General features: G+C 35.3%; 1 protein-coding gene across 1 annotated transcript; it reads right to left on the bottom strand.

Moving 5' to 3' along the window:
* Positions 1-38067: 38067 nt before the first annotated feature.
* LOC149169923 (uncharacterized) lies at positions 38068-38520 on the bottom strand. Its single transcript, XM_089425387.1, has one exon. The coding sequence runs from the start codon at positions 38518-38520 to the stop codon at positions 38068-38070; it is 453 nt and encodes a 150-aa protein (XP_089281513.1).
* Positions 38521-72089: the final 33569 nt, after the last annotated feature.

Raw genomic sequence — 72089 nt, 5'->3', positions numbered from 1 at the left:
TTCAGAGGAGCTGTTGAGTTCTTTGTTGAACTATAAAGGTAGTAATGGAGTAACATGATATATGTCTAAGTTGAAAATTTATTAATCAACTTGTTCTCACACCAAGAATCTTAGATGATGTGTATCTTCTCTCAACTCACTTTGATATTAGATTGATAAGAAATGTGCGTGCATGCATCAAATGTTTATTCCATATTCACATACCTTTGGGTATACGCAACTAGTCGCATCGACCAAATCCATTACTCACATATTAGATAATCATTGAATATATTCATGTATAAAAGTTCATGGTTACTCCTATTTTTCTTTAAATTATTAATATATAAGATTTTAGACAATAATTCAAATAATTATAGTCATAAGAAAATATGCATCACCATCACTAACCTGTAACAGTTCAGAGAATGCACAAATTTACCTTATTAACCTACGACTAAAGACCAAAAATGATGACATATCCACAACAAAGGTAAAATAGAAGTCTACCATAACTGTTGCATGGAAAAAATAGTGAAGAACTAGGCATGTTCATCCTGACCATGAAATTCCTCTCCCATTTTCCCCCAAGCTAAGACCCGCTTTCCATTAGAATCAACGACCCACTTGCCAATTACATATGTTTAATTCATGCTTGTCGTCTATGTGCTTGTTGTGTATGCATGGTGGTGGCCATGGTTGTAGTTGTGTTTCCATGTGGAAGTTGATGGATTTTTTGTTGGATGTGCTCGTCATGAGTGTATTTTCATTATGCATTGGTTATGCATGTCAGTGCTTATATGTTTTTATGCATACATTGACATGGTTATGGTTTTCTTGCATGATGTCATGGTATGTGGTCAGTATGGTCATGTATGGTAATTGAATAGTGGTTAAAATTATGATTATATGCTGATATGATTATGATTATTCATGTATTTTTGCTAGTTTGGTTCATCTTGCAGGCAAGATATCCTCCCCTGAACTAAACTGACGTATGTTGATTATGGTATGTTTTGGTTTAAGCTGACATGGTATACTTGCAGGAAGAAGATCAAATATGACTAGCAAGATGGTAGACTAAAATTCAAGAGACTCTACCTATGGATCATATGAGTAGCATGGTTTTGGGAACTATTCTAAATTAGTAGACACGTTGAGAAATTTGGAGGAAAAAATAAGAATTTGAAAAGTAGATAATGATATAATCATTCAGACATAGGAGAAGCATGTAGAAGTTAATGCAATAATCCTTTAGAGCTTGTCAAAATTTCAAATATAGGGACCATTTATGATCAACCATGGCCAGGAGGATAGGACTAATGGGGCATATGACATTAGATCTCATGGTTGGCACAGGTCAGATAGGGATGACACAATAAAAGATTGCAGGTTCTTGGATATGTTAAATATGAGAGGTGATGGACAAAGGTTCTATTCTAGTTTTGGTTTTAACATGTACCATGGTCATCATCATTATCATCCTTATAGGATGAGTGACAGGGGATAGTTTCCAGATCACTTCAAGAAATCCAAGCAACCTACCATTGATGGAGATTTGAAGAAGTCAGACGATGTAAATGCATGGATACTTGGGATGAAGAAGTTCTTTGATTTTCATTATTACACAAAGAACATGAAGGTAAAAATAACTATCTTCAACCTTAAACAGAAAGAAGACATCTAGTGGGAAGATGTGAAGTGAGCTAGAGACATCAAGACAAAGGAGTTGAGTTGGGATGAATTCAAGATACTCTTTAGGAAGCAATATCTATCAAAGGGGTAATGCGATAGCAAGGTCAAAGAATTATATGAGATAAAGATGGGAACGATGACAGATGAGGATTATAAAACCATGTTCGTGGAGTTGTTGAGGCATGTATCTTATGTAAAGGATGTAAAATCAAGAGTTCAAATATTTTTCAATGGACTTCCATTAGCATTTAGAGATCAAATAGAGTATGATGAGCCTCATTCGCTTGAAGAAGTCATTGGGGAATTGAGGCATTGCTATGAGAAATTAAAGCGTAAGAAACAATCTCAGCAAGGTTGAAAAGGGAAAGACAAGGCTAAAGGTAAATGACAACCAAAAAGAACAAGACCCTTGAATGTTGGAGAGAAAGACAATTTTGCACCGTACAAGAAGTTTAATTGGTCGTAATATGGAGGGAAACAAAATAAATGTGATCGTAAAGGACAGTCGAAGTGTTGGATATGGGGAAAGGAGCATCTTAAGAGCAATTTTCTATAGAATTAGGGTGGTAGGCCTTAGATTTACAGTACATAGGAATTGTAGACAGTTGGGAATGTTGGGCAGAGCATTCCCCGGATCTATGGAGCATTGGATAAAAGGAGGGCAGGTCACTAGGTGTCTTTTATCATGTTGGACAATAAGATTTTTGATTAAGTTGTTTCTATTTTGATTGAAGCTGGGTCTAATTATATCTATGTTAGTCCTAACCTGGTGGATAAGTGTGGTTTGAATAAAGAAATGCACGTAGAATCCTAGTTAGGGAAGTTGGCTGCAGGTAAAAAGAAGAGAGTGCATAACTGGGTAAGAACTTCTACATTTAAGTTAAATGGTATACCTACCTCAGAAAATTTGAATGTATTTCTATTGGGACTATATAGTATGATTTTGGATATGGACTGGTTGCATCTTCATAGGAATGAGATATATTGTTTGACAATGCCATTGAGTGCTCGAATGAAACTAGGGAACAAAGGATATTCAAAGGTAAGAAGAAGGCAATATTAGTTAGAATGGTGACAACTATGCAAGAAAAGTGCAGTCATAGAAAACGGTTTGTGTTTTTTGGAATGCATATTTAAAGTGATAAAGCTAAGTATGTTGAGGATGCAAAATTTATGAAAAGTTAAACGATCTTGCAACAGTTTCAGGATCTGTTTCCATATGATATTTTAGAGTTATCGCCTCACAGAGAAGTGTCCCTCTCTAATGAGTTGGAATGAGGGGTAGCAATAGCATCAAAGGCACCACACAAGATGTGCACACTAGAGTTAGTAGAGTTGAAGCTGTAGTTGAAGGAAATGATTGAGAAGGAATACGTTAGGCCAAGTGTATCACCTTGGGGTGCACCAGTATTGTTTTTGAAGAAGAATGATGGTACTCTAAGGTTATAGATTATTTAGAGGAACTTGAACAAGGTGACCATCAAGAAAAAGTTCCCATTTCTGAGGATTGATGATTTCTTTTACCAGTTGAAGAGACCAACACTATTCTTGAAGATTGATTTAAGATCAGGATACCACCAAGTATGCATTAAAGAAGAGGGCATATACAATAATGCCTTCTGAACTAGGTATGAGCATTATGATTTTGTTGTAGTTCCAATTGGTTTAACTAACACTCCAACTACGTTTATTTTCTTGTTGAATAGAGTGTTGCACCCTTATCTGGACAAGTTTGTTATTTTGTTCATTGATGACAACTTCATATATTCTAAAAATGAGGAAAAGCATGCCCAACACAAGGAAATAGTATTGATATTTCTGAGAGAGCATAAATTGTATGCTAATCGTAGTAAATACAATTTAATTTAGATAATGGTACATTACTTGGAACATGTCGTTCCCAAGGAAGGCATAGTAGTGCATGTAAAGAAGACAAGAGCTATCATGGAAGGGGAAGCTCCTAGAAATGTGGATGGCGTAATATCATTTATGGGGTAAGAACATTAATATAGAAGGTTCATCATGAACTTCTCTCGCATTTCATTTCCTATTACTTCACTATAAAGGGAAGGTAAGAAACTTGAATGGACAGAGGGATGTGTAGCCAATTTTTAACAATTGAAGCAGTTGTTGACAAATGCTCCAATTTTGAATATGTATATCTAGACAATGAGTTTTTGGTGTGTAGAGATTCATGTAAGAGAGGACTTGGTGGAGTCTTAATCCAAAAAGGTCAAGTAATGTGCTACGAGTCATGAAAATGAATGAGCATGAGAAGAATTATCTAACACATGATCTTGAGTTGGCAACAATCATCTATGCATTGAATATGTGGATGCACTATCCTCTTTGAAGGAGGTTTATATTGATTAATGATCACAGTGCATTGAGATACTTGTTTGACCAACCGAATATGAATTCCATGCAAGATAGATGGTTGGCCATGATTAGTGAGTTTGAATTTGAGATTAAGTACATCAAGGGTAAGGAGAATAGAGTTGCAGATGATCTTAGAGGCAGAGTACACATGAATCACATAGTAGTTATGACTTATTATGGGACATACTTATAGGATCAGATCTTACAAGAAGGAGAACATGATGATAGGTACCTGAATTTTATGCATAGGTCACAGTAGGTCACAACTGACATGTAGTATCATCTTACAATAGATGGTTTGGTGAGATTTAGGGACATGATATATGTGCTCAATCAAAGTGAGCTCAAGAAGACTATATTACAATAATTCCTTGCAAAACCATATTCAGGTCACCCAAGACACCATAAGACATTCACATCTCTGAAGAAATTTTATCATTGGCCAAATTTGAAGAAGGAAGTGGTAGAATTTGTTGTTAAATGCTTGGACTATCAGCAGGTGAAAGCATAGTGTAAGCATCCCACTATATTACTCCAACTGATTCTAATTCTAAAATGGAAATGGGAACTAGTTTCTGTGTATTTCATTACAAGTTTTATGAGAAAATCTAGACAACATGATTACCTCATGCTTGTGGTGGGAATGTCGAAAAAGGTATAACACTTCATTCCATTGAATTCCACTTATTCAACTAATGATATAACATAGGCCTTCGTCCGAGATGTAGTGAGGATGCATGGCATTCCAACGAATATTGTATCAGAAAAAGATGCTAAGTTCATTTCCAAGTATTGGAAGGAGTTGTTTGTAGGTTTGGGGACAAAGTTTACCTTCAGGAAAATTTATCATCCATAGACATATGGATAGACAAAGAGTATTGTTATATGGAATTTGCATCTACGGATAAACACATTTTCCCTAGGTGGGTAGCTACAACTAGAACAACAGAAAGAAAGTAGTTTAACCTTTTCCTATAGTAGATAGACGAGATGAAGAAACTTACTTGTAGTATTTCGCTTCCTTGATCCCCTTTGAATTGATTTCGTCGCTCCCACTTGAACTAAATCCGCTCAATTGGTACCTGTATCAACAAAAACATAAACAACAAATGATCAAAGCATACATGGTCTATCTACTATAAACCAATGGAATCAAATACATTAAAGCACATAATCATTATACATATGAACAAGAATATGAGAAAAGTAATAAACACTTTATTAATGTAGAAGGAAGAGTTTCAGCCAATACAATTCAATCTTGTGCCACTTGTACAACTTCAGTCCAACCCTTGCAACATCAAAAGCACACCAATCTAGTAGCATAACATTGCTTGACATGAACTAAAATCTCAAACCAACAGAAATTCCTTATAAACTACATATTCTAGCCCCTTGATCACTATTATGAGTGCTCAATTAATAGGTAAATGGAGGTGGTTTTATCATAAATGAGGGTATTGAATGGCCTTAAAAACTTCGATTTAGTTTCCCTGGAGTAAGGGATGAAAGGATAGGAGGTTAATTGATCCTTAGCCTATCCAATTTCAAGTTCATAGGAGGAGGTACGAGATGGGATCCTTCTAGAATGATCTAGAATCACGGAATATTCCAAGAACCCTATGCAAATTTCGCTCAATCTCACCCAGCGTAGGTCAAAGAGGGCCTAAGTGCACTATAGTGCAAGCATGAATGGGTTTGCTTGCTGTGTAGCATAGCTACCCCTGACCAAGGCTGCACTGGTGTCCCAAGGAGGAATTTTAGCAAGGCTTCAAGCTCAGAAACTTTAATCGATGGAAGCATTCAATGAGATGACTTGTCTAGGGAATGTAACAACTGAATTAGGGTTTGATGAGCCCTAATTGTACTGATCTAAATGTCGAGAGTGATGTGCCCAAATAGACCTATATCAGTTGTACCCTAAAGCATGAATTCAAAAATGATAATTTTGAGTGATATGCTTTACGATGTGACGGAGAGGATCTGAAGCGGATGGTGACCTGCATCGATTACAATACATAATATCATGATATTTTAACTTTTCATGAATTTATGAGGGAAGGCATACTCATACTCAACATATAAACTTTTCATTACATGTACACAAATTAGATAGTCATCTACAGATATAGACCCATGATAGGATGACCATCCGTGTAAAGCCATTGTACAGATGATTTAGTACTCTCCTGAAATCATAGCCTGGATGGATGAAACTAGATCTGGGGTCTTCTATCTCGTCCAATCATTTGCTCAAGTACGAACCTAACTATGTGAATATGTGATCTGAAGTCAAACATGGGAAGACACCGTCTGATTACTAGCCAATGATGTAAGCCGTTAACAGATGCGAGAGAGATCACCGATAATGATAATGATTCTAAGGTACTGCATCACATTCTCCATGGTGTGAATAAATATTTTGATGTCGACCACCATACAAAGTCTTTTGGTCAAAGGCCAGTGATGTCAACTTATCGTAGGAAGCAAAAAACTTACCATTGATATATGTAGGTATTGTAAGGGTTTTTCTAAGTCAAACTCTTAGATAATGTGTTGATGTCGACCAGAAGTTACTTGTTAGAGGAGGTCCTTAATGTATCTCCCATCAACAACAAGAAATCAGTGTAATGATTTTGAAGACAAAATTTGACTGAAAACACAAGGTTTAGGAATGGTGGTCATGAAAATGAAGGTTTATGAGTATTGAAAAGGATGAAGTTTACTGAGTGACTTCTCTTTAACATGTTAGCGACACTGAATGAATTGGCGGCATTAACCCAAAACCAAAGTGATGGATGGTGTGATAGACCATAGGTATGATAACCATCAAGAAGATAACCGAACCCAAATAGTCACAGAGATGAAGTGAAAGTCTCATGTTCAAGAGAAACTTGCTATCATAAAGTGATTTATCCCTTTTACCATTTTCCCCAGTCATTTCTGACCAATACCTACTTATTTTTTAACAAGCTTGACGAGGATAACATATGCTTGTAGTATAATTCCACCCTTTAGGTAAATACATCGCTATGTTATGTTTTAACGAGTCTAGTGAAGTTGAAAATCGGTCTTGTCACGATGGACAAGTTTGTCTCTCAAGTCCAAAAAAGCATGAAATAATATAAGAGGGAACCTATTGACCATGTTCAATCAATGTATTCCATTTTCATAAATAATCTATCTCATTTCAAAAAAGGGTTAAACTTATACTGAGTAGATTCCATTTCAAATCCGTTAACGAGCTGAAAAGGACAAGAGCTCAACAATCTTTTCATATTTTGAGAGTCTAAAAAGAGCTTAAAGACGACTCAACTTAGAGGAATGATTGGTGTCTAGGATAGCAACTAGTTCTGGAGATGTTTGAACTTTTCAAAACATGTTGATTTATACAAAGAGGCTGGCTAATAAGACCACTCATTGCAATTGTTCCCCAAAAAGGGTAAAACAACCAAGTGAAAGCATATGATTGGCGAAGAAGTTAGTGACGATGGAAGGAGAAAAACCAAGGCTCATCTGACAGAAGAGGCTGATAGAATGGCAATCACGAGGGTTAGAATGGAGAAGTGTTCATTTTTACACAAGCTTGAACCATAGGGAACTATGCTTGGATTCAGTTTCATGTTTACATAAGATTGAAATGAAAAACTATGCTTGGATTGGTTTACATGCCCCCAACATGATGACTCAATTCTAGGTGCATGCCCTCCAAGCTTTCTTACATTCACCTAAGTAGACTACTCATGGCTATTAAGTGGATGGAATGAAGGTTCATTTACAAGATCAAGTGAAAGACTTGACCGGGATTTTATGAGATATAACCAAAGACTTGAATTAGAACTTAGATCCAAGGGACCTTGTTTCATTTTTTATTGAGATTGACACAAGAAAAGGAACTCTACTCAGATTCTTTGTTTCATTTTTTTAATGAGGTTGACATAGTAAAATAACTATCCTCGTATTTCTTGTTTTATTTTTTAACGAGCTTGACACAAGGCAAGGAACTATGCTCATGCCCTTTATTTCATTTTTTAATGAGGTTGACACAAGATCAGGAACTATCCTCATATTCCTTGGTCACGACCCATAAGAGGTGATGAATTCCAAGAGGTTCTCATCATATGGGAGAACAATGCTCTAGAATGGATACGTAGCAAAGAATAAATTAGAGAGATCTGGTTCCAATGCTCCCATTACGTAATGCACAACATCACTGAATTGATCGTCAGTTGATGTAGGCATGGAATGGGTTGCCACATAATTGACCCATGGTGGGGAAGATACCATTGGGACAAAAGGACCATTTAGGGAAGATGGTTGAATGGAAGCAATATCTAGACCAGGAAATGAAAGCTAGTCAACGGTGACAATTCTGCCTTCATGTGGGAAACACATCACTCGAAGGAGTATTCAAACAATAGCTCCTGTGTCATGAACATAGTCGCGCCAAAGAAGTAAATTGTAATCTAAAGAGTTGGGGATTACCATTACATTGAGATAAACAATTCTTCCTCCTAAAGAAATAGGCAACTAAGAAAGGATCCCTAATGGCTAATTGGTTCCTCTGTTAAAAGCCAACATATTTTGGGTAATAGGCGCAAGTGGCAGTGAACCGAGCATTTGTGAAGTAGTGTAGGAAAGGATACTCACATATGCATATTCATCTATAATAGTGCCAAATATAATCATATTATAAACTTGTACTATGATTTGGAAAGGCACATAATAAGAAAGACAAAATCCTTCTAGTCAATTACAATCAAAGAAGTGACCAGACTACTTCGAGGGGGTACCATAAGAACGGGAGAATTACCCCTCTGAGTTATGATAATGGGAGGATTTTCCTCCTGTCTTGATGAAACAGGAGGGTTTCCTCCAATCTCATTGGAATCCGAGGAAATGAAAAGAACCAGAGTGGTATCATACTCACTCTCTATGGGAAAGGTACAATTAACTAAAGGTGAAATCAGGTCAACTGTTTCCTCGACCTGTGATTGGTCAGGTATAGACTCATGGGACTCACATTCAGAGAGAGTGACTGATGTGGATGGCTACCAACTTTGAAGTTATAGTCTAGAATTTGACTAATGGTTCATGCCATAACCAATCGGCTACGTGTTAATAAGATTATGTAAATGTATTTCCTCTCGAGGGTCCCGCTTGTCTGACCAATCATCGTCGGTCTTACTTTGACTTCTTACTCCCTGAGCACTACATTTCCACTGTTGATATGTCTTCTTCAGATTTGACAAATATCATATCGTATCATGTGCTAACTAGCTGAACGATATCCACCATCGAATTGTCCTGTTCGATCCAACGATTATCGCACAATCTCGCGTGATTTCTTGCACGACCAATATCAGGTTGAGGGCGTGCGAGAAAAGTGGTTTTCCCATGCTACGTGTCACCAGCTTAGGTTAATTGAATAGCTTGGAGAAATACCATTCCCATTTATTTTCCACATGATATACCACTTAATACCTTTTAATCCCGTTCATGTGCTCAATGCATATCTTTAAGAACCATGATTTAACAAAAGGTTTAGCTTAATCTCAAAATTGAGAATTAATGGTAATTGATAGTGATTAATAATAAAACACATAAATGGGAATAATTTCTCGGTAGGGTCCAGAATGCCGATCCACAGATTCAAGAGAAGTTCACACCAAGAATAATACACTACGACACTCTATATCAATTTATTTAATAAAATAGAAATTATAGAGTCTTGGCCCTCTCAGCTTGATTACAACAATTTGTCTGACCTCTATTTCACTCTAAAATCCTATCTCTCTCTCTCTCAATTCCTTGCTTCTCACTCTCCTATTCCATTCTCAATCCATGATTACATTTTTTTCCCTTTCTTTTATGGATCAAATCCTATCCTAACAACATTGACAACTCAATCTCTATTTTTATTAGCTCAACTATTAAATCCCTATTCTCAAGGTCTAATACACACCTATCCTAACACTTATCTCCTGTTGTAAAAATAATACAATGATTTAATTATTACAATAAATGAGATAAAGATCAATTCGAGAGATCCAACCCTCTCTACTAAGCTGATTTTGATCACTCAGGTCAATAAAATTAATCTCTTGTTAGCCACAACATGTGAACATACAATCACATTGCTAGCTATATCTCGATGTTCTTGCATCAAATTTCCAGGCAAGAAAAGAATCATCCATCAGCCTTTTAGGATTGACTCCATACTTCTGCAAGTCTGCTGCTATCAACCAACTAGCATCCTTTATTGGTTGTCCCTTCCATTTGACTAAATACTTAAAATAAACATGTCCCTTGGTTCTTTTAGTTACTCTTTTCTCCAGAACAACTTCCACCTCTTTCTTGATTGTTTTAGGCATTTGTTCTTCCCAACGTTGTATGTTCTTCATCTTTTGCATATTCATTATGTACGTCTGTCTCTATCTCATTGTATGAGTACAAATATACAACATTAAAGATAGGTGACATTCCAATCCCTTCTGGCAACTCAATTTCATAATAATTGGTTGAAAACTTGCTCACAATTCTCCATGGCCCTATCCTTTTCATCTTTAGTTTATTATAAGTTCCAACAGAAAACCTTTCTTTCCTCAAGCATACCATCACTATATCACCCACTTGGAATTCTTTTTCCTTTTGCTTCATATCATCTCTCTATTTGTATTTTCCACTGCTTTCCTGCAATCTATCTTTGACATCTTCTTGTAGTCTCCGCATCTGCTCTGCAAACTCTTCAACCTTTGCACCTCTTGTCTCCTATTTTCTCAAATTTATGAGCTCAAAAACAGTCTGAAATGGACTCATCCCAATACTTCAATTAGGAGTGTCATTATAGGAAAACTCAGCTTGAGCAAGTGCTAAATTCCAATTCTTAGGATTTTGATACACTAAAATTCTCAATATGTTTCCCAAGCCTCTGTTTACCACTTCGGTCTATCCATCTCTTTGAGGGTGATATGCTGAACTGAAACTAAGGTTGACACCTAGTTTCTTCTAAAGATTTCTCCAGAAATTCCCAACAAACTTTGTACCCCTATCAGACATACTACTTATAGGAAATCCATGTAACCTTACAACTTTTGAAAAAAATAGATTAGTAATATGTGTTGCATCACTAGTCTTTTTACATGCAATGAGATGTGCCATCTTAGAAAATCTATCTACCACAACATAAATGGAATCATTTCCTCTTGGAGTTCTACGTAATCCAAAATCAAAATCCATACTAACTGCACCCCATGGTTAGTTTGGTATTGGTAATGGTTGGTACAATCTTGTATTTTGGCTTCTCCGCTTTGCATGGTGACATATCCTACATTTCTCAAGAAATTTTTTAACATCAGTTTACATCTTTGGACAGTAGTAAAATAAATTTACCCGAGAAAATGGTTTGTCTTGTCCAAAGTGTCCAGATAACCCTCCATTGTGTTCCTCCTTAATTATGTTTTCCCTCAGAGAACATTTGGAAATGCACATTTTGTTACCTTTAAACAATAAACCTCATTGGATAAGATAATATAACTACTGGATTTGATAATGAGTTGTCATATTTTGTACAACTGCATAAATATCTTTACATTTTGCATCATCTTTATACATATCAACCATTTCTTCAAATCCTACAACACCAACTCTTAATTCTTGCACAATGAAATTTACCCTGCTTAGAGCATCAACAACTTTGTTTAACTTACCACTTGTATGTTATATCACGAAAGTGAAACTATATTAAAACTCTACCCGTTTTGTGTGCTTTTGATTCAATTTTAGTTGTGTTTATAAATGGCAATGCACGATTATCATAGTACAATACAAGCTCTTCTGGTAGTAAATACTATCTCCATTTTTTTAAAGCTTGCAAAATAGCATAAAATTCTTTATCATAAGAAGAACATTTTTTCTTAGCTTCATTTAGTTTCTCACTAAGGTGTCTTATCAGTCTCTACTCCTAAGTTAAAAATGCTCCAATTGCAACACCACTAGCATCAGTTTCATCTTCAAAAACTTTTCCAAAATCAGGCACAACTAAAACTAGTTTTTCTGTAATTTTCTTCTTCAGCAACTTAAAATTTCAGTTTGCTTCTTCTGTCCACTTGAATTGCTAATTAGTCTCTTTAATTGTTTCAATAATTGGTGAACAAATATAACTAAAACTTCTGATAAATTTTCTATAAACACTTGCAAGACAATGAAATCTTCTTACCTCAAATATGTTTCTCGGAATAGGCCAGTTCCAAATCACTTGAACTTTCTCTAGATCCATTTTCAGACCTTCTTTAGCAATTACAAACCCCAAATAGATTAATTCTTCCTTCATGAAACTACATTTCTTCAAATTTATCAGTAGTTTCTCATTCTACAGAGTTCTTAGAACCAACTTAAGATGCTCCAAATGTTCTTCTTTGCTTCTACTTAAAAATACAATATCATCAAGGTAAACAATGACAAACTTTCTTGCATATTCCTTCAAGAATTCATTCATCAATCTCATGAATGTGTTGTGTGCATTAGTGAGTCCAAAAGGCATCACTAACCACTCATACAGCCCACTATTTGTTTTAAATGCAGTGTTCCATTCATCGACTTCTCTAATCCTTATTTGATGATATCCGCTCTTCAGATCTATTTTATTAAAATACTTTGACGCACTTAAACAATCCATCAAATCATCCATGCATGGTAAATGAAATATATACCTGATAGTAATCTTGTTTATGGTCGTGGAATCAGTACACATGCACCACTCACCACCTTTATTTGGGCTCAACACTGTTGGCACAACATGTGGTCTAAGACTCTCTCTCATCAATGCCTTATCCATCAGTTCTTGCACTTTTCTCCCAACTTCTGCATTTTCTTGAGTAGTTAACATGTATGCTCCTTTGTTTGGCAAACTTGCTCCATGTATCAGGTCAATTTGATGACTAATATTCTTGATTGGTGGTAATGCATTTGGTAGCTCATCGACAATAATATTAGCAAAAGCTTTCAACAGAGTTTTGATTTCTTCAGATAAATCATCTAAGTTTATAGAAGTCAAAATTACCTTAGGTCTCCTTATGATAACAAAATGCATTTCTTCACCTTCTCCAACTTCTTGCAACAACTCCTTTCCACTCATCAACATAACAATATTTCTAGCTATTCCTTTGTCCGCTTTATCCTATAATGGTATCAATGTATGCTTCACTCCATCCTTCTCCAAGGTATAGGTGTTTCTTCTCCCATCATGTATAGCTTTCCAATCAAACTGCCAAGGTCTTCCCAACAATACATGGTATACATCCATTGGCATTACATCACATAGTACCACATCCTTATAAGTACCAATTTGGATTTCTACTTTGCATTGTTCTGTCACAATAAGCTAATTTCCTTTTTGCAGCCATGATACCTTGTAGGGAGTAGGGTGTACTGTTTTCACTAATCCTAGCTTGTCCACCATTTCTATAGAAACCACGTTATCAGTGCTTCCACTGTCAATTATCACTTTACAACATTTTCCTTTGGACTTGCATGTAGTTCTGAATAAACTCTTTCTCTGAGCTAGTTCTCCTGTCTCTTTCTCTGCTTTGAGCAATACACTTTTCAATAACAAAGATTATCCTACTTTGGGTGATTCTTCCTTATTTATAATTTGAGGTTTTTCTTCCTTTGGCACAGCGACATTCACATTCTGCTAATTTGTTGCTTTATTATGAGGACAATCCCATGATCAATGTCCCCATTCTCCACATGTATAACATCAAATTTCTCTTCCTCGGCCTCTACCTTTGGGTGCAAATCTTCCTCTATTAAAGTCTCTTCTCTGTGGTGGTCTACTACCTGAACCTCTCTCTTCACCCTGAGGGTGTTGAAATGTTGATATGCTAATTCCTCTACCTCTTGATGAACTTTTCCCTCTATTGCTCTGATTTTGTTTCGTCAACACCTTCTCCTCTACTTTCAAATCCACTTAATAGGCATCCTCAATTGTCTTCAGAATCAGCAAGCAGATTTCGTCGTGTATGTGATATCTCAAACCATTGATGTATCTGGCTACCTTTTCTACGTCATCCTCTACATGTCCTACTCTAATGCTCAACTTATAAAAATTTTCAGTATATTCTTGGACATTCATTCCTTTTTGTCTCAAATTTTGTAATTTTCTGAAAAGATTTAACTGATAATATTTTGGCATAAATTTAGCTTTCAATCTGCTCACCCTTTTATCTGACTATTTGATCTTGGAATTCCCCTTTCTTGCTCTAGACGTTTGTAGTTCATCCCACCAGATAGCTGCATGAGCCTTCAATCTGGTAACTGCAAATTTCAACTTCTTTTTTGATCTAGGTGGACGTTGGTTGCCACCCACCTATCCCATTTGGACCCCCACAACTATATATTTTAGTTTTTTAGTTTCCTTAAATGTAGCACAATTTACTATTTTTAGTAGTTTTTCGAGTCCTCAACTTCTAGAGTCGTTTTGAGACCCTAAACAAACTTTTTTGGGTAATATGGGAGCAACATGGTTTTTTGTACCTATGCTGCTCTTCCCATAGTTGTACTGCTCGAATATATCTTTCTAACGAGCTACTATACACATCAAACGAAGATCGGGTGCCAAAGTTACAACCCGGGAAGTTGATGTACCAACAGACCCAAAACGGGGCCCACAATTTGGCATTTCATCTTCTAGGGTTATGTTTTGGGATGTTAAGGGTTTTCCATTATTTCTCAACAATAAATAGGCCTTCGAGCCTCATTATAACACAGTTCAGAGGCATATAGATGCCACATCTCTTCTAAGAGATAAGCTACCATCGCCGTAGCTAGTTTATTTCCATTCCTATTTGTAAGTATATTTCAGTATTTTACATTAATGAAATGAAGTATTATTTCTGCTACATCTCTGTGTTTATAGTTACCTCTATGATTTGTTGCGTTCCTATTTAAATCCAGGTCATTGGTATCAAAGTGGTCTGCATTTCTTCTTCGTTTTTCTTTGCATGTCACCAACGAGGTCTGGATATAAGGAGTTAGGTCTTGAACTAGTCGAACCTTTGCAAGACCAACCTCGCAAATCCTGACGGCCTCCCATGGTAGATGAAAAGAGAGATGAGGGGGTAGGAGATCCTATCAAAATCTTGCTTGAAGAAGCCCTCGAGTGACAAAGGAACGTGATTATGGATAAATTTGCCTATATCCTTTAGCGGCTACCCAAAGGCGATGCATCGGCTTCCAACAGCTACTCTGGAAATGCCACACTGTTTAAGGTAAAAATTGATTTTGAAATCCCCATATTTGAGGGTCAAATAGACGCAAATGACTTAGATAAATGGATAAATCTGCTAGATGGGTCTTTTTCTGTTCATGATTTTTCCAGTCGAGAAAATATTGTTTTCGCTCTTCTTAAAGCAGCACCCCAGGTCAAGGACTGGTGGGAAATCTATTGCGAGCAAAAGAATGTAAGTACAGGCTCACTTTTTTCAGCCACACCACTTGGGATTCATTCCGGGATACCATCAAGGAGCAGTATCACCTTGTTAAAGGCTATGAGGACAAATACATAATGGGTACCACACTGCAGCAGGGAAGGGACCAAGATGTGGCGACGTTCACAAACATTTTTCATACACTTCTCACATAGTTGGGTATCAAATATTTTGAGTTGCATCTGGTACTAAAATATTGCAGCTTCCTATACAGATACATCCAAGAAGAGATGGAGTTTCTAAACATTTCCTCACTCAGCACGACATACCGATACACTGTCGAAAGTGAACAAAAGTTCAAACAGAAGAAGCGCAACTTTGGATCTGCAAATCCAAAGACCAAAGTACAAAGCCAAGGTAGTGTGACCCAAGACAACCTGTTGAAGCCACAAGAAAAGAACAACACCACAAAGTCGAGGAAGGACACAGGAAACTGGTGTGAGTTCCATAAGAGTCCCACTCATAACACAAGTGAGTGTTGGACCAAGCAGTCGCTGGTGGCCGAGTTGAAGGCTTCAGAATCAAATGCATGTTCCGACCCTGAGTCAGAACCCTATAAGGGGAATGGCAAAGGGAAGAAAATCATTGATTCAGAGCGAACATCACTATTGTCACCCCTAAGATCTAGAATAATGAGCCCGAAGACCTAGAGAAGGGGGAGCATCTTTTCCACTCACAGATGCAGGTGAATGGTTCGCTAGTACAATTCATTGTCGATTGTTGTAGCGAAAAGAACCTCATTTCAGCAGAGGTCATGAAGCAGTTGGGCCTACTGACTACACCATAGCTTCAGCTGTACAGTATTGGGTGGCTTCATGAAGGATGAGATTTCAAAGTTTTCCAGTAGTGCCACCTTCCCTACAGAATTAGGACCTTCACAAATGAGGTATTGTGTGATGTTACACCTCTAGATGTTTGTGATGTACTATTAGGCCAACCATACTTGTGGAGGTGACATACTGTGTATGAGTGAAGGCCTCCTACTGTCATTATTTCTTTGAATAATTCATTATACAGGATACCAGAGGTAGCCCCAGCTACTGCCACTTCTTTGATCACTGCTAATAAAGGTAGCAAGCTCATCTCACAGACTAGGAAATTTACTTTCTGTTTGCTTCACTCCCAAAGTAAAGGTAAGGTCATTGCCACATCCATGACCCCCATGAAGGGTTTCTGCATGTAGCAGCAGCAACAGAGGGATACAGTCATGATAAAACAGAAGAACAACTTCTCCTCGCCCACAGGGGTACCACACAAACTTTAGGTGGGCAACAAACTCTGGTTGCATATGCAAAAAGAACACCTTACAAGAGCCCATCAGAAGCTTCGACCACACTGACATGGTCCTTACACCATTACCAAGGTTGTGGGAAATAATGCTTTGGAGCACAACATTCCTCCATTCCTTCACTTGCACTCAGTGTTCAATGTGGAACACCCTCGACCATGCTTCCCACCATTACTGGACACATCAGAAGCTGCAAAACAGCGCACCAAGGAGTAAGTTCAGTAGGTGGAGGAACTCAATGCAATGGGCACAATTGCTTCCTAGGGGGGAGGAATGATCTAGGTGGATGTTGGTGGCCACCCAGCTATCCCATTTGGACCCCCACAATTGTCTCTTTTAGTTTTTTAGTTTCCTTAATACTATTTTTAGCAGTTTTTCGGGTCTTGAACTTCCAGAGCTGTTTTGAGGCCCTAAATAACGTTTTCTGGAAAATATGGGAGCAACATGGATCCATGGACTGATGTTTCTCTTCCCAAAGTTACAACCCTGGGAAGTTGATGTACCAACTTACCCAAAATGGGGCCCACAATTTCGTGTTTCATCTTCTAGGGTTAGGTTTTTGGATGTTAAGGGTTTTACATTGTTTCTCAACAATAAATAGGCCTTCAAGCCTCATTGTAACATAGTTCAAAGGCATGTAGCCACCACATCTCTTCTCAGAGATAAGCTACCATCACCCTAGCTGGTTTATTTCCAGTCATATTTTAAGCATATTTCAGTATTTTACATTAATGAAATGAAGTATTATTTCTGCTGCATCTCTGTGTTTACGGTTACCTCTGTGATTTGTTGTGTTCCTATTTAAATCCAGAGGTTTTGGGATGTTAAGGGTTTTCTAATTTTTCTCAACAATAAATAGGCCTTTGAGCCTCATTGTAACAAAATTCAAAGGCATGTAGCCACCACATCTCTTCTCAGAGATAAGCTACCATTTCCCTAGTTGTCTTATTTCCATTCCTGTTTGTAAGCATATTTTAGTATTTTACGTTAAGGAAATGAAGTATTTTTTCCACTGCATCTCTGTGTTTATGGTTACCTCTGTGATTTGTTGCATTCCTATTTAAATCTGGATCATTTTTTTCATCAACCTCCTAATAGTCGAAATACTTGTCCAATGAACTAATCTAGTCCATCAACTCTTCTACATTGAGATTCCTGTCATACAAAGATATTTCCACCTTTGGTCTTCCAGTTTCTTTGGCTGAAATTTTGAGTACTTTGGTAGCTTTGCTTTCGTCCTTTTCTTCTTCCTCATAATATTCCTTTGCAGAACTGGCATCTCCTTCATCAGGTGCTCTCCTTTGAGAAGTTTCCATTGTCTCCATGCTTGTGTGCAAGTTTCGAATCTCTTCCAACAGAACTGCATTCGGTACAGTTCTCTCGTGACCTATGCTAACTCTACTGTAGTATAATTAATCCATGGGCTCTGATACCAAATGATGTGGATGCCTACCTAACTTGAAGTGATAGTATAGAATTTTACTAATGGTTCACATCATAACCAATCGACTGCATGTTAATAAGATTATGTATGTGTACTTCCTCTCGAGGGTCGTACTTGTCTGACCAATCAATGTGAGTCTTAATTTTATTTCTTACTCCCCGAGCTCTTCACTCTCCACCATTGATCTGGTTTCTTCAGATTCGACGAATATCACATTGTATCATGCAAAAACTAGCTGAACGATCTCGACCATCAATCTATCCTGTTCGATCCAAAGGTTAACGCACAAACTCATGTTATTTCTTGCACAATCGATATCAGGTTGAGAGTGCACAAGAAAAGTGGTTTTACCGTGCTATGTGTCACCAGCTTAGGTTAATCGCGCAATTTGGAGAAATACCATTCCCATTTATTTTCCACACGGGATACCACTTACTACCTTTTAATCCCACTCATGTGCTCAATGCATAACTTTAAGAACGACATTTTAATAAAAGGTTTAGCTTAACCTCGAAATTGAGAATTAACGCTAATTGACAGTGATTATTAATAAAAAAACATAATTGGGAATAATGTTCAGGTAGGGTCCAGAATGCCGATCCCTAGATTCAAGAGAATTTTACATCAGGAATAATACAGTAAGCCACACTAAATCAATTTATTCAATAAAATAGAAATTACAGAGTCTTGGCCCTCTCAGCGCGATTACAACAATTTGTCTGACCTTTGTTTCACTCTCAAATCCTATCTCTCTCTCTCAATTTCTCGCTTCTCACTCTCCTATTCCATTCTCAATCCATCCTTACATTTTTTTCCCTTTCTTTTATGGATTGAATCCTATCCTAACAATAATTATAACTTAGTCTCTATTTTTATTAGCTCAATTATTAAATCCCTATTCTCAAGCTTTGATACACACCTATCCTAACACTTATCTCATGTTCTAAAAATAATACAATGATTTAATTATTACAATAATTGAGATAAAGATCAATTCAAGAGATCCAACCCTCTCTACTAAATCGATTTTGACCACTTAGGTCAATAAAATTCATCTTTTGTTAGCCACAATATGTGAACAAACAATCACATTGCTGGCTAAGTCTGGATGCTCTTGCATTAGTGGCTTTGACCGATGGTTGATTTGGGTCAGTCACTTCATTAGCTAGTGAAGGATTAAGGGAGAGTCTCCTGTATCTGGATGGAAGTCATTGTGGATAAGAAATACTATTATCCAACATCTTTTGGGCTTCATCTAGATAGGGACAAAGGTGAATGGGTTGATTCCCTTCACATAACCTATAGGGAAACTTAACTTTACCCTTCTTTCCATGAACTTTACTAACACTAGTTAATGGTGTGTCACCAACATGATCTCCAGAAGTTGATGACACAAGATCATTTGAACGAGAAGACCATTCTTCTAAGATCTGAGGAATACCAGAACATTTTCAAAGAAGATGGTCTCCTATACAAATTTTGCAAGGATATTGAAGTTAGTGAGGCTTATCGGATGGTTTCTCATCAGAAGTTGGATTCAAAGAAATGGTTTCTTAGTTGACCCCTTGCTGAATTTTCTTCTTCTTCTTCTTATCCACCTGGTTACTAGTGTCAATACTTTCACCAGGAAAAGAGGAAGAAGGGGAGGAAGAAACAACCGAGGAAGAAGGTAAAGGGTCAACTTTAGGATCAATCAGAGGTTGTTTTCATCTAAGTGGAGGAGTACTCAATTGCAGAGAAATCAAGAAATTTTGAACCAAGGAGGTTGAAAACAACCATACTGGCAAGCCAATGGTAAATCCAAGATGGGATAATGTATCAATATATGGAGCACCAATATTTCGAAAAGGAGGAAAGGGACTAGGATTCCCATCAAAAGGAATTCCTTGATCGGTGGACTTCAGAGTTGTTGCCATATGTCTCAACCTAAGATAAACTAAGGAGTGATGTGGAGGATGTTATCCGTAGTTAATTAATTTTATTTTAATCAAAATTACATAACAAAACAAAAGAGGGATAATCTAGGCAAAAGAATTACCAAGTAACTATGAACTGCAATATACTACCTCAGAAAAGCAAGGACTTAACATACGTGCACGTAATCTCCCTGAATGTTGTTTGCAATGTATCACAATATACAAGGTGGCCGACTCAGTTACCTATGGATGGATAGCAACCTAATGTAGTCCTCCCATATATACCCGAAAGTACATGGAGGCCCAATCCATGCTAGTGCTGTCTAATGCAAAACTACATAGTGAGAGCATTCCTTTGTACTTTTTGTACTATAACACTGCCCTATATACCCGAAAGTGCATGGATGAGCTACGATATACTTATAGATCTGGAATGAGGTATCACACTCAGAATGTATTGTAGACCATTAGTGATAGCTACTATGTTTAACGATGCCAGAACACGTCTCTAGCCTAGACCTCTAAATGTTATGCGTTAAGTTACAATGCTCCATTAGGTTAATTGAGATAACTTTTAATTTGATATTCTTACGAGTTTAACCTTCAAGGTTCACGACGTGATGTATGTTTGTAATTCCTAGAATGAAAAATAACATGAGAAACATTCTTTCATTCAATTAACAATGAAAACCATAGCTAGTAAGGGATAGAGAAATCAGATCTTTGCCAAAGAGAAAAGAGCACACCTAATGCTATTTCCCTAGATATTACTATCAAGAATTCACAAACTACAATATGCATAATTCAAGTATTTCTTTTCAGTCCCTTTAGTGTTTAGATGAAAAAAAAGGAACTAGATTCACAAACGATCAATCAATGCTTCTCATAAGACACAAAGACTTTATGATAGTTTCCTTTTCAAAGAAATGAAGACTACGACAATTCTTTTTCAGTAAAGTAAAGAATAATCAATGTAAGCTAACTTTGACAATGAATTGATAATGATAAGGAAATCTCCTAAGAAACACTAAACACTCAAAGGCAAAGTAGGGCTAGGAGAAGAAATTGAAATTGATTTCAGAGCCATAAGAAATATTGATCTTTCAGCAAAAAACTTCAAAAGAGAATTTGGAAAAAACCAAGCCAAAGATGGGTTTTTTAGCTTGAGAGGGATCAATGCAACCTTGATTGGGAGATAGCGCACTTTCTCTAAGCCAACGGTGCGCTGCAGTGCATTGTCTACTGACTAAGGGTGCATTGGTACCAGCATATTCCTAGAATGGAAATTTTAGTACAAATTTCGACAAAAAAAAGTTTCAAAATGACTGAAAAGAGCTCAATGAAATCAAGTAAAGTCTACTAGGATGTAATATGATGAGGATAAACTACCAGGAAAGACAGTCATTCCCTAGTATGGTCACTAATTTTCTATATGGAATTTGCATCTACAGATAAACACATTTTCCCTAGGTGGGTAGCTACACCTAGAATAACACAAAGAAGGTAGTTTAACCTTTTCCTATAGTAGATAGATGAGGTGAATGAACTTACTTGTAGTCTTTCACTTCCTTGATCCCATTTGAATTTCTTCTGTCGCTCCCACTTGAACTATATCCCCTCAAGTGCTACCTATATTAACAAAAACAAAAACAACAAGCGATTAAAGCATACATGATCTATCTACTATAAACCAATGGAATTGAAGACATTGAAACACATAATCATCATAGATATGAACAACAATATGAGGAAAGGAAGAAACACTTTATTAATGTAGAAGGAAGAGTTTCACCCAATACAGTTTGATCCTATGCCACTCCTCCAGCTTCAGTCCAACCCTCGCCGCATCAAAAGCACACCAATCCAACTGAATAACATTGCTTGACATGAACTCAAATCTCAAATTGATAGAACTTCCTTACAAACTTGAGATTCTAGCGCCCTCATCACTATAACAAGTTATCAATTTATAGGGAAATGGAGGTGGTTTTGGCATAAATGAGGGTATTGAATAGCCTTCCAAACTTAGAGTTAGTTTCCATGGAGCAAGGGATGAGAGGTGAGGAGGTTAATTGATCCTTAGCCTATCCAATTTTGAGCTCATAGGAGGAGATAAGAGATGGGATCCTTCTATAATGATCTAGAATCAAGGAATATTCCCATAACCCTATGGAAATTTTGCTCAATATCTCCCAGCACGGGTCGAAGAGGGCCTAAGTCCGCTGCAGTGCAGGCCTAAATGGGGCTGCCTGCTCTGCACCACAGTTACACTTGACCAAGGTTGCTTTGGTGTCCCAAGGAGGAATTTCGACAATTCTTTAGGGTGGGAAGCTTTCATGGATGGAAGCATTCAATTAGATGACTTGTTTAGGGCATGTAACAACTGAATTAGGGTTTCATGAGCCCTAATTATACTGATCTGAATGTCGGGAGTGATGTGCCCAAATAGACCTGTAACAAGGGTCAATAGGATATTGGAGGACATGTTGAGGATTTATGTGATACATCAACAGAAGAGATGGAGGATTACCTTCAATTGGTTGCATTTTCTTACAATAATTGCTATGAGGAGTCACCAATGATGAGTCCATTCAAGGCATTATATGGGTGAAGTTGTAGTATTCCCATCAGTTGGAGTGATCTAGTGAAAATGGTGTTAATAGGACCAAAGATGTTGGAATATATGGAATAGGAAATGCAAGTAATCAAGAAGAATCTAAAGGTAACATAGGACAAGAAGAAAATTTATGCAGATTAGAATAGGAAATTTAAGGATTTTCAGGTTGGGCAACAGGTGCATTTGCACATCAAGCCGAAGAATAGTTCCCTGAGGATCGGATCATTTGCCAATTTGGCATGATGGTTTTGTGGACCTTCCAAGTTTCTTGAGAGGATTGGACCAGTAGCATATCAAGATGAACTATTTTCGACAGTGAAAGTCCATGATTCTTTCCATGTGTCATTTCCTAAGAAGTATGTTAAAAATATTGATAATATGATCGATTAGTATGTGTTGCAAGTGGAGCTAGAAGGAAAATTCCAACTAGAACCTCTGTTTATTTTGAAAAGAAAGATGCTAATGTTGTAGAACTGAGAAATCAAGTAGGTTAAAGCGGAGTGGAAGAACATTGGGCCTAACGAAGATACATGGGAAATTGTTGATTAGATGCAAGCTATGTATCCTTATCTATTCGTTGGCTGAGAAAATGTTTTTGGCATATGATTGGCATGATGTTTTGGTATGTATATGGATGTAAATACCACCATGAGTTTGGTTATAGAGCTCCAATAAGTGGTACCGTTGTCATGTCATTATGATTATCATGTTGTTATGTTGTCATGTTGGTTTTCTTCTAAGTAGGTTGATCATTGTAAATACTACATCGAGATAAGTTATAAAGCTCCATGGGTAGAATGTTTTGCTTACAAAAAGCTTGTTGGTTGTAGGTGTCATTGAACACCAAGGACAATGTTCCCCCAAGGGGGGGTTATGTAACAACCCTGGTAAAAATACCATGTAATAAAGTTCATAAAGGAGAAATAATAACCAAGGTCATGGGACACTTATTCGAAGATGAATGTTGGGCAAAACAAACTAGTCTGGTTGTTGATTTGGTTTATTATGGCTAAGGAAATTGGAAAAGGCACTGGAAAAGGCTTTGGAAAGGAAAAATGGAATGAATTGGAATTTTATTTATGAAGGTAATGGAAATTGGGAGAAAGGGAAGGTGAAAAGTCACATGTTGCATGTGAGGAGGAAAATAACAAAAAACGAAGAAAATCAAGGCCTCATTAATAAAAAGGCTTCTGAGGATCAATATGTAGCTCTTTTATATTTCAGTATTGGATCTATCTCTCTACCCTCTCTCTCTCATACTTTTGAAAACTTAAAGCAGCCTTGGAGCACTCTACAATGGGATTAGTTGTAGGTATCTAGTTGCATGTATGATTTCCTTGTTATTTTTGGCATGCATGGTACATGCATGTCTTATTTTTGTTCTCTTGTTGTCATTAGCATGGGTTTTTTGAGGTGTGACAATTTTCTTTAGCCTTTCCTTCCCATTTCCATATGGCCATGCCATGATGGGGTGATATTGTTGTGGTTGAGATGAATTTTTGGATGGATTTGAAGCTAAGTGGGGTCGTCTCAATATTGGTCACAAGGCCTACAAATATCGTGTTAATTTTTCATAGCAATACATTGTTGTTTTCCTTGATAATTGCATCTCATCATTAATACATTAAGTTCACCCCATATCATCAGTACCTTATTGATATATACACCATTATTCATTAGAATATGAAATACATAGAAAGAACGACATCATCATAACTAATGCAATGAAACATAAAGGAACAATAGAATAAAAGCATGGACACACATAGAGACACTAGGATTCGTTCGATACCAGGGAAAACCCACTATGGGGAAAACCCTTGCAAATATTCTTCTTCTTAGATCATCATCAAATGATTAAGGAAAAGAGATTAAAATGATCAATAACTTTAAGTATGCAACAAAACAACTATTATATCGACCAAACATATCTAATCATGCTTATAATCAAAACCCTTATTTTAATGGTTGTAATGTGCTATCACAAACTAAAGTCAACTACTAGATACTGTTGTCACTCATTTGAACACTACTAAACATTGTTGTTAGTAAGAGGCGTCTTCATAATATTTAAATCACTTCTATGAGTCCCAAACATAGGGAGGAGGAGTTTTACGAGTTTCTATAACAAATCTAGATGCGATTTACATAACTAGATGACTGTGTCTAGAATAGATCTGGATGCTCCTAGGTGAACTAGATGAGGTCGTGTAGGGTCAAACATAGTCATATCTACTTCTATCTTTGGATGCTCTCATAAGGTTATTGTGTGACCATCTATGGCATCGCAAAAGCTCCCAGGACTACTCTGTGCAGGCATTAGGGGACTAATACAACCTGATTTGTCTCTGAAGCCCTCAACACTCCCATAAATCATTGTGCTAGTGTCCAAGCCTCCCTGGACGCTATCAAGACCACTGTGTGCCAACATCGAGGGAATAAATTTTAAATTTTGTGCCAACATCTAGGAATTAGAAAACCCTATAATAGTGTTAGTTTCACTCCTGAGATTTCAAACCATTTTGCGAACTTTCCTCCGACAAACCTATGCAAACCAAGATAATAAGAGAAGAGAAAATAGCTCGGTCAATGTGTCAAAGTGAGCCTAGGGTCTCTTCTATTTATATTCTTGCATAAGTGTCCACTTGGGGTTGAGGCCAACTTAAGTAGTTACACATGTGGTTATGACCGTCCCATTCCATAATACATGTATGAATAAAATCATTCAAAACAAAATTTTTTGTTGTCAAAATGTGGTGATATTTATGTTGATTTTGTCCCTCTCTAAAATAGGAATACAATGCAATAATCATCTCCATCATTTGAGCTGTCGAAGGTGGAATTTGAACGAAAATGAAAAAATTAACACTCCCTCTCAACTAGAGAGAATTCCAGTTGCAAATCTTTGTTCATTGATCAATATGCCATTTTGGAATCTTCAAGTGTCATCACGTATCATCATGTATCGTAAATATCATGTAGTCATCATGCCATGTCCATCTGAAGTCTCTTTTCATCTCAAATCATGATTGTATATATCGATCTATCCTTACTTATTCCTTCTTATGTCTTGATTTTTCCTGCTCATATGCTAAACATTCTCAAATATAGAAGAAGAATTTGTTACTAGAGGGGAGCTTAAGCTACCACCCTCTATCCATAAGGCTGCTACATAAAATCCAGTGGGATACTACCTAGAATTTCATCATCAATCATCATCAAAGAGCATATCATAAAGGAGAACATCTCAACTTGGAACCACATTGAGGAATAAATATTGAACCAGAATTGCATGGGGGAGCTATACATCTACAACCTCATATCGAGAAATATGATATCCAAACACACATGGGAGCACATATCAAACCTGGGATGTCATAAGGGAGCTCAACATCAACCTGGAAATGGATAAGTTTATCTCAACTCATGCTATTTCCTATTGATCTTCCCATTGATGAACTTGAATAATCACGCGGTAGAACACTTGCATCATAATCAACTTGGATTGTACACCGTAGTTACACTCTGAACTCGATGGCCAAATGAGGAGAGGTATTCTTGACAAGCTGTCAGGCTTGTGAGTATGATGCGAACTAGGGAATAGTCTACAAAGAGAAAGCTGGGGAGAAGCATTCTCTGACCCTATGAAGATAGGAGAGAAACATTCTCCAACCATATGGGTAGAAGATAGGGCTAACATCCTATTTTCTAGAGTTCCCTCAACCCCAGGAGCCCTACATCTCAATTCCTCACCTTGGGATCTTGGACAGGGAGGAAGAGTTGGTTCAATGACCTCAATCAACACTACATTCATCATAGGAAAATTTTGTATCAGCTTGTCTAAATAACAGTTGCTTCTATTCATAGAATACATCAAATCAAATATCATCTCAGAACATAAAAAATCATATAAATCACAAAAGGATACCATAGTCATCCTCCCTCTCAAGAAGGTTTCAACCATAACCCTGGGCTTGTTTTGAAAAGCTACAACTATATCAATATATGCAAGTACGTTGGTCCCAACTATAAAAATGGTATTTCCTGCCAATCGAATATCACAATGTATCCATGTCATATCCAGATCATGCTCGGACAACTGTCTAAAGAGATTCTTCATCCTGCCTCATAGTTAGCCATGTGTAGCAACATCATGTTCAACCTTGGTCATGCCATGGAGCTCTCATCCAAGATATCTTGGAAGATCTCATACTAAAGAAACATCCAAATGTGCTTAACAATAATAATCTCAAATATCAACAATACATCCATGCAGTCGCATATCATAGGAGAAATTTATCATCATCAAAAATAAAATACCTCAGGTAAATATTTCAAAGAATGCTAGATGGAAACTCTATGTGAATGAAGCATCTCAATCATGAATTTATTCACATTCTATGAACATCATACATATACAGATATATGTTCAAAATGGAACGTCAATGCTTCAAACAACTTTCGAACACCATGGTAAGTTCAACAATGTTTTGAACTTCAAATAGGAGTGTACAAGGATTTACATTTCCATTATTCAAAACAATTTTACCAATAGCTTTGCAATGCGGAATTGCTTTCTGAAATTCTAGAAATTGATTCAACATGCCATGATACATCATTTCGAGCTTAAGAATCTATCTCACTCTGATTAAATCATCAAAGGATCACCACCTGTCAAGAGTAGATCACCAATATATAAAACCAAAACTATAATCAAAATCAAAGCCATACCTTGGAGCTCATGATCCTGTCTTCATGAGATAACTATCAAATACAGACATATTAGGATCAGGGAGCTTGCTTGATGCAATGTTGTAAGCATAATGTCTTGCCAAGACATCATAATCAACCTTACGTAAATCAATTTTGTACCATCACATCAGGAAAGTCAGCTTATCAAAGCTTATAAGTCAGATCACAACCATTATCAAAGTCATTATTATCATAGTATCAATACTTTCAACCAGGAGATAGGTGGATCTCATATCAAATAATGACTTCATCATGCCAATAAGTTGTAATCAATCATGTAATATCAATCCTAACTTTATTAGGTCATAATCATAACATGAGTCATTTTTGTCACTAGATGTAAACATATACACAAAGGATGAGACATGCTAGTTCCATTTTCATGTTGAATCACAACTATCAATACTTCAACCATTGTGCTAAGAATGAGGAGGATAATACAAAATATTTTTTTCGAATACCCACATAATTCATTATTTTGATATATCATAGACATCAAGGAAAATGAGCACTCATCAAATAAGATGGTTAATCATCAAATCAAGTCCAAATTCACTTTTGTAGATAGATCTATAGTCAAAGCATCTCTCAATCATCAATTCAAAGTTATTTCGAAGAATAATGACAAAACGTTGATCATATATATCAATAAATCAAATCATGCCAACCTCTTGTAGCACAAATATAGTTACATATCTATATGTATGTCCCAATCACCTACAAACACAAGTTCAGTATGCATGTTCATATTATGGAAAACATTCAACCTTTCCCTACTTGAAGATCTTGCTGTTATATGCCACACATCTATAGGACTAGCATATCCCAGGTGAACATCTGATTTCATTCACAGTGATAAAAAATTTAACCCAACAATTTCAGAAATCAGATTACAATGGAAGAATCTATCAGAGACACTTTGATTCAGAGTCTAGATAACTTCAGAAAGCTTGAGATGATTTCCAACTTAAGTCAAATCCCTAGATGCTCCCTTCAGCTTAACATGGGAGCATCTTTAGCTACCTGGACACTCTCAGGGCCTTAGCATGCATGCATCCATGGATGATATTTCCCAGTTCTATGACTAAGTTCAGAGCAGAAACTCTAATTTAATTATGGGCTTATTCATGTCATACTTCAACAATACAGAATGTAAATAGTTGTGTGAGTAATAATCTTGAGAAGAGATTCTCCCTCTGACTGGGAATCCACATCATTCACATTTTTTCATGTCATCGTCTTGGATTTTCTAGAGTGAAGCAACAATAGATATATTAGATCCTCAACATATATCTATCATGGCTATCAGCATCATGACATTAATTATTCATTAAATCCTAGACTCAAAGCAACATATAGATGCAACATCATGTCTCAAAGGTTATGAACACAATGACACTTTCTATCAAGTCACTCCATCAAGATAGGACAACCAGATATCCCATAGTTACTCATCACATCATGACATGACCATGGTTAGTAAGAGATCTAGATATCAATCTTACACTTATACCTCTAACGTTAGGTTACCATGCTCTTCATTATCAATAAGATGAAGTAAGGTCATTCAATAGAATTAAATCAAAGCAATGAGTGTTAATATCTCTTTCCATATGCTTTCATCATGCTTATCACAAGCATTATCGACATACACTAGTATAGGACTCAATGAGCTATCCTTCTATGTGAGATCCAATGTGCCCCATGCATGACAAGTATCAAGAGTATCATCTACTAAATCCAATGCGCTTGCCTTCTTTATAGGATCAAGATGTCCAATAGATGGATCTTAGCAAACCATCAAGTGTATCAATGTATCAACATTAGATAACCTCATAGAATTTAAGAAGATCAAAATGTTCAACACCAAGAGCATCATTTTATCATAGGAAACATAGATTCAGGTTACCTTCATATGCATGTATGGGAAACCAAAGGAAGAGAAATTCTCATCATATCTCAGGGCTTATTGAGCCATCCAAAGTTATAGCTGAAAAGCAACATACCATGCATACCTTGTGGTATTCAAATACATGTGCAACTTTTTATAGGCAACTTGTAGTGCTTTTCACCTTCTCATCAAGTACCTATTTACCTCTTTCTAGATCTAGAAAGCCTTCATGCATATCAAATGATTCTCAATAGAGATCATATTGTCACATCTCATAAAGGAGGTGAGAAACATCCATACACTCAAATACATATGTAAGAAGTATAATCAATAAAAATAATCATCATATACATAAATCTAGACACAAGTAAGAGGAATCATCAGCCAAGAAATACTTATCTTTAACGAGAGGTGATCCTCTCCCTCTTGAACCAATATTCAAGAATCATTAATGTCCATGTTCCATATACCTATGTTACCTTCAATTATCCAACTAGGTCTTCTAGGGATTATCCCATCTAAGGCTTGATTAAATCTCCCATAAGTGCTTGACTATGTTCGCATTGACCATACTAGGTTTCATATCTCATATCGTTTACATAAACGAGGGTTTCTCTCCAACCCTTACCTTACAAAATCGTTCAAACCCTAATAATATTGTTTCCTAGGGTTTCATTCAAACCCTAGAATTCTTTTAGGTATCCACCATCCTTTTCTTGCTCCCATAAAATGTGTCACCATTGAGGTTACCTCCAATGATTTTCTTCAGCATATCTCTGATATCATTTTAATTTCTCATAAGGCTACATTATTATTTTCTTTGATAATTGCATTTCATCATTAATACATTAATTTCACCCAATATCATCATTAAATTATTCATATCTACACCATTATCCATCAACATATCTAATTATATAGAAAGAACAACATCATCATCATCAATGTAGTAGAACATAGAGGAACAATAGAATAAAATCATGCACACACAAAGAGACACTAGGATTGGTCCGAGACTAGGGAAAAACCCACTATGGGGAAAACCCTTGCAAATATTCTTCTTCTTAGATTGTCATCAAATTATTTAGGAAAAGAGTGTACAATGATCCATAACATTATGTATGCAATAAAACAACTATGATATCCATGAAACATATTTAATCATGCATATAATCGAAACCCTCATTCTCAGGGTTGTAATGTGCTACCAGAAACTGAAGTCAACTACTAGATACTTTTTTCATTGATATGAACACTATTTAACACTGCTATCACTAAGAATAATCTTCATAATATTGAAATTTCATCTATGAGTCTTAGACATAGGGAGGATCACCTGTGCAAGAATCTATAGCAGATATTGCTGCTCTCTGCATAACTGGATGAGTGCGTCTAGAATAGATATGGATTCTCCCAGGTGAACTAGATGAGTTCATCGAGGGTCAAACATACCCATATCTACTTCAAGCCCTAGACACTCTCATAAATCTATTGTGTGAGCATCAATGGAAACCAAAATGCTCTCAAGACTACTTTGTGTGAGCATTTGGGGACTAATATAACCTAATCTATCTCTAAAGCCTTGGACGCTCCCAGAACACACTATGCAACCATCCAAGGCTCCCTCAACACTGTCAAGACCATCTTGTGCCAGCATATAGGGACTAAAACGCTTATTTCTATGCCAGTTTCCAGGAATTAGAAAATCGTAGAATAGTGCAAGCTTCGCCCCTAAGATTTTAGAGCCTTGCATGAACTTCTATTCGACAAAACTTCATGAACGAAGACAATAAGAGAAAAGGAAATAGCTTGATTAGTGTGTCCAAATGAGCTTGAGGTCTCTTCTATTTATAGTCTTTCATGAGGGTCAACTTGGGGTTGAGGTCGGCCTAAGTACTCAGACATGTTGTTAGGGCCAACCCATTCCATAATACATGTATGAATAACAGGCCGAGGTGGGATATACAATAAATCATGATTGTGAATACCCTTGAGTGGGCCTAAGAATCCCTATATCTGTAATGGTGGGATACATGGTAAATCCAGAGGTTGGTAACCTAATAGGCCTTGGAATCCCTTTAGCGATAATGGTAGGATACACGATAAAGCCAACAAGTTGAGATAGATAAATTCCCCACAGCTTAGGTGTAGAGATCCAAACCATACATGCTTATATAGGGCAAGTTATCTAGTGGGATTGTGCTAAAGCCTAGTTGTATTAAGGACGGTTTCAAGCCTAGGGATCCCTTGGTGGGATATACAGTAAATCCTAAGGAAGTTGTGGTTGGTTTTTTTGTGAGTCTGACATTCATTATAGGAATATTGCATCGGGGTGATTAGCTAAAAGAATGATTTGGTTCAACCTAATATATGATCTGGTGGTTCGTGGAAGTCCCTGTCTTGGTTGGATTATGCATTCATCAATAAGAGCTCCTTCTCCTTTGGTATCTCATATGTAAATGTACTTGTCCATATGGTGTTTTTATGGTTTATCAATCATTGTATTTATGTCGATTATTTGCTACTTATAAGCATGGTTTATGACAAACTTGGATTATTCCTCTCATCATTATTTTATTGGTATATTAAATGTGAATGATGCTATGACCTAATAGATAATAGTGCAAATATTGTGACAAGGCATAATTTATTCTTTACAAATCTATGATAAGTTTGAGACCCCAATACTTAGATATGCTCTTATGACTTGTAGATTACATATTTGTGATATGTTTGAAAAAATTCATGTCATGGCTAAAAGGGGTCAGGTCAAGTCCATGTACAAATTTTTACATTAGTAGACTTATTTCATGTTTTTTCAACGTTTCTTAAGGTTTCATGAAGTTCTAAGAAGTGGCCTGGGTCCTGGCCCTGAAAAAAAGTGGCACAAAATCTAGGGTCATTAGCCTACAACTACATCAAGAAAGCCACATTCACTAGCATGACTTGTAGTGGGAGTGATTGGAGGGCCTTAGTTGCATGCATGGCTTGTCATGTGACCAGTTAGTGGTCTAGCTCAGAAAAATGAAAAGTTGTCTCAAGGGTTAGGCACATGGAAGGGTTGGTTGTCTCTTAGAGGATCTGTAACTCTAGAGTATGGTCAGGTTAGGCTTGTTTTGTCAGTTCCAATTCCTTAACTTTACATGGGGATATTGAATCACATCATAGTAGCCTCTCATCACATGTCTACCCGAGTGGTCTGGATAGCTTGGGTAAATGAGGGAGGAGGGTGTTACAAGAGACTTTTAGGGAAGGTCCATCACATGGACTTGACCACCAACAAATGTTTTCTAAGGTGGAAAGAAGTCTTCTTACTCTAGTGTTATTTCTTGAATATTTCCAAATAATTATTTGTTAACTCATAAAATAATAAAAATATTACATCATCACATAAGTTGCATCATGGCATCCATTTCAATTAAACAACATAATGATTCCATGTCTAAAAAAAATAGTAAGTATTAAAAATCATAGCCATAGGGGTTTTTACACTGTGCCTTCGATGTCTAACTTTCTTCTTCTTATGATAAATTCACTTGATGCTTAAATGCATCATCAATTGATTATATTTGTATTAAAACTAACATGTAGTTTGGGCACCCATACCATGGGATGACACCCTCCCAACTCACCAATCCAACTTGTGTTATCTGGGCGCACCTACCTAACTCGCTCAAGTCAACATAAAACACATCATGCCTACTCATTCCTTATCATACATGCCAAGCGATCTCCACCACCAACACTTTCTTACCCTGCCTCCATGCAGGTGCATGTCCTATTCTATGAAGCGACATCCCACGATCCAGCTCCTCATCCACTTCATTAACTTCATCCATTGCGAAACTTTTCCATTCATTTTTCCTATGTTTTTAGTTCCGTTTGCATCACCTTCCTATGGCGCCCATCATATGGTCATGTGTCGCAGTGCTCTCGTTCACCATATTTCACATATCGCTTTGGTGGGGTGTGCTCACCATCATGCACACATCCCATCCCACCACTTCTTATAATTTCAATTAAAAGAGTACATGGGCACCCAACTCTCCCTTCTACATGGGTATGTCATCACACATCACTGCCTCATGCATAACTCACCCATATCATCACAAGGCATCCATTTCGTGGTCCCATTGCATGACTTGTCACAAAACCCAACCAAGTTCGGTTTTACACCACTTACAGTTGGAATGGATCATCACGGTCATCTTGGGGAATGCTTTACTACACGCTCAAGATTAGTAGATTAACATAGGGTGATGTAAGAGAATCTCACCAGTATCTTCAAAATATAATTTTGAAGTCTTTAGAATTTCTAGCTTATGTAAAAGTTCTAAAAAAATATTTAATGGAAATTAATTATATTTATAAAGTAGGCTCCTAATATTATGAAAAGTTTTAGAAACCATATATTTAAAAAGTATGCTCCTAAAATATAAATGGTTTTCTCCAACTTCTTCTAAAAATCAACCATACAAATAATCCCTTGAAAAATTCTACATTTTACTTTTCTCAATATAAATAGGAATGAAATGCATTTTCTGGGCCAAACACAAAGGGGAAAAGGTATCAATATCCTCAATGAATAAAAATATTAACTTTCAATATTACTGTTTTTTGTTTTTATTTTAGCCTCTTATGTGGAGCCCTTCAATCATCATTTAGATACCATACCATTCGTATTAGATGTCGTGTGTACACAATTATATAAGTTGAACCTAGATGTTGGACAATGTATTTAAGAAATTGCTACGATTGAGTTGCTGAATCAAAACATAAAGCTCTAGTTGTACGTGACAAGCCAAAGTTTGATGGTACGCCAACATTGAATGTGTGAATCAAGTTATGAATGGAAGTGTGAAACTAGTTTGATCTCTTGGACCACACTTCTCTCGTGATCATCCCTTTGAAACATGACACTTTCCAACTAAAATTCTTTTTGTAGTGAATAATATTTGCAGGGTGGTTGTAGAAACATTTTGAGTATATTTTAAAGATAAAAATCAGATTTGAATTAAAAAGAAGGAGATACAGCTCACAGGTGAGTACTGCACCTGGAGACTGCACTCATACCAAGAGAAATCTCTCCGTACACTCAACTATTCATAAAGTGAATGAATACATTATTAAGTACATCACTAGAAATCAGGTAGTTGCAAACAAACTCCTAAACTCTAGGAACAAATCCTAAACTAAGGAGATATGTTACAACTTATGTAACCATTTCTCCATTAATACAAAATAATATTAATTATTTTTAACTCCCCCGCTTAATGGAGAATGGATTATCCTGAACTCCTAGCATCCCTCTAAATAACTCAAACTTTACACGCCCAAGAGGCTTAGTAAAAATATCAACCATGTTATCACAAGTTTTACAATATTCCACACATATTTCTTTTGACTGTATTTTCTCTCAAACAAAATGAAACTGAGTGTCGATATGTTTGGTATTTTTATGAAAGACTAGATTGTATGCAAGCTTGATGGTACTCTGGTTGTCATTTTTGATACTAGTTGATTCTTTTTGTTCTTCTCTTGCATCGTTGAGAAGTCTTCTCAACCAAATAGCTTCACATGTGGCTGCACACAATGCTTGGTACTCAGCTTCACATGAAGATAGAGCTACAATGTGCTACTTTTTGCTGCTCCATGCTATGACCCCGGATCCAATGCTGAATGTGTAACCTGTGATAGATCTTCGATCATCCAAGTTACCTGCCCAATCGGAATCTGAAAAACCTGCTAGAATAACATCGGAAGTGTTAGTGTACAAATGCCATAATTACGAGTACCACTAAGATACCTCAACACACTTTTTGCTACGACCCAGTGACTTTCGAGTGGTTTTGACATGAACTGGCTCAACACACTAACATAATATGCTAAATCTGGTCTAGTTGTAGTTAGATATATCAAACTGCCAACTAGTTGTCTATACATGGTAGCATCCACCTGTTTAGTACCATCATCACTGCTCAACTTTAAGTTTTGTTGTAATGGTGTTGCTGCTGATCTGCACTACTCCATTCTAAACCTTTCCAATAAGCTTCTGGCATACTTCCCTTGAGTAAGAAAAGTTTGTCTAGAATCTCTCCATACCTCCAATCCCAAACAATAATGAAGGTTTTCAAGATCTTTCATCTCAAACACTTGTGACATCTGCTATTTGATTTCTTTGATCAGATTGTTGGGATTCCCTGTTATGATCATATCATCTACATATAAAGAAATCAAAATAATTTGCCTTTGTTTATTAAACTTGGTATACAGATTTGGATCATTCAAACTCCTATGAAAGCCATGCTGAACAAAAATGAGTCAATTTTCTCATACCACAACCTACGTGCTTGTTTTAAACCATAAAGTGCCTTTTTCAATTTGCACACAAGATGTTCCTATCCCTTTTTCACAAAACCTTCATGATGTACTAAGTAAATTTCTTCTTTCAAGTCACCATTCAGAAATGCAGACTTAACATCTAGATGGTGTAGATGCCATTTGTGTTTTGTTGCTAAGGAAATTAGCATTCTAATGGTGTTTAATTTGGCTATAGGAGCAAAGGTGTCATCGAAATCTATTCCTTCTTGTTGTGAGTAACCTTTTGCTACCAGTCTAGCTTTAAATTTCTCTATACTCCCATCTGCATTTATTTTTTGTTTATACAACCATTTACATCCTATGGGGGTTTTTCCTTCAGGAAATTCAACCAAATCCCAAGTATGGTTTCTGTTTATTGATTCTCTTTCCTCATACATTGCAGCCCTCCATGCATCAGATTTACTTGCTTCCTCATAATTTACAGGTTCTACAATGTTTAAAATCTTGGACATTAATGCATAGCCTTTCAATTTAGATGATAATCGAGTCTTCCTACCTAATCTCCTTGGTAGGGGACCTACCTCAATTTCAACCTTTTTCGAGCTTGCATCTTCATTGATTACATCATCTGTTACTTCTTCTTCTTGTTTCTCCTCCTGCTCTTCATCGTCCTTAATGTTTTCTTCCAATAGCAATGGAATGTGCCAATCACTGTTAGAGTCATTCTTTCCTTCTTCAACCTGTTCATGAAATATGACATCTTTGCTTGCAAAAACCTTGTGAGTCACAGGATTAAATAACTTATATGCCTTGAACTCAGTGCCATATCCAACAAATATGCATTTCAGAGCTTTAGGATCTAACTTCTTCCTATCTACCTTAGGTATATGAGCATAAGCTTTTGAACCAAATATTCTTATGTGACTAACTGCTAGTTTGAATCCAAACAATGCTTCAAAAGGGTTTTTGAATCCTAGACAACTAGTAGGACTCCTATTCTTTAAATATACAGCAGTGTTAATAGCTTCTACCCAAAGACCATTTGAAAGACCCTTACCTTGAAGCATGCTCCTTGCGCACTCCACAAGAGTTCTGTTCTTTCGTTCTGCCACTCCATTCTGTTGTGGAGTGTGAGGCACCGTAAACTGTTGCACAATCCCATGATGCTTGCAGAAATCCATGAACTCTCCCAACCTGTATTCTCCCCCTTGATCTGAGCGGAGAATTTTTATCCTTTTTCCTGTCTGGTTTTCTACCATGGATATAAACTCTTTAAAATACTAAAAAGCTTGACTCTTTTTACTCAGAAAGCATACCCGTGAAAATCTAGTGCAATCATCTGTAAATAAACGAAAGTAATATGCACCTCCTAATGACCTGGTTTGCATGGGTCCACAGGGAACTCTTCTCTATGCATTTTCCCTAATGCACATCCATCACAATCCATCTTAACATTATGGAAAACAGGGAGTCCATCGACCATACCTTTTCTCTGAAGTAGAGTGAGGTCTTGCATATTAAGATGGCCGAATCTCTGATGCCAGAGATTTTCAGCTGTCGATCCAGCTGTAACCATTGCTTTCTATGGTATACTCTTCACATCTAGTCTATACAGATCCCCACGCGCACTCCTGTTGCAACTATTTCCATCTGGCTATCCTTAATGACACAGTTTGTCTTAAATAATTGAACTTGCATGTCCTGATCAGTAATCATTGAGACAAAGACCAAATTTTTCTTAATTCTTGGAACATACAATACATTTTTAAGGTGTCTAATGTATCCGGTAGGTAATTTTATAGGAATGTCACCATATCCTTTGATCTCAGGTCCACTTTCATCTCCTAAATAGATTTTCGACCCACGAGAAGTTTCTTGAAGAAATTCAAACCAATCCTTCTTACCAGTCATATGTGAGGATGCGCCAGAGTCGACATACCATATGTCGTCCTCATCCTCCTTTGAAGCTGAAAGATCAAATCGACTATAAATAATCGAAGTTCGTGGCTATGATCCTCCTCTTCCTTAACGAAGTAACCCTTATGTTTTCTCTGTTTTTTTTCTTCCTTTTGTCTGCCTGCCTCTTATAACAATCTCTAATCTCATGTCCAGGTTTTCCACAGTAAAAACATTTCTTGATGGGAAAATTATTAGCAGACATACCTTTAAACAGTCTCTTCTGAAATGTGTTGGCTCCTCTCTGCTGCTGCTACTGTGGTTGCTGATGCTGCTTCCCTTTAAACTATCTCCTTTTTGCCATCAGAGCAAGGTCATTGCTAGGAGATTTCAAATTTTGTCATCGCTCTTCTTCTTGTATCAGAATCCTTGTCAGCTCTTCAAATGAAGGGGATTTCTCCCTTGCTGATAGCCTTGTGATAAATGTCTGGTAATCATCAATCATTCCATTCAACGTGATCGTGACCAGATCTGAATCAGAAACTTTCTCTCTGATATCTCCCAATCTGTCCTTCAGGTCTTTGACTCTCGCAATGAATCCAACAGTCGATTCATTCTCCTCCATCTTCAATGCAAACAGCTTTCCTTTGAGTGACAAGACACGGTTTGAATTCTGCATCTGGTATAGGTTTTTAATTGTCGTCCAAATGTCAGCGGTCGATTTACAGTCTCTAACATGTGGGATAACATTGTCCTTGACGGACATATTCAATATGACCTTTGCTTTTGTCTCCCTTTTATCCCAACCTTGCTCTTGTGTGGCTGATCCCGATCTTAGCTCATTTCGTGTCATGATCGACCACACATTTGCACTTTCAAGTAAAGTCTGCATCTTGAATTTCTAGTTGTTTAAATTTGATCCATCGAGTTTTCCAGACTCGTGGAGATACGATTGTAAACTGCTATTCATATTGACTTGTACTAGATCCGAACCTCTGTTTTGCTAAAGAAAAAGAATTTGTACCTTCAATGCGCCACCACCAGGCAAGTCCAATCTGCTGCCACCGAACAGATTTGGAACTCCAATGCGCCACCACCGAGCAAATCCGATCTACTGCCACTGAATAGATCTGGAACTCCAATGCACCACCATCGGGCAAGTCTGATCTGTTGCCACTGAGTAGATCAGGAACTTCAACGCGCCACCACTAGGAAAGTCCGATCTGCTACCACCGAGTAGATCAGGAACTCCAATATGCCACCACCAGGCTACTCTGATCTGCTACCACCAAACAGATCTGAAAATTGAAAGTGCAACCACCGGGCAACTCCGATCTGCAAAAAATTGCAGATTTTTCAAAGAGAAAGAGGTTGGCGCTCCTTCGAAATTGTCACGATTAATCCATGATCTTCTGCGTCAATTGTACTTTTTGACGCGCTGGCGCGCTTATCACCCTCAAAACCGCACAAGTGGCGTTTCTGTTCGCGACGAAACCGCGCCAACACTTTCTTGCACTCAGAGATGATCAGTCATCTGAGACCTATGCTCCAGGTGTTACTGTAATCCACCTGATTCTACAAATGCCACCACTACAGTTCTGTAATCAATGATGCATCCTAAAAAAAAAATTAAGGTTATCCCTACTCTGTGCTCTGATACCAAGATAAAAATCAGATTTGAATTAAAAAGAAGGAGATACAGCTCACAGGTGAGTACTACACCTGCAGACTGCACTCATACCAAAAGAAATCTCTCTGTACACTCAACTATTGATCAAGTGAATGAATACATTATTAAGTACATCACTAGAAATCAGGTAGTTGCAAAAAAACTCCTAAACTATAGGAACAAATCCTAAACTAAGGAGATACGTTACAACTTATTTAACCATTTCTCCATTAATACAAAATAATATTAATTATTTTTAACTTTTCACTCAGGAAAATTGTGAGGCCTACTAAACTATGGAATTTTTGTTTGTGTGTTAAATGGTTTCTCAGACCATGGATGATTCTTTTGCAGTTTGGCTCATGGTCTAGTTGTAGGTTTGATCTATGGTAATGATTTTTTTGTTGTTTAACATATTGCTCAACTGAAGTCTTATATAAATTCATTTAAAGAAAACTCTATGTTACATTCAAGCATCGTGAAGTGAAATGATGATGAAAAGAGGTTTTGTGCTAACCCATTTTCAGTGAAACCTATTTCTTAACTAATCATGAAATATGGAGTTTTCATGTTGCTTTGATACGATAACACTACGATTGTGGGTTCTTATAGTTTATGTCATAAAGGGGTAGGAAATCCTTGAAATGTCATTTCTCATGTGTAGAGTGTTGTACTTTTTCTCAATGGTGTTATGTTTTGAAGATAGATTTAAAGGTTTTTCCTCCTCCCGTCCTCTCCCCCTTCCCTCCAAAAAAGGTGATAAGAAAAGGAATATTGGTTTTCCGGTAAGAGTATATTGATATAATGTGCATTATAGGTGGTATATAACACTTGAAAAATTACGTTAAGTCAAGAATTGAAGTTGTAGATAAATTTGGTACCTAAGCCACCTAGTGGAAGCATGGTGAACACATAGAAAGAGACATTGATAATAAAGGGGAAGGATTATTGAAAATTATGCTAAGAATAATGAGAAAAGGATAGTTGATGTTGAAGATAACAAAATCAATATTCAAATTACTTAGTAATTATTAACTAATATTGCATAGGAGACAATATTCATAAATGATTGGAGTGAAACTCTCAACTAAACTAAACTAAAATCAAATTTACTATGACACCTAGATCGAAAGTTGTCCCACCTAGTAGATAGGTATAGGTGGTTTGAATTAGTTTCTCCAACACTCCCCCTTAGTTTCAACAGAAAAAAAAAAATGAAATTCATGGTGGTCTAAGTCACACATAGGCTTACAAATGTTTTTACATCAATGTTTGGGATACAAGTTTTTTTTTTTTCTTCCATATTTTTTCTCCTTTGAATTTCTTCAACATTATCCTTTTGTTGTAGGCCACAAATTTAAGTTTCTTCATTCGTTGGTGTGTCTCTTCCATTGTTTGATCAAGTTGTACATGCATGTCATCTACTTCAAAAATATTCTTTTATGTGGACTTATACCACATGTTCTCTTTAATTATGTGCTCTTCATCACTAATGTTTTGATCATCAATTTGTTGCAGCATAAAATGAGAATAAAATTTCATTTATTTAGGACTCCAATACATGAAAATTTCATTAATTTTTTCATCATCTATGTTATCTTCAATATTAATTGTTGCAACATCTATGTAGACTTCATCAAAACATGGCAGTGCAAGCCATGATTCAAAAAACTTTAATTCTTCTTCAAAAAAAAATGCTTCTTCTTGTTTGCTACTAACATCTACAAACTCAAAATCAAGGTTAACTTTCAAAACATTTGTAGAACCACATAAGTTTTGTTCTTCCTTCTCTGCCATGAGAGGTTATTTCTCTTGCACTTTCTTCTCTACCTTTGCCTCTTCCTCTACAACTACAAACAAGTTTTATTCCACATGGTTTTCAGACACAAGTGGGATTCTCTCACCAAATAACATCATATCTATGATATTTTTTTGTTGCATCATATGAAACCACTCATCTTTGTCTAATTGTTCCTCATCAAAGAAAAGATTAAAAAGAAATTAGTTGTTGGATTCACCATACAATTGACTGCTTAAATGGTAGCTTCGCTTTCATCAACAAGCTCTGTTGTTGGATTCACTAAATCATAATCTAGTTGTATTTATGTATTGTGGGATACACAAGCATCCATGAGCTATTTTTCTACTGCTAGTAATAAAACATCATCATTTCCATCCCTTTTTACGTGGGATTCACCATATCCATCGACTTGATGGAGATCTATTTTTATACATTCATCTTCAACTTCAACTTGAATACACCACCTTACATGAAAACTCCTCTAAAGGGTATCCCAGGTTTCCTTGACTATATTTGCATTTGAAATGAGGGGAACAATGTTGTCATATATGCATTCTTTTTTTCAATGCAATGTGAAGGAAATATTTTCCTTTTACATTCGATATATTTCGAATAAACATCAAACAACTTTTGTTATTTCTTCGACTATATTAGCCTCTTCGATTTTAACATTTTTTGATTGTTGGATAACTATAACTCAACAAGCATATTGAGTTGCAAACATAGAGTCTTCTTTATTGCACAATTTCAAACAAATTTGGTTTTCAACTCTGGCTCTGAGAACAATGGTTGTGTCTCACCACAGTGGTGGAATTCAACAATGGTAGATTAGGAATCCTAAAAGGATTTACCTATAAATATTTACACAAATAAACAATGGGTTGAAACACTCTAGCTCTCACTTGTGAGAGGGTGCATCTTCAAAGGCTCCACTGCTAAAATAAAATCAAGGTGTATATTAAACTTCACCACTCACATTTACTTTTGACTTTAAAAGGAATGCACTCATGTATCCATGTTTTCTTAAAAACAAAACTCAAGCCATGCATTTTACGTTATAAAATTTCATGCCCATAAGCACAACTCATATCTCATACACCCTTTTGAAAAGGAAATTTGAATATAAATTTTTAAAAAATATACTATAAAAGGAAATTTTATAATATCGGGTGGAAATAAAATTTGAAGTAAAAGAAACCTTGGAATTTCATATGAATGAAATGAATGATGAAGGAAAATTGAACCTCAAGTGTGCCTCAATCCTTTGAATTTCCATGTTTCATGTGTGGTTTCTTGCATAATGTCGTGTGGTGTCTTATCATTGCACCTTTTGACATAGAGGCATGTCGTTTCATCAAGAAAAATTTACTTTCAAAAGCTTTCTACTTTCATTGCACCTTATCTCTCTATAGGGGTGTAATTAATCTCACTATGAATCTGTCTCCTCTACAATTTAAAGTAAAATATGGTGGGCTTCTTCTTGAATCATGAATGCTCTTTCTATTGGGTTGACACTTCACTCTTTTACTTTAGCTCCTTTCGACCTTTACTATTTCACCGTTAGCATAGATGAATTTGAAATTCTACACTCCTTGTATTCTTACGCAACCTCGCACTTGTTCTCTTCTCATGCTCTTAATGAGTCTTATGCAAGTTGCACTTTGATACCATGTCAAATATTGAAAGAGGTCGAAAGATGAGAGGTAGAATAAGCGAGAAATAGGGAATCAAGAGAACCCAATACTCACCTTACTCAGTAATAATTATATAAGATTACATTGGAGAAAATATCAATAAAAAAGTCGAGTGAAATTCTTAACTAAAATGAAATGAACTCAAATTGAATATCACACATGGATTGATATTTATGACACCTAATAGATTGGAACAAGTGGTTGTAATTATTTTCTCCAATAGTTGAGGTAGAGAAAAGATTGAGCACTTTAGTGAAGATGCTAAAATAGAGCTTGAATCATCTTTCAAAGCTTATAAAACAAGTTAAATGGCCTATTGTAAAAATATATGCAAGGAAGGTGATACACGAGGTGAAACTATGGGCTAAAATAGTAAACACTTAGTAGATATTCATATGGACAAATATCCATGAAAAGGTAAGGAGTTCTAATTTGTCAACTAGAGTAGACAGAACTGGTCATAGAATATGATGAAGATTATAGACTTGATGAAAGTCTTATGGGTTTTGGGAGGATTTAGACCAAGATAAGTAATAGACACTAAAAATATCAACAAAGTCCAATGAGTCTCATCATTTTGAAATTAAGGGTTTGTCTATGTACATAGGTTCTATCAGTTATGAAAATAGGAAACCACTAAAGGATATCATAAAGAAATAGGAAAATCTATAATTGTCTCATGTAGACAAAAGTGGAAAGGTCAGAGGAAAGAATATATTAGCATGTGGAATGCAGGGAAGAAAATTTAACACCGAGAAATAGGACATAGATGTTGAAGTAGAAAGGAAAATTTTAGATGGAGTGTCAATTAATTGTGATGACGAATTGAAGTTTTTGTAAGAGTGGATAACAAAACCAAATATGGAAGGAAATTATACCATAAGGGGAGATGCAGTGGATGACCAAGATAACACAATTAAGCAATTCAAAAAGGATGTAGAGGATAAATACAGGACAATAACCACTTTGAGTTTTTATCTAGGAATAAAGCAACAATTGTAACATAGCAATACAAACTAACAGAGCAGAAATCTAGATAATGAGTTGGATGAGTGATGGAAGCCTATGATGAAGATGCTCAATTGGAGGTAGAATGAGGTAAAAAAGACAATTCAAAATAAAAGGCACTTAGCTAAAAGGACTTATTTAAGCAAGGCATGTGTAAAAAAATAACATAAATTGTGGAATCAAGGTAAGTCAAAGACTCATGGATAGGAGTTTGTGAACTTTTTGTGCCTTAGTGAGTCTAATATAGGAGCATATCATGGGTATCTTCAATATGTAATTTTCTAAGTGTAGGAAGTCTAGAATTTTTAGATGATGTAAAGATTATAGAAAAGAATGTAATCAAAACTAACTCTATTTAGAAAGTAGGCTAGTAATGTTAGGAAGAATTATAGAAACCATATAATTAGAAATCAAGCTCCTAAAATCAAGAGGACTTTTCTTAACTTCCTTCAAAAGCCATGGAGAGGAAATATTTCTTAACAAATTATATATCTTACCTTTTATAAGTATAAATAAGAATGTAATTTATTTGGTCCAGGCAAGAAGAAACAAAAGTCCCAAACTCTTTAATTGATAAAATTGTGAGTTTTGAATATTAATATTATTTATTTCATGTTTTTTGTTCCCACAACATCATTTGGTTTGGATTCATGTGATTTTTTTGTTTTGGCATTATACCATCCCAAGGACTAAATTGCACTAGGGAACTTGTTAGGAAATTATGGGTATTAGCATTTACTATATATATCATTTATATGGTTTCGCTAGTAACTAGTTTACCCAAACAACTTTACTTTCTAATCTAAATTAATGGTCAAATTTTTTTCGAGTATTTGATGTATATTAATCCTTCAAAACTTTCATTTTACATTTTTTTAATGCTTTCTTTACATTTATTAATTTATTTTTTTAAATAGATTCTATTACTAAACGATATATTTTAGGTAATATATTTTGTAAAGGATAATAGTTGAAACATAGCAATTTCACTGCCTCTACCTCTAATTAATTGATTCTCCTTGCATAAAGATTTATGAGAACTGAAAGCTCTCTCTACATGCATACCTCCACAAAACATCATCCAAATAGTTAATTTCGTATTCAATAATTCCTTTTAGTCATTTATTGACATTCAAGGCTATTATTAATTGATCTTGGTCCTATATGAGCTTTCAGCATAGTGAAATATCTGTGCAAATGCATTTGTTCTCTGCACATGTTTTCTCTAAAAAAATACCTCTGCACATGCACAAACCCCTCCACACATTGTAATAACCCTATATGTTCATGTAAATATTTTTTATTTAGAATGAACTATTGTTAGAGGGAACTTATATTGAAATATAACATAGTGATATATTAAATAAAATTGATTATTAAAAATAAACTAGATAATTACTTGGGAAACATTATGAATTAATGATATCGTTTTGCAAAATCAGGAAACTGAGGTGGATGTATACTAATAAGATAAAATTCCCTTATTCACTCCTAAAACGTCCCTAGGGGTGACTAAAAGTGATTTAATATGATTGAGAGGAAAAATATCTATTACATCACTCAGTGTGTAGGAAGCACTAAGGAAGGGTGAATAAAGTGTCATGGGAGATAGAGGCGATATTTAATGAAAAGGGAAGATACTTTTTTTATAAATAGGAAAAATCCTAGGCAATTTGGGTTGCCAGACCGTAGAATGCATGACACCGCTGAGGAAAGTTTTCTAGAGAAGTAAGGCATAAAAATTCCTTTCCTATATTCATGAATAGGTTGTTGATTTTGGGTAAAGAGGTAGATCTTAGCTCGAGGGAAAACCTATGGTGAAAGTTTCATGGTTGGGTGGAAAATTTCATTTCCCAAGAAGATCCAGTTAGATATTCTAGTTGTTGTATATTTAAATTATTGTTTATCCTACTCAGTAGTGGATGTGAAATCTGTTTTGATTGTGATTTAATCAAATTTTTCCTGAGTTATCTTTCATGCTATGGCATGATTATAATTGTATAATTATATTGATTTTTTTATTGACAAAAGTAGTCGTAGTGTGGATACATCAAATTGAACATGTTGTAGCTATATTCACTGAAATTAGTTGAATGCTAAAGTGTAAAGTGAATTTTGCAAGTTGATATACTATTTTTAACTATTGATATAACACTTGAAATATAGAACTGGCTTAGGTATGATTGATGTTCTAAGATATTTTGTATTAGTGGAAGCAGTGGATCTAAGGGAAATGAATTGATTACCTATAATTAACTTAGATCTTAGTTGTTAATGAATTTGGTAATTATTGCATAATTGCGTGATTTTTGTATATAAGCATAAATTCAAAAATAATATTTTCATTTATATCCACGAATAACTTTTAATTGACCAACTAAGATACTTTGTTGAGATATTAAAGTAAATTTATGTTGTTCTTTCATGCATAAGAGAGAATAACATAAATAAATAGAACTTTAAACATTAACCTATAAAGCACATACCACTAGTGGTATGGAAGTCAATTCCCAAGGTGAATATCTATGAAGGAATTGAGTGTACAATTATCGTTAGTGGTCTAATAGGATGTAAACAAAAAAGAAGAAGAAACCTAGTCTAATTAGAGAGTTCACACCGACTAGAATACGTCCACACATGGACCTGATTCTTTGGTAATTAAAATAGTTTATTATAGTCATCATGGGAACTATCAATGAGCCAATAAGGAAGACATGATTAGAAATAAATCGTTTACAGTTAACTCCTATTCTTATCGAAAAGGAGAAGGAAAATTGCATAACTCAAATTCCGTTCAGATTATTACTTTAGCTATAGAATACAACATATTAATTATGTACAGATAAATGAAAAGTATAAATATAGTCGTCATGCTAGTAATATATGGAAATGGCTTGTTGGTTACACAGGATAAATGCACACTAATCACCTAATGGTTTAAGATGCACCCCTTACACCCAAGAATAATGTAATTGATGCATGTGAAACTATATAGATTTCGTCATCACATATATAGATTTGGTCAATACATGTAAATGAAACCTACAGGACTGATACTTTGTTAAGACTCTTGATCAATGAAAGGATAACAAGTAATAAAAAATTTTCTTGAACGAATATAAACTATAGAATATTTATTTGAAATTTAATATAGGTTTTAATTAAAGAATAACAAGCCCGTGATTGTACTGATTAATATAACCACTAAGTATCATTTTAGTGTTGAAAATCACACATTCTTCCAACATTACAATGCCTATGTAGTGCATGTTGAGAGGAACTTTGCATTCTTAAAATGCCTATGTAGTGCATGTTGAGAGGAACTTTGCATTCTTAAAACGTAAATAAGTTGTATTACAAACAATAGAGTATTTAATTAGAAAACAGTAATAGATAAGTATGTACATAAACTGGAAACATGTGAAATAAGGAATTAATTAAAAAATCTAGATATTAGCAAAAGTAAACACTAATTAAGCACTGAAAATAAAACTTAGAATACAACAAATCGTTTATGGAAAATCTACTTCAATGACAATGTTGTTCTTTTTATATTTAATAGAAATGGGTATTACACCCTTTGAAAAAATATTGTGGCATTGTAAGTATGATGGAAAGTCATACAAATTACAAAACCAAACTGACACAATTTTATCTGAAAACCGTCGTACAACCCACCGCTACGATGGTGAGAATGAACCAACCTGACACTGGGCAGAGCATGGAACTGGAACAGTGCATGAAATATTAATCAAGTAATAGTTTCAGTGGAGGTGCCAAGTCAACAGAGAGTCGAGGTGTCCATACCTGTAATAGGAACAATACGCAGAAACCGATTTGTATTATAAGCTATTAGGGTAAAATGGGAAATTTATTTGTAAACAATAAACTCAATGAAACCAACATTAATTACCTTTAGAAATAAACAGTAGAATTTTCCCTAGCAGTTGAAGGGGAATCACCAGAGACAAACCAAATATAAATATTAAGTTAGAATACCGTGAAAATCGAATAATTTCGGAAAAATACAATGGTAAAGAAGTAAATATGGAAGACACAAAGAAAATTACTTGATAGGGACCAAAATGAAATCAACCATAAGTAGAAATAAGTACATGAAAAATCAAATTGAGAGAAGAGAACCACATAGATTCTTGGGAAAATGTTCTTAATCAAGGGTAACAAATAATTGAAGGAGTTTCAAACTTTGTATATTGGGTAGAGGGAAATATAATTAATAAAACATATAGAGGGGATTAGAGTCAAAATTTGACATTAAAGCTGCTATGCCATATACTCCAGTGTCTTGACTTGGTGTATCACTGAGACCTTACTATCTGGACAAGAAAAAAAGAATAGCTCAGCTACAGATACTTTAGAACATTAAAAACCAGAGAGGAAAGAAAAGCAGAGAGAAATATTAAAATGCCTTTAAAGAAGGCGCAAATTAAACATTACCTAATATACCACAGAGGGTTTTTACCTGGTGAAAACCAACGAGAAAGCCTACCACATTGAAAAAAGATCCCAGTGGTTAGAAAAATGGAAAAAGTATATGGGAGTGGGTGAGTGGAACTTTAGTCAGAATGTAAAACTCAAGAATTTATATTTAAAATGAAAGTTGAGAGATTACCAGTGGCTAAGGCATACAATTTCATTACAAAGAGAATCCTATAGGAGCGCCGAGGAGATATATCAGGTTCCATTCCATCTTTAGATTTCTTGACACAGATGATAAAATCTGATTCTGAGAACATTGTGCAGAGCCAGCCGTTACAAGACTCGGAGGTTAATTCGACATATCGTTCGATGACATTACCATGGTTTTCAAAGCCCTCACTAGTAGAATTCTTGCCAAAAAACCATAGGCTGAGTCATAGTAGAGCGAGACACACAAATTAACAGGTAAAAAAATGAAACACGTAAACAAAAGTGAATAAGGGTTTAGGGGTTTCTAACCAACACTCAGTTAATCTGAACCCTCCACTTAACGTCAACCTGACATCGACAGTTGATGAATGAAGAGATTTGTTGTGTAGTGCCTAAAGGTATTGCCTTCTCATCAATTGTCGTGCAGATGAAAGAACATTAGAACATGACACAGGGTAAGTAATAAGACTATTGATATAGTTAATCATAAGCCATTCTATGGAGTGTAAGCTATTTTGAATTATGTTGTGTAATTATCTAATAGTATTTTTTTTCCGGAGTTATCACATCTATGATTGTTTGAATCCATGTTTCAAGTCATCCAGTGGCTCATTATCAGGGTAAATCAATAATTGTGTAAGACAGATCTCATTGGATACAATAAATACTGTTAAAATATGTAGAAAACTGAGATCCTACTTTTAATATTTAATTATAAGATTCTTATTTATTTTTATTTACAACTAATTAATTATTTTATATTTGTTTTTTATTAATTTTATTTAGTTTTTGTGCTTACTCTAGAGTGAATTAAGTAACTTGATTTTAGTGATAGTTATGTTAATTAGTACTGATTTTTATATATTAGTGCTTTTTCTAGAATTTTTTATAATTATATTGATTTTATTTATGATTTATAAGTAGATTATAGTATTGATTACAAATCCTATTAATCCTCTTAATAGGATTTTATTTATTTATTTATAATTAATTATTTATATTTGTTTTTATTTAATTTTATAGGTAATTTAATTTAATTTTATTATATTAATTTTATTTAGTTTTTATTCTTACTCTCGATTAAATTAATTAGCATGATTTTAATGATATTTTTTATGTTAATTAGTACTAATTTTTATATATTAGTGCTTGTGCCAAGAAATTTTTATGATTATGGTGATTTTTAAGTAGATTTAGTCTTGCTTGATTATTTTATATTTGTTTTTATTTAATTTTATAATTAATTTAATTTTGTTTATGTTCTTACTCTAAAGTAAATTAATTAGTTTGATTTTCATGATAGTTTTTATGTTAATAATTTTTATATTAGTGTTTTTTCCTAGAAATTATCATAATTTTAGTGATTATGTTTATAATTTTATAGGTAGACTTTAGTCTTAGTTAAAAACTAAATAATTTTCTTAAATGAAATTTTCATAAAAGTTCTTATGTATTGCTATATATGTTTAAATACTAATAAAAGTTAATATGATTTGGTACTATAATGCTAAAAGGTATTAAAATTAATTAATGTTAATGCTAATATTATAGATCTAAGATTCTTTGTTTTTTTTAACATTTTGTGCAAAATTGTGTGCAATATAGAATATGGGATCAGGGACTTACCAGACAACATTAAAGAAGACATTCTATGCAACATAGAATATGGGATCAGGGACATACCAAATAACATTAAAGAAAATATCAGACAGGATTGCTCCATCATACTAAGAAAATCTCACCCACCCAAAAGCAACATTTCCAGACAAGAACATTTAGCACTCAAAAACTTAAATCAAGACCCTCAGATTGTAGTCCTAAAAGCAGATAAAGGTGGTGCAATTATCATAATGAACACAATTGATTATAATGAAAAGATGACATACCACCTCACCAATAGTGGTTGTTACCTTAAATTAAATAAAAATCCCATAAAGAAGATAACCAAAAATGTACACAATTTGATAAAATCAAGTAATGAACATAACATTAAGAATTCATTAGAGAACAGCCCATACACTCCCAGAACCTATGGACCCCCGAAGATACACAAAGAAGGCGTCCCCATAAGACCCATTGTTAATACTATAGGAGGTCCCACTTACCAATTGGCAAAATACCTAGCTAGAAAATTAAAACCTCTGGTCGGCAATACTAGTTCCTTTGTCAAAGACTCCACCCCCTTCATCAATGAGATCAAAGATCTAAACCTAGATGTTAATGATATATTATTCAGTTTTGATGTTAAATCTCTCTATACCAACATCCCCATAGATGAAGCCATGAAAGTGATCCATAAAATCATGAACTCTGACACAGCCAAATTAATTGAGGTCTGTCTCAAATCTACCTTCTTTAGTTTTAGAGATGAAATTTATGAATAGACATGCGGTGTAGCCATGGGATCCCCTCTATCTCCTATCATTAGAAATCTCTTTATCGAGGATTTTGAAACTAGGGCCATTGAATCTGCCCAATTAAAACCAAAACTTTGGAAAATATTTGTAGACAATACTTTTATTATTTGGCCCCATGAAAAAGAAAAACTAAATGATTTCCTACAGCACCTAAACAGTCTATCCAATTCCATCAAATTTACCATGGAAATAGAGGAAAATGATAGCCTCCCTTTTCTTGACATCTTAATCAAGAGAAACAAAGATGGATCCATATCACACCAGGTATATTGTAAGAAAACCCACACGGAACATTACCTACATGCCAACTCTCACCACCATCCATCTCGGAAAAATGATGTTCTCAACACTCTAGGAACCAGGGCCATTCGTATCTCAAATGAAAATAATTTTGAAGATGAGAAGAACCATCTTATGAATGTATTCACTGAAAATGGATACAATAAACACCAAGTGATCAAAACCTTTAAAAACGTAGAGAATACTAAAAACAAACAACCACTAGATGATCATTTAGGCAAGGTGCACCTCCCTTATATATTCAGCACAACAAATAAAATTGTGTACATTTTAAAAAAGAAAAAAATTAGAACCACTTTCAGACCCATGAACACCACTAGTAGATGCCTAAAATCAGTCAAAGGTCCCGTTGATCCCAAATACCACAAACGAGTTTACATGGTTCCATGTTCTTGTGGCGAAACATACAGTGGAGAAACTAGTTGATCTATCCATACCAGAATTCAAGAACATGTCGCAGATATAAAACATAAGCGCTCAAAAACCTCAGCCCTGGCTGAACATTCTAGTAAAACCAATCATCACATTTGCATTGAAAACTCCAGGGTGGTGGCCAAGATTAATCATTACCACAATAGAAAACTCAAAGAAGCCATAGAAATAGGCAAAAACCCTAACAACCTCAATCAAGACGAAGGATGGAAAATAAGTGATAATTGGATTCCTATTTTAACATCCTAGAAAGACCGTCCCCCAACCCAACCATTCCCCATTGCGCTTAACCTCCCTCCCCAACCTTCTCTCTTTACTCTTCACACTCGTATTAAACACTAACCCTCATTTCAAATTCTTAAAATTAAAAATCAGCAATCTTACATCTTAACTAAAAAACAAAGAATCTTAGATCTATAATATTAGCATTAACATTAATTAATTTTAATACCTTTTATAATTATAATGCCAAATCATATCAACTTTTATTAGTACTTAAACATATATACGAATACATAAGAACTTTTATAAAATTTTCATTTGAGAAGATTATTTAGTTTTTAATTAAGTCTAAAATCTACCTATAAAATTCTAAACATAATCACTAAAATTATAAGAATTTCTAGGAACAAACACTAATATAAAAATTATTAACATAAAAACTATCATTAAAATCAAACTAATTAATTTACATTAGAGTAAGAACATAAACAAAATAAAATTAATTATAAAATAAAATAAAAACAAATATAAAATAATCAATCAAGGCTAAAATCTACTTAAAGATCACCATAATCATAAAAATTTCTAAGCACAAGCACTAATATATAAAAATTAGTACTAATTAACATAAAAAACTATCATTAAAATCAAGCTAATTAATTTAATCTAGAGTAAGAATAAAAACTGAATAAAATTAATAAAATAAAATAAAAGTAATTATAAAATTAATTATAAAATAAAATAAAAACAAATATAAAATAATTAATTAATTATAAATAAAAAAAAATAAGAATCTTATAATTAAATATTAAAAATACTAAGCAAATAATCAAAAAGTTAAGGTTGGCTTCCAGTCCCTTTACATCTCTTAACCCTATTTATTCTATCCAATGAGATTTGTCTTACACAATTACTGATCTATCCTGATGATGAGCCATAGTGGATGGCTCGAAACGTGGATTCAAACAATCATATATGCGAGAAATCCGAAAGAAAACTATAGATAAAGCACTGATCGCAGAAGCCTCAAAACAATAACTAATAGCACTTTGGGTTATAAAGGTGCACTTCTTATTATACATAGTTCATGTTGGTACACCATCAAGATTTCAACATGTTCGGTTATAGTGATAAACATGAATGTATGGATAGACTATATTAAGGTAAACAATTAAACATTAGTACACGAAATGATTTCATCAAATTAGATGATAGTAATAACGATGAAGTATAGTTAGACTTTATTAAGTTAAGTAGCAAAAATAGAAAGCATATTTATGTTGTTGGGGAAGTCATGTAAAGAAATAGTATCATATTAGTAGATATGTAAGGAATAGATGATCAACCTATATTCAATATCATGTGACTATCATTTGGAAGTAAACCAACCTAAACTAATTATTATATCAAAATTAATAAGTGAGTGAGAATGTTATTTACAATATATAAAAGAAAAAATATTATAAATAGAGGAATATGACAAGTACAACAGAGGTACATGACACTCAAGTTCATCCTTACAACAACCTCTGCACATGTAGAAGAACTTCTACACAACTTTCTCCAGACAAATAGTTTTGTATGTATACTACATAAAAAAACCATTAGATTCAACATTATCAAATAATTTTTGTTTCCGCACAACGATGAGGCATAATGTTATGCCTACAATATAATTACTAATATTCATTAATATTCAAAGTTGTTATTAATTTGTGTGGGTCCCAAACGTCGTGAACCGGAAGAATTCCTTGCGAAATATATTTTAATAAACCTTACACAAAGCTTTAGGCACTGTAAAAGTTGATAGTCCCCACCTCTACTAATAATTAATTGATTCTCCTTTCATAAAAAATTCCACACAATGGAAGCACTCTGCACATGCATACTTCCACATAGATATTTCTACATAGTTACTTACATATTCAATAATGCCTTTCAGTAAGTTATTAACATTCAAATATATTACTAATTAATGTGGGTCTAAGATGAGCTTTCGGTACAATCAAAGATCTACGCACATGCATTTGTTCTCCACACAACACACATACCCATGTACCCCATTCTTCTACACTTACCTTGTCCTCTAAACAGTAAAAGATCCATACAATCAGATATAATAATATTGTTTTAAAATGTGTGGAAAAGTATCAGCATGAGCACATATGTCAACAGGGACTTTTATAGTGTAGAAGATTCAAGTTCTTATATGCTTACGAATTTGGAAATCAATTGTTTAAGTAATTAATCATATGTGCAAGGTTTTATTATTATAAATACTTAAAAAAGAAATAATTCATATCACCGCATTCTGAGTATTTCTATTGATGATATTGTATATTGATTATGAAGTGCGTAAAAGTTCATTGCATGGAATTGTATGTTAGCTTTGCACTATCCCATACAACTTCCTCTGCACAACTACATCCCTACTCAATGCATTTATTCTCTAGATATATTTCATCTTAAAAACTCCTCTGCACATGCAAAACTATATCTACACAAATTCCTTTTCACACACAAAACTACATCTGCATAGCTACCTCTGCATATTCACAACCAATTTCATACAACTCCCTCCACACATCCTTTTCCACACATGCACAAGCACCTCCGTACAACTTCCTACACATAACTAGCTAGTTTCCTTACACATGCCATATATAATAATCATTATATTCAACATTATTAATTAATCATGATTACAATTCGGTCAGAATTTGGTTCTCTTGTTTGTAAATGGCAACATATGGTTTGAAATATGAGTGAAATTATGGTGTGTGGAACAAGGAACATAAACCTTTTCACTTTGATGTGGCACAATCACTAAGATATCTTTAGATTGCGAATGACGAACAATTTTTTTCCACATCAGCCCTATATTATTTATATTTAATGATAATGTCATGTCTACCATCAAATTTACATATGACTTTCCTTTCTATTTATTGACATTCATTCTGTATCTTCACATAACAATAGATAGAATAAAATTTGAAAGGCATGTTCCATTATACATACAAAAGTGTAACTAACCATTAGAAGAGACAACTAACTTGTCTCAAGACAATAGGTCCATATTTCCATGCAAAAAGGTTTTCTTCCTTTATTATGTTGACTATATTTGTTTTAAATGTTTGCATCACATAATAAACAAAGCAATTTAAAGCCACAGAATTAAAAGTACCTATAAAAAGTAAACACGACAACTTTTTCTCATACTATAGAAAATATGTCAGATGACTAAAATATCAGAAGGTAAACACAAGTACCAATTAGTAAATAGAAAATGCATATCTATGTATTTCAAATATCATTAGTTCATTTGCATAGAGCTGTGAATAAAATTTACTAATAAGTAAATTTGACTTTGTTATAAAATTAATTTAATTTAATTTATATCTATAATTTTTTGGTTTACAATTTTTAAGTAGGAAATTCCTTGTGCAGGACTTTCACTGTGCAAAAGGAGTTTTCTATGCACAATGAAATTTTCATTGTAAACTATAGACAATGATAATTGTATACAAGGAAGCTATGCACAAGCATATTTGCTAATTAATTTAATAAATGTTTTAAATAAATAGAATTAGCCAAGGAAGCTCATTAATTGGTTAAAAGCTTTAATGCCACTATCAAATCCTAAGTAAGGAGAATTCTAGTTAGTAATTGTATTCTCAAGAGATATATGTCTTAGATCTAAAACTAGTGTCAAATGTTGATTTTCATTTTAATTAATAACACATAATCAAATATAAATTAAAGTCTCAAATCATGTTATTGAAACAAATAAAAGATGTTATCATAAAATTGATAGAGTAAAATAGCTTTAAATGAAAAATAGTTGCTATAGTTCAATCTATAAATAAAAAATACTTGGAATATTATTTAGATTCAAGACATAGGGGTTTAAAAAAAAAAATCTCAACAAAGTCAAAACAATAATACCAAGAGTTATTTTGGTGTACGCAGAAAGGGTGTGTTGGAAACATAATTAGGTAATTAATATGCATAGGTACAACTCAAGCAATCTTTGATTGTGCAGAATGAAGTAGTGTAGAAGAAGTAAAATGAAAATTTTCTATTCATTTCTATGTTTTGCGAAATTAAATTTATGTAGATCTAAAGAAATTATGCTAGTATTCTATTACTAAGAGATATATTGATAAGTTCCAAAACTATTTTGAAATGTTTAATTTCATTTAAAGAAACAACAACCCACTGAATATAATAGAGAAGCTAAAATCATATCTTTGGAAATTTTTAGAAAAAATTATCCTAAGATCGATGCAGATTCAATAACAATTGTATACAAAATCAAATGTCAATAACAATTGTATACAAAATCAAATGTCAATAACTATAGTCATAAATAAAATATGTACAAGATCATATTCAAAACATAGGCATAAAAGACAAAGTTGTTGAACAAAGTCAAAATTCTACAATAAAAACTATAAAGCAAATGCATTTTTTCTATAAGAAAAGGAGATTGCACTTCTGTAAATCTTAAAAATAAAAATGACATCTACAACCAGAAAACAAAAGATTGTATATAATAATTAGTAAATATCATGATAACATAATAAAAATAGTTAAATTATGTTAGATCTTCATCATCAGATATAAATTATTTTATATTAGTTAATAGAAAATAGGATGTTGAACAATTTGAAAACAATTATACTATGCAAAATCCGTTTCTGTTACCATGCTTTTGTTAGATGTGTTATGAGTCAATGAGACTCGTTGAAAAACCGTGTATACCATAGTTTTAATGTAATTCGTGTTAAGAGCAACAATAATTTCCATTTTCATGTTTTTTTTAACATCAAAGAGTAGTATATTGGTATGAATCTGTGACTGATTGAGGAAAAAATATCGGGAGGTTTAGAATTTTTGGACATTTCCATCCTTGGGCATCGATAAATATAGACTAGATTTCCAAGCCCAATTTCCAACTAAAACTACAGAATTGAATGAGATATTACATGATTACTAGTATATACCTTACATAACTCCCTAAGTCAAAAATGCATTTAAAGTGACATACAAAAACAAACATAAAAATAGACTAATCATTCATAGTACAAGGACAATTGAGGTCAATTCGAGTTGTTTCTTCCGTAGTCGGAGAGTTTATCCTTGCCAATTTTATTTGGAGTTCCTAAAATTGATTGTAAAGAGAAACGATTTCATCTTTCAACTCTCTAATTTTTTTATTCTTCTCAATTTGCCTCTCCTGCCTTTTGTATAGATCCTCTTTCTACTACTGAAGAAACCATTGGAAATCCGCCAAGCCCTCATGTAGTTCTAAGTGCTCGCATTCAAAAGACCCAAAGTCAGGAGGAGTGTACGCTTGAAAAGGTGGTCAGTTCTCCCATCTCCTTTCTAAACGGACCACCTTCCATTCCAATCATGGACGTCAACTACCCCAAGAGCCTTAGTCTAAATATTATATGATAATATGTTTCATGTTTAAAATATTTGAGTGTCTTAGTTATGCCAAAGGAACATAGAACCCAACAACACCCATGATGAATCGACAGTACAATAACTTATCCCACTCACCAAAAATTGACTCTCCCTGTTCAACCAAATAGAAAATGACACCCTCACTAACAATTGACACCCTGTGGAGAAGAAGAAATTCCCTAACCTGTTTGAAGGGGCTACCGTCCACAGCTAGAATTAATACCTAACTACCCTGACTCTATCGATGGGTCCCTGCACCATTGAACGAGAGGAAAAAGTTAGGCTCTTTCATATTGTATAAGTGAAGACCATTATGCCACCATTTATAGAAATTTCCAAGCTGATGGTGTGTGAGGAATTGAAATATTGTAGACTTACCTCTAGGATCCCAATGCTCCACCATGATTTTCTTGATGTATGAAATGACTCTAGCCTTATGCAAATTATCGTTCCCTTGCCTGGACCATCAGTTCCAACCCATAGGGAGTAAATGCAACACTTGTTCTGAGAGATTTCACATGGTAATGACTTGCTTTCTCCAGCTACACATCCTAAGACATTGAGTGGACTATAGAGCTCCCACACATATCCTCCCTACCATGCCAAGTGTATTGACTTGCTGAGGAATGCAACCACAGTTCAAGTGAGAGGGAACATATATTGTCTAATGAAACGACATGTGATGGGACAAAGGGCACATAAAGAGAGGATAGATGTAATGGGGACAGGCAGGTCAATAGGGGGGGTGAGTGAGGGGAAGTTGTGATGGTGGCAGAGGTGGCCGAGAGATAACATCAGTAGAGGGAGGTTAGAGAGGGGATGATGTGGAGGGTGAGGTAAGGGAGGGAGAGAAGGGAACTATGAAAGAAACAAAGGAACCACGCAAGGGGAGGAGAGAGTCAATATAGATTAATAATGAAAATAATTCCATGATTTTAGACTTATAAGTCAATATTTTGGAGTATGAGGAGAGGATTAGCATCAAATTTATGACTTTCACGGAAGTAATTAGGGAATGGGAAAACATCCATTTATTCCATTGACCTTGTTGCACCCCAATTCCATTTGGAAGGCCTTGTTTTCTTTCATATCAACATCCTTGTTTTGTCCTCTTAGGATGTGAAAAAAAATTATCTTCCCAAAGGGGGGAAGCATGCCCTGGTCTGTCTTAAGGATCTTATTCAGTTTGTTGTTCTATGATGCATAGTTATAGCTCATTTGTTTTATGACTAGTAGGGAATCCCTCAAGACATTCATTTCCTTAATACCATTTTGCTGAGCTAAGGTAAGACCAAGATACAATCCATAGGCCCTCACTTGGTTATTTTTCTTCTTACGCAAACCCTGAGCATACCTATCTTCAATTATTCCTTCAGGATTAAGGAGATTTCATACCCCTCCTTCAGCCCCTCGATTTATTTTTGAGGCACCATTAAATTGTAGAGTCCATGAATTTTTGTTTTGCATCCATTCCAAAATCTCTTAATTCATCAATATAAGATCCAAGAAGGGCAAGGAGAAGGTATTTTTGAAGGGGAAATTGTGGTAGGGGATAAGCCCAAGGAGAGAGACATGCATATTCATTGAGACTAAGATAGGGTTCCAGAATAGGTATATGGAATTCAAAAGAAGACGAGATAAATTTAAGAGTAGTGATCCTGACTGCAGGACAAGTAGAGCTAAAGTTCACCATATTGCTTAATAACCATATGTGCCAAAATACATACTTAGGGAGAGAAATCCAAATTTCTTTGAAGTTTTCTTTTAGCGCAATGCGAGATTTCATATAATTTGGGCCACAAGTCAAAGAACTAAAGGAGATCAGTAGGCCACCTCGTTCTGAGGAAAAGTGGGCCAAAGGCCACCGAGCAAATAGCTCTTGAGAGCTGGTAGTGAAGGAAGAAATGGGGGATGCTTTCCTGAGAAATCTCATAGAGTGGACACTAGGACAGACAAATGAAACCACTTTTATGGAGATTTTCCATAGCAATAATTTTTTATGAGATAACACCCAACAGAAGAAATTTACCTTGCGGATAACATTGGTTTTCCAAATTTTATTCTACAATGAGGAATTGGGGGGGATTTAGGGAATAAAAATTATATGGGTGTATCCTTCCTTAACCAAGAATTTTGAATTATTCCATCCCCACTTGTACTCCATTGAATGCACAAGGGGCAGTCATCTGATTAGCTTTTTAAATAGCTCATCTCTTGATGGGATATTTTCCATTTTCTACCCACTCCAAAGACCCTGTCATTCCCTCTTTCAAATTTGTTCTAAATGGACCAACCTGCTCTACATCATATGGTCCCCGAGAGAGAAGAGAGAGGTATCCAAAACTAAAGGGTGGATCCACATGATCAAGTCCATCCAAATATTAACTGAATTACCCTTACGTATAATTTTACCGAGGTTATTCAAAACGAGTTCTGAAGATGATGTCATTAGTTTCCAGATATAAGAGGGTTGAGTTGCTTCCTTGTGCTCTTCCCTATTATTGCGTTGGTATAAGTAGTTTTATGTCCTTACTTGCACCCACCATTGGTCAAGATTCATCGTTAGGATCCAATAGAGCTTAGCCCCCATAACCATATTGACCATAGTGGGGATTCTAATTCCAAACCCCCCATGTTGTTTTTATGCTTTGATATTTTTGTAGATAACCAGGTGGAGTTTTTATTTTCTGTCTTTCCTCCCTCACATAGAAATTTCCTAATATAAATTCCAAGGTTATGCAATCCATACTTAGGATCTTGAAGAGCTAATAATTGGTGGAGTGGGCTGGTTGATGGCACCGATTTCACAAGGATAGTCCATCTCACATCGTTAAGCACAAACCCTCACTAGTTCACAATTTCAGATTTGATTTTGTTAAGGACCATTTGCAAAGCATCGGGAGCCATTATTCTTAGGAAAAAGGAACTCCCAAGTAATTGAAATATTTCCAATTCATGACTATTTTGAATCCCATACTTTCTTCTATCTTTTATTTATTTCTCGGGGAAGATATCGCAAGTCTATATATGGCTTTTACTATCATTTGTGGCTCCTCCTGAGCATATCAGGAGCTTGTCTAGACTCCCTTTGAAGTTCCTAGTGATCAGAGCTAGGAAACCACCAAACAAATTGGTGTCATATGCAAACTATCCATGATTTATGCTTCTAATTCCATCTTTATATATGATCCATGGAAGGTGGTAGGATTCATGATCTTTATCTAATCTTCTACTTAGTGAGTCTTCCATAATTATGTAGAGAAAAGGGAAGAGAGCGGAACCTTGATGCAACTCCTTAGAGGCTTTAAAGAAACATGATATTGTACCATTAACCACAAGGACAATCCAAGAAGAAGAGGTGCAGAGAGAAATCAACTTTATAAAGGTCTCATCAAATCCCAACTTTTGTAGCACTTTCATCAAGAAATTGTTTGACCTTGATCCCATCTTTTCCTACTCAATTCAATATCCTCCTGAAGCTGAACTATATTATCAATAATTTTCCTCCCTAGCAAAAAACCCTTTCTATTGGCCAAGATCAAAAGTGGCAGGGGCATTTTGAGACTTGAAGCGAGCAAGTTCGAGATGATTTTATCGGGGACATTATAGAGAGACAGAGGGAAAATTTTAGAGAAAGAGGAGGTTTTGGACTCTTTAAGGACTAACACAGAAGGAATTTTTAATTCCTCCCCTCATGATAAATCTACTGAAATAATATCCTACCATAAGACATAGGCCTTTCCTTATCACCTCCTAGAAATTTCAATAGAAGCTGGATGAGAAACAGTTCAGAACAAGGGCCTTGTTTAAACAAAAAATAATTGACTTAAACTCATCTATCATGGAAGGGGAGGTCAAGGCATTTCTCATCTCACTCGCGACCAGAGAAGGGATATTCTCCAAGAAAAGTTGCGCACATTCTGTATCCCTATTAGGGTCTTCTTGATAAAGGTTCTTGAAATAATCCACTGCAACTTTCTTAACTTCACCAAAATTAGATAGATCTTCCCCCAATCTTGGATATATGATAGTTTTTTTTAATTTCCCTAAAATTTTTCTAATTATGGAATAACTTTGTGTATTTATCCCTATCCAAGAGCAAATATTTTTTTGATTTTAGTCTCCAGTACTCTTCCTCTCTTCTAAGGTGGCCATGTGCAACCTTGAAGGTTTCACCTTCTGTTTGGAATTCTCTAAGGTTCACCTAGGCAATCTCAATATGTCCCTATATTGAAGCTAACTTATCTTCCATATCCCTTATTGCATATTTCCTTTCAAATTTATTTTCCTTTAGCCAATTCTTACTATCACCTTTTAACCTTTTTATTTTGGATTCCTAGATATAGATTGGGTTGTCGTCAATCTACTCTGACCAAGGGAGAGAGACCAAGTCAGAGAATGCAAAAGAGTCTAACCATATGTGGGAGAAATGCAAAGGGGATATGCCCAAGGTTGAGGGAAGGAGAGATAAGAAGGCTAACATGGCAATGGTCCAACCCAATCCATGGGAGAATGAAGAATTTTAGGCAATGATTCAAGATAAGTAAGCTATAAGGAGCTATAAAATGATCAAGCCTAGTAGAAATATGGAAGTTGGTGGTGCGCTTATTATTCCAAGTATAATGGAATTTAGGAGGTTGAGAATTAAGTCCTCCATATTCTATTGAGAAGAATTCCTGATGATTGAGCCTCCCCTTTTCTCATTTCTACCCATCATGGTATTGGAATCCTCTCTTAGTATACAGTTACATCCATATTTCTCTCTAAATTGAACAGGAATATATACATATACCATAGTGATATTTGTTGCATGTCTAAAATTATAAAGATAGATGCAATATAGTGGGTGGTCTTTAGAAATCTTACCAGCTGCAACTTTATTGGATTCCAAAATGTGTGGAGGCCTCTTGAAGTGTCTCTCGATCTTTTTGCTACCATTTTACTGTAATCCAAAACTTCGGAGTGGATTGAGGATATTTATATCACTCCCATGTTCGTCTACTGGAGGAGGGAGACTACTAGACTTTCCTTTTGAATTGGTGATTTCACTTCCATTATTATTTTCCCAAATCCTACTCCCCTAATGTTTCAGGAGATAATTTCATTATTTACACTTTATGGATTTCATCCCTTTCACAGGGCCTGCTATACTTCATTTTTCCCTCCTTTTTCCCCTCAGTTATCTAGCTAGCAAGGGATGGTGTGCTAGAAGCCCAACTCTTTATATTTTTATGTTTTTTTCCTGCCTTATTTCTTTGTTTGATTTACATCGTGATCTTCTAACCATATTATCTATATCCTTGACTCTTGCACCTTCTATTTTCTCATATGTTGAGCTCATTGGTGTTTTTTTTCGCGTTACATCCTCTGAGGATAAGAACCCTTCTTCTTCCTCATTTTCATTTATGGTGTCTTTTGCGTTGCTCGATGTTTTTGGACTTGAATTTATTTATTTTTTCTTTTTCGAGGCCAAAGAGAGAATAGAAGACTCAGGGCCACTGGAGGTTGTATCATTTGTGGGGGGGGGGGGGGGGGGATGAGTCTCCATCCACATGAACAAAATCTAGGGTTGTGTAGCTATTTTATTCTTTTCCATTTCCACTAGCGAGAGAAGGGGAACCCAACGGAAGGGTGGGTGAGATTTGGCTTGAATTTGCATTCTGGTGGGTAGAAATTGAATTTATTACTGACCATTATTCTATTTTGAGTTCACCATTTTCCTTTTCATTTACTTACCTTGATTGTTTGCTTCTCCTTGTTCATTTTCCAGTATGTCCTAGTGCTTTGAGAAACTTTTGGAAAAGTTCCCATATCCATTAAAGAGTCTAAATTTTTATGAAAGTCGATCATAATCCACTTCTTGGAGATGAGCCTAGTTATCCATATTGTTATGAAACCAGCTCACAAAAAGATAGAAAAGAGAGATCCACGCCTTAGAATTCAGCCTCTTCGAGGGGGCAACCTCCTTTACATTACATAAATGAACAATTCTTCGATGATACAAATGACAAAACCTCCTTTCTATATATAGGAGTCTAAGGAGTCACAATATAATCCAGCCGACCTAACAATAATAATATAAAGCCACAAAAATAACAATAGAGGGATTCTATGGGGCACAGAAATAATGATATGGGGGTAATAGGGGCACAACAATATAAATAAGGGGTATAACTACAATAGTAATTGGGTAATCACTAGTATTATAGGGACCCAACATGCCCCTCTCCTTCAAAAAAGTTGTGTCCTCAACGCTTGAGTAGTTCTGGATACTTCTGCATAAAATTCTCATCCTCCCATGTGGAATCTTCAGCGGATAAGTTCTTCCACTTGATAATATACTCTGAAATTGATCGATTTCGTAGCTGTCGAGTTCTTGTTTCTGTGACTGCTTCCGGTTCCAATATAATTTTTCCTTCCTCGTCAAGTTCTGGCAATATTGTTTGAACTGGGAGCTTGTCGCCTATAACCTTCTTTAAATATGAAACATGGAAAACTGGGTGCAATCGAGAAGCTGCAAGAAGCTCCACTTTGTATGCCATAGTACCAATCTTTTCCAACACCTTGTACGAACCATAATACTTTGGTGATAATTTATTATCCTTCTTAGCTTGCTTTAGGGACATTTGCTTATATGGTTGTAGCCGTAGGAATACCCAATCACCTACATCAAAACTTCTTTCACTGCGATGTTGATCTGCCTGTTGTTTCATTCTATTTTGTGCCAACACGAGGTTATCCTTTAAGAGTTGGAGGACTTGTTGTTGATGTTCGATGTGATGTTGCACTGCTTGAACCTTAGAATTTTCTCTTAAATATGAGGTGATTGATGGTGGTTGGTACCCATAAAGTGCCATAAATGGGGTCATTTTTGTTGCTGTATGGAAGGAAGTGTTATACCACCATTCAGCCAGAGGCAACCATTTGACCCATTGTGTCTGTTTATCAGGTACAAAGCAACGAAGATATCCTTCCAAACATTCGTTTACTATCTCAGTTTGCCCATCAGATTGAGGATGATAAGATGAGCTATGAGCTAACTGAGTACCCAGACAAGAAAATAATTCAGTCCAAAAATTTCCAGTGAAAATGGGATCTCTGTCACTTACAATAATCTTTGGGTTTCCATGTAGCTTTTGAACTGTTTCCATAAATGCAGTAGAAACTGTACTGGCTTTAAATTGATGTGATAGTGCACAAAAGTGTGCATACTTGGTAAGTTTGTCAACTACCACCATGATGACACTCTTTCCCTTAGACTTGGGTAAACCTGTGATAAAATCCATTGAAACCTCCTCCCAACGTTGGCTTGGAATGGATAAAGGTTGTAATAGACCCGGTGTCTTAATTGTTTCAACTTTATTTTGTTGGCAAACCAAACATTCCGCCACAAACTTTTGAATATCTGATTTAAGGCCATCCCAAAAAATTCCTTCTTAACCCTGTGGTAAGTTTTTAAAAATCCTGAGTGCCCTCCTAAGGGAGAAGTGTGCAATTCCATAAGGATCTTTTGTTTTAGCTGGGAATTCTTACAGAGGTATAAGCGATCTTTGTACCATAACGAATCATTTTGCCAGCTAAATGTATCAGAAGTACTGGAATCTTGTTGTAGCTTTCGAATAAGTGCCCACACTTCTTCGTCATTCTTCCATTCCTCCTTTGCTTCGTTTATCCAATCTGGTTGGATAATAGAAATGGCACACAACAATGCTTCCATATCCTCATCCTTTCTTGAGAGTGCATCTGCCACCACATTTTCTTCCCTTTTTTGTAGATGATTTCAAAGTCATAACCCAACATCTTTGTGACCCACTTTTGTTGCTCTTCAGAGGATAATCTTTGTTCTAAAAAGTATTTAAGGCTATCATGATCCGTTTTTACCTTGAAGTGTCTTCCCATTAGGTAGGGTCGCCATTTCTTAAGTGCATGGAGTATTGCCAACATTTCCTTCTCATAAATAGCTTTGCTTAAAAACTTTCCCTTGATTGGACGACTTTCAAAAGCAATGGGTCTTTCATCTTGCATTAGAACAGCACCAATTCCATTTCCTGAAGCATCACATTCCACAATAAAGGTTTTTGTGAAGTCCGGTGTAGCTAAGACCGGTGCTTGGCACATTGCCTCTTTAAGATGTTTAAAGGCCTTTGTTGCTTCCGGAGTCCATGAAAATGAATCTTTCTTCAATAATGTTGTTAGAGGTGCTGCTATTCTCCCATAATTCTTAACGAACTTGTGATAATACCCTGTCAACCAAAGAAATCCTCGCAGATGCTTTATGGATGTGGGGATTTTCCATTCCTTAATGGCTTTAATTTTGCTAGGGTCTACCTTAACTCCTTCATGAGATACAATATGACCCAAATATTCCACCTCCTGGACTCCAAAGAAACATTTGGATCTTTTTGCATATAATTGTTTCTCCTCCAATAGTTGTAGCACCTTGTCAACATGTTCAACATGATCCTTCCAAGACTTGTTGTAGATTAGTATATCATCAAAAAATACCAACACAAATTTTCTAAGGAATGGTTTGAAAATTGAATTCATCAAACCTTGAAATGTTGAAGGTGCATTGGTAAGGCCAAAAGGCATGACCAAAAATTCATAATGACCCTCATGAGTTCTAAATGTCATTTTCGGAATGTCTTCAATCTTCATTCTGATTTGATGATATCCCGAACGAAGATCCAACTTGGTGAAGTAAATTGATCCATGCAATTCATCCAGTAATTCATCAATGACAGGAATGGGAAACTTATCTTTAATAGTGAGCTTGTTGAGCTCCCTATAATATGGACACATGCGCCATGATCCATCCTTCTTGTGCACCAATACTACTGGAGCTGAGAAAGAACTTTGACTCGGTTGAATTATACCAGCCTCTAGCATTTCTGCAACCATACGTTCAATTTCACTTTTTTGGACATATGGATATCTGTACGGCCTGATGTTTGGAGGAACACTTCCTGGAATCAGATGAATAGCATGATCATGATCACGCATAGGTGGGAGACCTTTGGGAGTCTCAAATACCTTGGAATGATTGTCCAGGACTTTTTGGAGATCTGGAGAAATAGATGATTCCAATGTGGAAACATCTAGCGAACATAATTGTGAAATTACACCTCTTTCCTCCTTTTTTAGAAGCTTTGTCATGCCATTAGAGCTGATTATCTTTCCTGGTTTCCCTGCAATACCCCTTAATTCAACTTCCTTCCCTTCCACAGAAAATTTCATGAAAAGTTCTTGAAAATTAAAAGCTATTGTACCCAAGGATTGTAGCCATTGGACTCCTAGTACAACATCAGCACCTCCCATTGGAATGGAAAGCATTGGGCTAGTCAATACATATTCTCCCATGGATAGCTTGATATTATGGCACTTTCCAGAACAATTTATTGTTCCTCCATTTGCAATCATCACTTGACACTCTGGTGCTGGATATAGCAAGCAATTCAATTCTTTTGCTACCCTACAATGAATAAAATTGTGGGTGCTTCCTGAATCAATCAACACTATTACCTTTTTCTTCTTGATTTGTCCTTCTATCTTGATGGTTTGAGGAGTGGTAATTCCCGCCAATGCATTACAAGATATGTTCGGATTTATTTGTTCTTCATCTAGGCTTTGTTCCTGGAATATATTCTCTTCTTTTGACCTTTCTTGCTCCTTTTCTTCTTCCTCTTCACAATCTATGTAGAATAATTTCTTCTCAGCACACTTATGACCTTTTGTGTATTTGCTATCACAATTGTAACAAAGCCCTTTTGCTCTTTTTTCTTCCAATTGTTGTGGTGTCAACCTTGTAGGTTGTGGAAGACTATGGGCAACAACACTTCCGTCTTTATAGTTGTGAATGGTATGCTTCCTAGTTGCCATAATTTTGCTTTCCATTTTTCTTGCTAACCTGAATGCCTTCTCTAATAAATCAGGTTCCCAAAGGCGCACATCATGTTGGATATTATCCTTTAAAGACCCTATGAACACATCAATCCTATGCTCCTCTGGAATATCTTTTACCCTTATGTTCAATTTTTGGAACTCCTCAATGTGCTCCATTATTGAACCCTTTTGTTTGAGACTTATCAATTGGCTAAAAAAATTGTTATTTGTTGCCCAAGTGATAAATTGTTTACGAGAACAAAGCCATTGATACCATACAAACTGGTTTGGTTCCAAATATAAAGTTGCCATACGTACCTTTTGTGTGTTTCGCACATTATTGAGATCGAAGAATTGCTCCATCTGTCATATCCATGTGGCGGGATCCTTGCCATCAAACTTCCTCATATCGATTTTTGGAATGTGGTGATTCTTCGATCCAACATTAGCGTCTATGGAATCATGATTAACATTTCTTTTGTTTTCATCATGAGTTTCCTTTACTACCTTTTCACCATTAGTAAGTATTTCTTGTAGAAAATTAGTCAAATCTGTCTTCAAATCTGCCATGCCTGTCTTCAAATTTGTGTTCAAATCTATCTTCAAATTGTCCATCTTAGCTTCCATGCCATTCATCTTAGCTTCCACGCCATTTATCTTAGCATCTGTTAACTTTTGTGAGCGTGACATTTGTTGCACTTGTGCTTGTAATTTTGATATATCATGTAGCATTTCTTCCTCTTCTTCATGAGTCATGCTAGAGCTTTCAGGTTCCTTACTAGGTGTTTGAATTTTCTTTCCTCGGGGCATCAGTTACCGATAATAATGCTCTACTATGCCCTTTGAATTCCTTCAAAATAAATTTTCAAACCAAGCTTAAGCAAAAATTTAAAAAAATCTACACACCTTTTTTCACTTTGTAGGAGCTCGATATTACCTCTGATGTATCTCTGTACATTCCAGTCATCTAGTTCTGAACTTGTGACCTGTAGTAGCTCTCTGTGTCCTCTTTCCAATGCCAGAAGTCTGACTCAAATTGGATTCTCCAAGGAAGAGTTATGCGAAATCTCCCACAGTGACTTGATTATAGACTAGTTCAGTAGAGCTAAATTGTACGACGTGCCGCGAGTCACTGTTTCGACCTTTGGATCTAAAAATCACCCACAAGAAACTATAGTCCGTCCTCTTTCTGTACCTTTTTACGAAATTTCAATCTGATCCTCAGAGAGAAAGTTATGACGATTTTCCCCAGGTCACCTGTTTTGAATGTAATTCAGGAGTCTGCAAAAAGACCAACTTCCTCAGATCATATCTCCAAAAATATCGCGCAAAAAGCTCTGAAATTCGGACCCAAGGTTCAGCGTCAATTCTTCTCAAATCAGTTTTTTTGTGACTTCTGAAGCGTCACAGAAAAAAAGTTATAGCGAAAATGCCACGATGACCTGTTTGGAGCAGCGAAACCCTAGAATCCAAAGCTCTGATACCAAATGTTATGAAACCAGCTCACAAAAAGATAGAAAAGAGAGATCCAAGCCTTAGAATTCAGCCTCTTCGAGGGGGAAAACTCCTTTAAATTACATAAATGAACAATTCTTCGATGATACAAATGACAAAACCTCCTTTCTATATATAGGAGTCTAAGGAGTCACAATATAATCCAGCCGACCTAACAATAATAATATAAAGCCACAAAAATAATAATAGAGGGATTCTATGGGGCACAGAAATAATAATATGGGGGTAATAGGGGCACAAAAATATAAATAAGGGGTATAACTACAATAGTAATGGGGTAATCACTAGTATTATAGGGACCCAACACATACAGAGATTGCGAGTAGCTAGGAGACCCTTTTCTAGGTCGACTTCCACAAGAATCCTTACACAAGAAAATAGACAATTCTTTGGTTCTAAATAACCTATGTACCTTTCTAGAGAGGTCTGAATCAATCTAAAGGTTGCATCATTCAAGCAATAGAGGGAGAGGTAGGGTAACTTCACCCAGTCCTCGAATAAAAGACGAACTTCACATTGTGGGTTGAAGATGGGACTCCACCTATCTAAATAAATCCCGTTTGCTCCCATGAACTATGGGCCATTCCTGAAAACTAAATCCTTGTCTAGTTTGTTTTGAAAGAAGAAGGTGTAGAAACCTTTACCACATAACGACGAAATGACCTCTCCTTTGATTAATGGAATCCATTTCTTCTCTATCAAATTCTGGACCATGCATGAGAGGTCCAAACACCCATGAAGTAAACAATATGGCCCTGGTTTGCATGTTGCAAAGCGCAAGAGTGATCTTGAGGGGCGCTGATGCTAATCTTTATTATCTCTTCCACCTTTTTAAGAAATCAAGATAAGCCTTGCTTCTGAAACCATGGTGCTACAGTAACCATGGAGTTGAAGGCTACTATTTCTTCCAACAAAGAGCCATCCTAAGTCAGTGCAACCATCAAGTCTGACCAACCAATGAAATCTAACACTCCAAGCCTGAAGGGGAGTAGGAGTAGGAAGGGAAAAAGAAAAAAATGGGGAGGTGGAGGGAAGAGCCCTCAGCAAGAGGCCAAGAGCATGAAACCCGTGGAATCCATGCACTAGAAGTTCCCTACGGTATAAGATTTTTCAGAAGCATGACAAAGAGATGGATGTGTGGTGTCCCATTTTCGTGTTTTTATTGAAAATATGTTTTTCAATGTCCTTTATTTCTTCCTACACCTATGAAACTGAACCACATTTTTCTTATTCACTTTAGCAAAAGTAATTAGCCACGTATCAATGTGTTATGAATTAAAATTAGTGATGTTATGAAAATATGCTACCATTTTTTTTGGGTCTAATTTAACAGGTAGCGTCCTGTTGAAAATTAAGTCAAGACTATGCAGGATGCATGAATCGCTTAAGCGTTGCATAGTTTCTATTTCCCTTAGATGGGAGTCACCTCCCTTATTATAGCTTGACATATATTTGTCGTGTTGCAGAAGAATAACTTGACAATAAAGGTGACCATATTTCCAATGGAGTCATTAACAAGGGAACTGGATTTAGAATGTCTTCCAATTCTTCTAATTTCCATTTCATTCTAAGAATTTATGCAATCACTTTTGTAAGACACTGAGCAACTACATTAGTGACAGATTCAGGAAATACCATGATCCCCTCCATGTTAATGGAAAACATATCAATATCCACCTATTCTTCATGAATAATCTTTTTATTTTCTACCTTTACATTCTCAACTCTCAATTTTTTGGTCTCTTTATAATATTTTGCATTTTTTAATGTGAGAGGATATTCATCAAAAATAATGTTATATTTTGATTCTCTACTAAATGACTAGTAACCCAGTCAAGTAGTACATTGTTGTCAATTTCCATGTCTATAACATGTTGAATGCTTTCTATACTTACGACACTTTTTGAATTGGTTGTTTGACCTATATGTGTTTTTTCTAGAAAGTATTTATTAAGATTCTCTTGTTCATATTGATGACCTGATAGCTCAGAAATAACCAATTTTCTAGTACCATGACTTTTTCTCTCTCCTAGAGTTGGGGATGTCATTGCACTAATAGCTTTTGTGGGAGTTAGATATTGTTGTGTAGGATTTAGGATTTTTAACCTCTCTCTTTAGTTTTTGTTAATGTTGGTTTCTTGAGTTACTATTTTACCTTCCACTACCCATATTTGTTATTTGATTCTCTAAATTTTTTATAACTTATGTGGTGTATAAACATATTTTGAATTAGACAAATATTTACACAGACTATTTTCTTGCACATTATCATATGAAAAATATTGCATTGGTTCTTTGCTCGAATGCAATTTAGGTTATTAGGGAAAAGAAAATGCAGATACTAAAGGAAAAGACAAAGCAATAATAAATTGATAAAATGGAATGTGTGTTACATGTGATAGAGTTGATAATATGTAATTACTATTGCATGTGATGAAAATTTTTCTCCATTTCCTTTTTTCATAAAGGGAAAAAAGAGATAAAATAAATCCCTAAATAATTTTTGAGGAAAAGAAATATGTTGTATAGAATATTTCAAAAGAACCTAAGTAATTGAAAAATTGAATTCTTGAATAAAGTTGAGTCCACCCAGTTGGGATCCCAGGAAAGTATTCGAAACTACAGATGTTTTATCTTCTTTGATCTTCCATCGACATTATCAAATAGCACTTGGTTGACTATATAAGTGAAAATAACTTGTTTTTTTTATCTAGTACTTATTTTCACTCCAAATCTCACCTAAATTTTTAATTTCCCACTCTAGTCCCAAACATTATATGTTGGTATTTCTCATGTGGAAAATACTACATATGGGAATCTCATAAAATATCAATTAATAATATCAAAGGCAGTGTTTAAAGGAAGTAGTGGAAACTAGTAGCAATATTCCAAAATCATCTAGTCCACTTACTCTTTCTCCTAGTTGAATATCATTAAAATATGTGTCATTACAACCCAAGATTTTTGTTACAATAGAAGCTTGTTGTCTATCTATGCTACACCTTGAAAGGTTTTCTGGTGCAATTTTGGGTTTAAATGGCTCAAAATTTAGCAAGAATGTATTGGAAGTAATTTATGCATAATTTGATTGCCACACAAGTTTTCGAAATGGATAAATAGATATATTTAGTAAGAAAAGTAGTTTTAAACAACATTAAATAAAGTTTATGATTATGACAATTTGCTTTGAAACTACCAACAATTATTGTAGGTAATCATAAATGAAAATTCTACGTAGACTTGCTCAGCTACTTCTATCACGAATCGATTTAGTTACTAAGTTGGCACACAACACTATATCGTTATTCTACGTAGACTTGCTCAGCTACTTCTATCACGAATCGATTTAGTTACTAA

Source organism: Pinus tabuliformis, chromosome 4_2 (genome assembly GCF_031772625.1).
Source record: "Pinus tabuliformis cultivar Carrire ecotype Pingquan chromosome 4_2, CPIR1, whole genome shotgun sequence".
Taxonomy (NCBI): domain Eukaryota; kingdom Viridiplantae; phylum Streptophyta; class Pinopsida; order Pinales; family Pinaceae; genus Pinus; species Pinus tabuliformis.
The sequence above is the reverse complement of the archived record's forward strand: the minus strand, read 5'-3'. Positions and strand labels throughout refer to the sequence as shown.

What these genes read in the sequence shown, in the direction of transcription:
- LOC149169923 (XM_089425387.1), bottom strand. Translation starts at nt 38,520, where the DNA reads ATGACACGAAATGAGCTAAGATCGGGATCAGCCACACAAGAGCAAGGT.